The sequence below is a fragment of the Melanerpes formicivorus genome, unplaced genomic scaffold, assembly GCF_026170545.1.
Source record: "Melanerpes formicivorus ecotype bairdi unplaced genomic scaffold, bMelFor1.0.p_v2 SCAF_12, whole genome shotgun sequence".
Classification (NCBI taxonomy): Eukaryota; Metazoa; Chordata; class Aves; order Piciformes; family Picidae; genus Melanerpes; species Melanerpes formicivorus.
In genome coordinates, this window is record NW_027142364.1 from 6,856,234 (window position 1) to 6,922,500 (window position 66,267).

The 66,267-nt window shown below is 40.5% G+C and overlaps 2 protein-coding genes across 4 annotated transcripts; one reads left to right on the top strand and one right to left on the bottom strand.

The window, feature by feature from the left end:
- Window positions 1-16,787: 16,787 nt before the first annotated feature.
- On the top strand, window positions 16,788-52,898 carry FXR1 (FMR1 autosomal homolog 1). 3 transcript variants are annotated; one of them, XM_068145081.1, is made up of 17 exons: window positions 16,788-17,136; window positions 26,739-26,791; window positions 30,215-30,308; window positions 31,504-31,575; window positions 33,695-33,843; window positions 34,300-34,393; window positions 35,074-35,190; window positions 35,285-35,455; window positions 40,492-40,570; window positions 42,826-42,935; window positions 43,895-43,981; window positions 44,686-44,893; window positions 46,545-46,748; window positions 47,419-47,619; window positions 48,399-48,479; window positions 50,881-50,972; window positions 51,866-52,898. In XM_068145081.1, the coding sequence occupies exons 1-17, from the start codon at window positions 17,086-17,088 to the stop codon at window positions 52,034-52,036; spliced, it is 2,034 nt and encodes a 677-aa protein (XP_068001182.1). In that variant the 5' UTR covers window positions 16,788-17,085; the 3' UTR covers window positions 52,037-52,898. The 3 variants fall into 3 exon arrangements, with proteins under 3 accessions (XP_068001182.1, XP_068001183.1, XP_068001184.1); XM_068145082.1 differs by lacking the exons at window positions 16,788-17,136; window positions 48,399-48,479; XM_068145083.1 differs by lacking the exons at window positions 16,788-17,136; window positions 30,215-30,308 and having other exon boundaries at window positions 26,744-26,791.
- Window positions 52,899-54,176: 1,278 nt separating this feature from the next.
- Window positions 54,177-58,879, bottom strand: DNAJC19 (DnaJ heat shock protein family (Hsp40) member C19). Its single transcript, XM_068145084.1, has 6 exons — window positions 58,775-58,879; window positions 58,192-58,243; window positions 57,839-57,912; window positions 57,420-57,496; window positions 56,381-56,451; window positions 54,177-54,827 (listed from the first exon to the last, which is right to left on the bottom strand). The coding sequence occupies exons 1-6, from the start codon at window positions 58,775-58,777 to the stop codon at window positions 54,757-54,759; spliced, it is 348 nt and encodes a 115-aa protein (XP_068001185.1). The 5' UTR covers window positions 58,778-58,879; the 3' UTR covers window positions 54,177-54,756.
- Window positions 58,880-66,267: the final 7,388 nt, after the last annotated feature.

Genomic DNA, 66,267 nt, shown 5'->3' on the forward strand with positions numbered 1-66,267 from the left:
ACTTGGGTTACACAGACATTGAGGACAAAGAGAGCAAGCCAAAGCAATGAGAATACTGCGGGAAAGTAAGGGATCACCCACAAATATAAACAGCCACTAATTACACAGCTCTAGTTCGAAAAATAGTATACTTGTTTCATAACTCAAGGTGGCAGCAGTGGAACAAAATAGAGGAAAATGTATGGTTATGATTATCCTTGCTGGCTGTTAATACAAAATGCATTAATTAATGCTGGTGGTGTTTCTCAAGACAATATTGCTTTTATGCTCTAGATGGCAGCAGCATCACAAAATACAGAGAAAGATTTCATTGTATTCCTGCTGTGTCCAAACATGCAGCCCCTTCAAGTTTTTGGAGGCTGGAGTTGTAGAGGTCAAAATGCAGATTCCCTGTAGGCATTTTCCCTTTTAAATATCATGTAAAATTAGAGGAAAATCAGTTCTGAAGTCAGGCCACCTTTTACCTGTCTTATAACACTCTGGGGTTTACTAATGGAGAACTGATATGCAGAAAACATAAATGACAGCACTCCTCCATCTGGGTGCAGTGTACTGATCCTTAAAAGCTTGGGCCTGGGCCTTTGCATAACTGTCCTGGGTCTTGGGTTTGTGTGTTAGCAGAATTACAGCTTTTGCAAGCTAAGGAGTTAAGGAAAATAGGGCACTTACTTTCTCCAGCTGGCTGGTGCATTATTGTCAGTCTAGGAGTCTTCTTGAGGGTTACAAAGGGTATCACCTTGTCCAGTTTTAATTGTGTTAGGAGCACATTTTATCAGAAACAGACTGTTGCCCAGTGTTAAAGTGAAAGTTAAGGCCCAAACTGAGAGGAGACCAGGGAAGGTCTGTTGGTAAGAGGAGCTCCTGGTAGGAGTACAAGGCTGGTGGTGGTACCTGCCAATGTCTGGAACCAAGTGTGGCACCTTTGGCTGCTGGGAAAGATGTTAGGAAGAAATTCTTCCCCAGGAGGCTGGGGAGACACTGGAAAAGGTTGCACAGGGATGTTGTGGAGGCTCCAGTGCTGGAAGTGTTGAAGGCCAGGTTGAATGGGGCCTTGAGCAACCTGGTCTAGTGGGTGGTGTCCCTGCCCATGGTGGGGGGCTTGAAACTAGATGATCTTAAAGGTCCCTTCCAACCCAAACCATTCTGTGAATCTGCGATATATCAGATTGGAATTAAATAATCAGATTTCAGTTCCAAAGGCTGACTGTAGAGTCTAAATAATTCATTATGAGGTCTTTGATTATAAACCCTAAAGAATTTAATCTGCTCAATGTGTAACTCAGTAGTAGTTAATATGTGGAGAGGGAAATGGAAAAACCCCAAACCTTTAGCACCTGAACAAAAGGTCTTCTTTCAGTTCCTCTATGGTGGCTTATACCTTCCTTTTCTCAAAAGTACACTGGTCCAAATATTGTTTTAGACTACTTAAAATGATTAGAAAGTTTTCTGACACTTTTCTCAGATAAAACCTAGTTGCATATAACTGCATTATCAAAACCTAAGATTAAGATGAAAATATTTTGGATGTCTTTTACCATGGGAAAACAAGGATAAAAGCAGATAAAAGAAAAAACAAATGCTGAAGATTGCAAAAAACCCCACAACTCTTTTGTCCTTATAGTGACTTGGAAGAAGAGGTGAAGTAGTCTCAGAACCAAGTGGTGGCACTGGTACTGTGCTTCTCACTACAGGCTACCCTCACAGCCCCAAAAGAAGCTCATGCACTGGGCTGCACAGACTGCTCTGAAGCTCTGCAATTAGAAGTGCTGAAGTTTCTATTTTCTGGTGACTACCAGGGGCCACTTGGACTGTGAATCACACTACAAGCTTTATGTCTTTGATGGTCCTACATAACTTCATGGTTGCAAGCCAGTGATGTGTAGGAGATCAGAGTTTTCTGAGGATTAGGCATAGTTTAGCCACCTGTCCTGTAGGTACAAGTACCTGCTGTTGGGGGGTGTGTGTGTGTGTATGTGTTTCCAGGGAGACAGTGGTTCCATGACAATAGTATTTTTTCCTATTAAAATGAGATTCCTGTTGAACTTGACACTGGCATTAATTTTGCAAGATGAGTATGTGCACATTCTCTCTTTTACTCCCTCCATGCTGTAGCCACATTCACAGACAAAGCTGTTCTACTGGTGGGATGAAAAAGCACAGTGAAAGTAAGGGCGTTGTATCCTTCACCTGGGTAACATCTCTCTGTTCCTTCTCTGCTTTGAATAGATTCTTTTAAGGTTTGGACAACTCTTGATAGTAGAGATCCCATTAGATGGTGTCAGATAATGTTGTTGATGGGATGAGGGCAAGGACTGCTGCTGCCTTCTCCATAGTAATATTTATATATATAGTAATAGTAGTAGTGTCCTTTTCTGCCTGGCATTTAATTTGACAGCTTAACAGCAACTATACTGTTCAAGAGACTAATCAGCGGGGTTCGTTGTTTTGTTTATTTGCTCTTTATTGCAATGACTGAATATTTCTTCAGAGTGGAGCTCCTGTGTCAGAGACTATAATACACTTACTGCCTGACCTACTGGTAGTTGTGTGGAGAAAGGGCTGAAGATGTGTTCTAGAAAGAATATTTTGAAGTGGAGTGATGCAGGAGGAGGAAATGATACAAGAAGGCTGTAAGAATGTATGTTTTCTTTGGAGAGGAAAAAATGCATTACGGCACAAACATTTTCTGCATGTGCATGAGTGCCTGGCCCACTAATACAATGCCACTTCATTGAAGTGGTCCCCTCAGCCTGTGAGATACCTTCGTTAGACAGAAATGACTCCTTGCTTTGTGAACCACTATAAGATCAAGCATAGAGGTGTCTTAATTAACTGAAATGAGACAATGACTGAAGATGCTGAAAAACACTGGCTGAGATTGTCACAGAATCCTTGCAGCAGAAACTGGCCTCTTTCAAGTGTTCTCCAGTACTTTTTATATTTGTTTTTCTTATGCTTTGTAGATCATTCCTATGGTTTCTAACACACAGGCCCTTCCATTCGTGGTCTCACACTGTAGGCTGCACTGAGTAACCATCAGTCCTAAAGAAAGTAATTCACTAGCACCTTGATCTGTCTAACCTTGACATTGTCTAACATTAGTGCTTTGGAAATAGTACTAAGAGTTGGGAAATTCTCCAACTAGTATTTGATTCAAAAAGAGATCTTTGCTTTATAGCATGTGAAGGTTATGTAGTGAGGAGGACCTCTCTGCAGGTAATCTAAACTGTTCCCTAGTATAGATGATTATGACAGGAGATGAAATAAAACTTACTCAGAATGATAAATAATTATATCAGGAAGAGAAAGTGCTATCTGAGTGAAAACACAGTGCTCAAACAAATAATCTATCATATTGATCAGCATAAAGTTTCTGATACAGCTTGTCTGCTTATTTAAAGCCTTCTTCACCTGCTTTTTGCTGTTGTATGAGAATACAAAGCACCCTTGGTAGCCGTGAGTTGGAGCTCAGCTTTACAAAACCCTGTCATCTGCACCCCTTCCTCCTACCTACAGCTGCAGCCAATGTCCCCTCTCCTAGCAAGCAGCTGTTACCCTCTTTCACACAGCAGTAAAACTTACCTTCTCTGCTTCATCCAGCAGCAACTCATCTGCCCTAACCTGCCCAAGCGACCTTCAACCTCTGCACACTGGCACACACAGCAGCACCTTGGTCATCTCTTAAGACTGGCAGGGGGAGAAAATTGCCCCCAATATGTAAGTAGTATTACTTTTCTGCACTGATCATTCAGCTTTCACCTCCTCTGAAAGTCCCCACCACTAGATCTAATTTTTTGTATCTGTAGAAGGTGGCTGCAGAGGAGAAAGGCAAAAGGTTTGGGCAGGGAAAGGCACAGGCTGCAGCTTCAACAGGAAGCCCTTCTAGAACAATTCCAGCATAAGAGCTGTCTGCTAGACCACAGAGGACTGTAATGTTTTCACATATGGTGAATGAAGTTGGCTTTCTCGAGCTACAGGTCAAATGTACCCTGACAGAGATGATGACCTTCTTCAGTCCATGTTCTGCTGAACTTCAGAGCTTGAGTTCAGCATTAATGAACCTTATGGTTTCCATTTAGTGGATTTTAAATGCTTATAAAAGAAACCCTCTTCTCTTGATGCATACAAGCAACACTAAGCCATCTCAAATCCCAGAAAGTTCAATAGTTCTTACACTGGTGTAAACACAAAAAAAATTGTTGCTCATTTAGTAACCACCTTTGAGTATGTTTTGAACTGAAGAACTCAAACCTAGGAGAAAAATAAAACCTCAGCAATTCATACTGAAAGCAACTGTTATCTTCAAAGCATGAACAAGCTACACTACTAATGTCCTCAGCTGAACACACAGATTCTTAGTTACTTGATTTTGCTGATAACTGAAAATTAACAATTCAGCCTAAGTCTTAATATAGACATCTCTCTGTCTGGCACCTGCAGGACTTGCCTTCAGTACTTACTCTTGATGCTGTAAACATCAGTGCTAGCAATCACCAATTCAGCAACACAGACCTCAAACTTTTGCATAGTGACTTGGCACCGGAGCCTGATGCAGCTTCAAAAGGACTCCACTCCCTTACAGCTTACCAAGTCTTCTCTTAAAATGTTAACATGTGAAAATGTCACCAGACTCTATTACCAGACTACTTAGCAAATGCAGAGTATCAGAGTAAGACTGGGTATTTGGTTTAGGATATTATTTGTATTTGATATGGGGACAGGCAGATGTTTGTTTTATAAACAAGGTAACCCTCGCTTTATGTTCGGTCTTTTCTACTGTCTTCAAACTGTATTTTACTCTAGGTAATTTTTCCAGACCCGACCAGGTGAGAGAGTGAGGCAGCAAGTTTTCCACTCTTTTGTCCTGTCAACAGAATCGTTTATTAAGTTTCATGTAATTACATGTGTACTGTTGTATTAATGAAGTTGGATTGATGATACAAGTGGAATTTGAAAGGGAGAGGTCTTAACTGACTGGCAGTGAAAGCCTAAAATACTATGTGTATACAACATGACAAAACACTGGAAACTCAAGCTCTAACTAGAGTTTCAAGTCCAAGTTTATGGTGTCAGGTCTTGGGTTGCAGATTTTTCAAACCCAGCGGTACACTAAATATCCTTTGCTTTTAAACTGATTTTAAACAGAATCATTAACAAGCAGTGGCAATACATCTGCTCAGTAGAGAAGAATACATAGAAAATAAGTATGATGTGTAATCTGTCTATTCTCTATCAAAGAGAATACAAAGCTTTGAAGTCAAAAGGACTCCTTCTGGGGACTTGGACGCAGAATTAATTTCTGTCTTAATATTTTTATTGCACCATGAAATAGTACTTTCCTAAGAGAAAGTAAACAGTTTGGGGATTTTCATTTATTGCTTTTTTATTTATTTTGGTTTGTTTTTAGAGGGAGTATTGGTTGTTAGTTGAATTGCTGAGAAAAAAAGTTAAATGGACAGTTAAAAGGACAGTAGAGGATGGATGTGTCTTGTAAGAGAGATGTAGGTAACAGATTGGCCTTATGATGGATGCACAGGAATGAAGTGTGATAATACGTTCATAATCCCCAGTTGTAATATTTTGATGTATTATGACAATACAATCTCGTATGTTAATAACAGATTATAACACATATATATTTATGGGGCAGTATTTAGCCAGATGAGATTTGCTTATGTAAATTTTACTACCCGTTCAAAACTGAGAGTGGCTGTTACCTAATAGCGCTCAAAAAATGGGATGCTGTGACTTCAGACTTAGGGGGAATTGTCAGTTTGGACAGCTCTCTCCACCGTTATTTGTTTCCTCTCTCTTGAGGATTCCTAGAAAAGTACTTTGTATTGAAGAATTCTAGCATTCTTCTAATTTGGTTATATTAATTTCATTTAGTTGCACACCCTTTTCACAGACTCAGTGTGCCATTTTCTTCTGCCATACAGAACAGGGATGAGTGAAGAGCCAAAACTTTTCTGAAAGGAGAAAGGCTTTATTATATGAAGCTTAAACAGGAAAGCAAGAGTGACAGGATTTCCATACAACTGCAAAATTATCTTCTTTAAATGTGTAACTCGTGTTTGCTCTTTATGGGTACATCGTTAGCCTGTATGTTCAGCTCTCTCGAGGCATTTAGGACTTCAAATACAGGAATAAATTCATTTTCAAGACACAGACAATAATGAAAGATTAATTTTCAAACCCACAATGGGAAACTTTTGTGGAATTTTCAAACATTAAAAAGCATAAAGGCCAGCCTTATTTACTTGTGTAAATGAACCCACTAATGACAAGACTGACAGCACTAGGAAGAGTAGCTCCTTTCTAAAAATCCACACAGTGATGTGATTGACCACAGTGTTTCTGCTAGCTCTCTTCCACCTCAGTTGGGCACCCCACTCCCCTAAAAGGCCATGATTGGCCTCACAACAAAGTGAGGGCAGATTAGAGATCTGGTGTATGCAGTCCTTGCTTTTCTTAAGATAACTAACACTACTCTTAGCAACAAGGAGGTGATGAGTTGACACCCATCATCTAAGAAAGGAAACCACTAGTTTACTCAGGGACCGGTACAAAGCTACAAGATGGGAACAGTTTCCTATCACCATCTATCAAGGCTAGAGCACAGCTACCCAGCCTTCTGTGACATCAATTTTAGGCTGAGAGCACAGCATTAAAAAAAAGCACTGGAGAGCCATTTACTTGTAAAGTATAAGAAACATCTGTTAGGGGCTAGAAGTGTTAAAGAAATGCTTAACCATACATTGAGTTGGCAGATTCTTGGGCTCAGATTACACGAAAAACACTAGCAGTGAAAGTCCACAAGCGTTATCCTAATTTATCAGATTACTTCCTCAGAAACTCTCCTTTTGAACTGCTCTTCAACAGAAGAACAAATGTGTAGACTTCAATGCTTAATAAAGCTAAAAGCTTCTCCCTGGGGTAATTGAAATTTTTCTATCAAAGGGTGGATAGACCTGGTTGCAGCTGCAACAAAGAAGAAACATATAAAGCCAAGTGGAAAGCAGTTAGACAGCATTGGTGGTGTAGGACCATTGAACATGGTCTTGCTAATTGGAATCTATAGCACAGGACATTCAACTACATGCTGGGCAAATGACCCTGAAAGTTTCAAGTCTATCTAGTATAAAAAAAAGTTCAGATGTAAAAATAATCATACGAATGATGGATTCTGTATCCTTGAATGGGCATAACCAACCAGAGATCAGGGTAACTGGCAAATTTCTTTTTTAAATAAGGCCCTTTGAGTCCCATATATGCATCTACTTTCACAAGCATTTCAAAACCTGTCTTCTAATAATTTCACACAGAGCTTTCAGAGAAGCAATGTTCAAAAGAATGAAAGTAATGAAACACAGCAAAGTTTTACATTTTTATTTCTGTACTTTGGGAAAATTCCTATTGAAGACAGAAGGCAGTTCAAATTGGAATTGCTTTACTGCCAACAAAAATGTGTGACTCTTGATCTAATGAAAAATTAGAGAGATTGAAAAGCAGAAGTAGACTTAGGAAGGATTTCAGTTACAGCAGGATGCAGCCCTTATTGCATTTGTAGTTCAAACTGTGATCTCTAAGGAGACCTAAATTGCTCCAGAGTGTGGAATTTAGGGAATTTGAGACATTATTTTCTCAGAGGAACAAGTATGGGTAGCTAAGACATCTGACATTACTGTCATGCATTTAGAAAACATCTTTTCTTTTAATTTAAAAGAAGATGTAATTTAATGATGAAAATGTTCAATTATTAAAGCATTTGTTGTACGAATTAAAAGATGTTCCAAACGGTCCCATGAAGTGGAAATTAAGATTTTTGTTTTTATTAAGTTTCCAGTCCTGTAAACTGATTGTAATAAGCATAGTTTTCTTTTATACAGAAGCAGACATTGTATTTGTGATGGTTATCAGTATGCAAGGATTCTCTGGCTCAAAATCTAAAGTGTCGCTCTCGCCCTGTAGCTTTGTGAGCAGTAAAGTACTTCTGGGAAGTGAAACAGCTTCACCAGCAAAAGCCAGAATTACATGTGTACTTCCCAACATGCTAAAATACAAGGAAGTCAGGACAAAGCTACCTTGGACATTGGAAACACATTGTCCATTCTTGTCTGGCGTTCCACAGAGGCTAAGGACTTGCAGGACAGGTTATCTTACCTTGGGTGCAATGCTGTGTTATGTGGCTGTGTTGCTTCCCATATGAATACTACTCCATTTACAGCTTGGTCCAGTATCTTCACCTGATGCAACACTGACTGTGTGGTACCGACATGCTCATACAGCAAAAGGCCTGCAATCAAATTCCTGCTCCCAGTTGCCAACAAATAGATTTGACCTTGGATTTCCCAAATACCAGTAAATAATATGTTAGATATGAATTAGTCTTGAGGGTTTACATGGCTGGTATCTTCTACCATTTCTTCTTCCATTCTTTCTCAGTGAGGAAAAGGCATGTGAACGTTAGAGCTGACAACCACTATTTTCATGTGTTCCCCTGAACTCTTGTTTCTCTTATGTTTTCTCAATTATCACCCATTTTATCCTTCTTCCTTTTCTTGCCTCATCTTTTTCATTCATCAAAATTTTCTTTCTTTCTTTGTCAAAGCCTAAATTTTTAACCTTTTTCTGTTGGTTGAACCTTTCTTTCTTCTGATATTCTTTACCTGCAGTTCTTGACTTTTTTTATCATTTGTCTCCTCATTGGTTCCTATTTCTTTTTTTGCACATTTCATCTATTTGCCTTAATTCTCTTCAGCCCCTCCTTTTGATCAATATATTTGTTTTCTGTCTTTTCCACTGTGTAAAACAGCATTTTAAATGCTGAGCAGAGGAACTCCTTTCTGAAGTACCAGTTCAGCCTAGCAGGAAAAGCCAAGGACTGGAGCTACAACACCACTTAGCCAGGACAGAATAAGTGGGCCTGTATAGTTGCAGAAAGAGCAGATTATAAAGCACTCTCAGATTTTAGAGCTCAGGTGATGAGTCTTGTGGCAGCAGATCAGTGAAAACAGAAAATGTAGTGTCTAATATACCAGACAGCCTACATGTTTGGTATCATGAGGATGTGATGTCCTGAGCATTCATGCAATAGTATTGTGGATTAGATAAAAAAGATGGTCAGTTTTGTTTCACTTATCAGAACTGTCTACTTTAGCACCAAAGCAGCTTCATGGATTCCCTTTTTCATCTCAACAGATAGCAAGTCTGGGAAGATTCTGTGTTATTAATGGAATGGTATTTTTAGAGAGATGGAAAATAGGTAGAAGCAGGAGTCCAGATTTTATTCCACCCTCTTCGGTATCATTTGTGATACAACTGGAACACGTGTACCAGAGGAAGGTCACCTCAGTTGAGAGAGCAACCAAAAAGCCACAGAAAACATATTTTAACTTCTTGATAACTCATTTCATTGAAATACTATCTGTTCCATACTGCCTCAATGTATCTAACAGTAGAGCAGGGGTTGAGGTACTGTGTGATATCAGTTACTAACTATGACTTTTAAATACCAAAATGTACATCCTTAATCCTTTATTCTGAGTATTTAATTTCTTAATGTCAGTGCCTGTGACTCAGGTCATAGAAAAGATTCCCTTGATTTTTTTGAAGAAGTTGACTATAATTTGTTTTGGGAAAACAATGAAACAATGATGTCAAGATCCTGACACTGACATACCAACATTGTTAGTTCTTTGCCTGTGAAATGTTTCTCTTTGCCCCTAGGGCACTAACTCTCTGTGTTTATCTGTGGATTCTTCATAGATGTATGTGTGATAACAATATATACAACATATATCTATTTACTTATAATGTGTGTATATGTATATATAGATATATATATGTTGTTCTACAGGTGAAACTTTTCAGAAGAACCCGAAAATATGTATATACAGAATGTTTACATAGTTATTCTGAAAACAAATTAGCAGAAAACTTTATTCTCAAATCCTTCCTTTCTTGAAAAGCACAGATTAAGCCAACTATTTCAAGTCATTCTTATATCCTTTCCATTCAGATACTATATAAAACATCTGCCCATGTACTTGGCTGTATTTTGGCCTTCAAAAAGCAAAGCACAGCACAAGACAGAAACCTACTTTTGCAACTCTTGACAGCAAAGTACCTTGAGCTGACAACCAATCTCTTCTTGAAATTAATTATTATGTACTTTAGAAGGTATCAGGTAATCCTACAGGAACAGAAGTAAGCTTTACAGTTTGTTTGCCTGTAAATTCCCTTCTCACTCTTCTGTTGAATTGATGAGCATCCCTATGCTACTCCACATACACCTTTGTTTGTGTGCTATTATTTTGGGGGTTTATATCCTCTGGTACTAAATTCCTATACCTTAGATCATGTATTTATCATAGCAACATGCTCCATGTCCAGTTTCACAAATCTTGCTCATATTGCATCCATGCTAGCATTCAAAAGGGGCAGATGCAAAGTGATAATGAAAATTACTGAACCGAACTAACCCTGTGAGAAGTTGTGTTGTGAATGGATGAAATTCAGACTATTGCATAAAGTCCATTAAATGTCACTGTTCTCATTGAAGTTCATTAAAATTTCAGTGCAATGATTTTGCAGTTTCTTTGCATTGTGCCAGAATGAACATTGCGCTTACAGCAGGCATTGCCTAGTGCTTCTCTTTGCTTCAAGAATGACATCAAACTCCTAGTTTTATTTTGCTTGCTTTCCTGTGCTGCTACTGACAAAAATAGGAAGACCAGCCAAGCCAGAGTCAAGCCAGAAGTTCATCCAGTGTGAAAAAACAAGCTTCATATGTTGTCATGCAGTGTGAAATTACTTTCACGTAGTAGGCTGTTGCCTGGGTATTTTTCTTTTGCTGAGCATGCATGTTATCTTGAACAAATGAAACCTGAATCACACTACTCATCATTGCTTCAGCATAAAGACAGACTGTAGTCCAAACCAATTTTCTTTTAATATTGGTTCTTGACGTCTTCCTTATATAATTTAATTAGCTCAGTGACTTTTTTTAGACTGCAGTAACAGGAAATGGAATATGATAGTAAATACCTACTGCATTCTGTGGATTATTAACACTTTAGATTCTTTTGAACAGGGCATGTTTTTAACCCTGTAAGTGTAAAATATTTATCTGTCTAGACACATACAGATAAATGTTGAGTGCTGTCAGCTGTAATACAAAAAAACCCCAACACCACCACCCCAAAATAAACAAAGAACCCAACAAAAATCCTAGCTCCAAAGACTTTCCCCTTCAAGGTAAGTGTAAATTACAATAACAGGTATATTTATGATGTCTTCTTTCTCCAACTTCCATACCAGACAGAGGGTTTTAAACTGCACTGTGCAAAAATGTTTGTACATACACTCACATAGCAACCCCTTTTGTGGATCCTGGTTTCTGAAGTGGTGTCTCCTTACAATACCTCCAGATGTATCTGGTTATGGCACACTCAGCTCAGCTAACCTCCAGACAAATACTCAGTCATTTGTAGAGGTCAGGAATGCATTTGTAAAAGGCAGATAAAAATTGGTGGATTCTTCTTCAGCTGAATATTTAAATAGTGCAAAAATCACAACGAAAGACAAAATAAACCAAGGGGTGATTTTTTAGGAGTTTTCTTTTGATTCTTACAACAAACCACAGGTCTTTTATACAGTGGCTGCCCAACAGGACAATCTATATCAAGACCATATGTCTTAACACCAGTGTTGTGCCACAAAATATTAGATCCCCTGCTCTACTTGTATAAGTTTATTGGAGCTGATTTTATGTGTCTCACGAACTTCCTTCTGCTACCAGTACAAGGTGTAGAACAAAGAAAACATACAGGTAAATGAGTAAACCCCACACACTCGGAAGCATGCCATTTTCAAAAGAACTTCTCCAAGACTTTTTCTGAGTTGTAATTTAATTTTGTCACTTGGTAAGACATGAGGCCAGTATCACCTTATCTCGTAATATCCTTCAAATATTCAGATCTGTTGCTTGACTCCACTGAGGCTTAGGAATGCACAGTAAGTTCACAGAGGGTCTAAGTGCTGCCAGTTGCCTAGGCTTCGGCAAAGGCTGGGAGTCTCTGTGTGGGCATCTCTCAGAGGTATCAGCCTTCTACCAAAATTTCAGAATGAGAAATTAAACCAAAGAGGTTTTTATCCACTTAAAGGCAAAGCTAGATTAATTATTTATAATTGCTTTAATTTATTTTTTATGGCACAAGTTGCCAAGTGTCAGCATTTCCCTTCAGTGAACAGAATCTAAGACTCAGGTTATCACACTCTGTGTTAGTAAGTAAAGGCACAAGTCTGAATTTAGCTGACCCTGATTTTTGCCTAATTACTTTTTACAATATATTCCAAGAAAGCATGCTTCAGTTTTATTGAAAGGTACCCAATATATTCAGTAATGCACAGCAATACTCCTTGTTTTGGTATCAGCAAAGGCACTGAAGTTAATTAGCAGAGAAGTAACTGATTAGTTGAAAACCTACAACAAATTGTCAATTTTCAGCCTACTGGTAGTTCAAGAGGACTATCAATTTGTGTCTTTTTTCACAAATAAATATAATGTTAGTTTAAAAAGATCATTGTTCTGAACAGTTGCATTGTTGATTTCATAGTTGCCTTACTCTTGGCCAAGTCCCTAAAAATGGTTAAAATTTGTCTAATTTAGATGAACATCACAGTATCACAGTATCACAGTGTAACTTAGGTTGGAAAGGACCTCGAGGATCATCGAGTCCAACGTATCAACACAGAACCCATGACTAGACCATGGCACCAAGTGCCACGTCCAATCTCCTCTTGAACACCTCCAGGGAGGGTGACTCAACCACCTCCCTGGGCAACCCGTTCCAATGACGAATGACTCGCTCGGTGAAGAACTTCCTCCTCACCTCGAGTCTAAACCTCCCCTGGCGCAGCTTGAGACTGTGTCCCCTTGTTCTGGTGCTGGTTTTAACAGAGTCTGATGGCAGAAGGCCCCAGAATCACAATTCCTTTCTCACCTTTGGTAATACTGTCATTACTTTAATTTTGTACGAACCAGAGCCTATCCAATCTTGATTTTAGAACTGCCAGTGATAGGAGTCCGAAGAGGCCTTCATGTTTTTTTCCTGCTGTCCAGGATTTTGCAGATTGTGGCCACAAATATATATATTTTATTTTTTTTTCAAATTAAAACTCTGCTGCGGTACAGTTTCACCGTGAGTTACATTTTCAGTCCTTGATTTTGTGGCTTTTTCCCAAACCCTCTCCAGGTTGTCCACATGCTTCCTGAATTTCAGACAACAGCATGTGGAAGGATGGGGGAGGGATCTGATTTTTTATTTGCTGGAATCAATACTTTCAAAAAGGTATGGTTTGCATTGCTTATGATACATCACCCTCATAAATGCTTTTTCCACCCAAAAACAAGCTAGGCACTATAACCTTCGACTATTTAATTCTTCTGAAAGGCTGTTCTAGAACTTTCTCAACCCCCCCCCATCTTAAACTATATAAGCTAAATCATTAACAGTCAGCCTGTACCTATTTGGGAGTCTTTTTGCTACTCATGCTTTCTGCCTTCTATGGCCCTAGTTTCCAATTGATTGTTATGCCCTCTGTGTGCCAATGTATTTGAAAACAGTAATCCTAATCCTTCAGTGTTTAATCCTTCACCATCACTTAACTAAGCAAAAACTTTTCTGCTCTTTCCAATCAAGGGTCCCAAGGACACAGAATCTTTCCATTTCTTGCTTGCTGTCCTTTTGGCGTGATGAAGTTTGCTCTTACTCCTGCATGGCCCAACTGTTTCAACAGAGAGTAGAGAGTGGTGCAATTTGACTTACAGCATCTGCCTGACAAGAGGAGCTCTATGAAATGTAGGTGTCAGTTTCACTACGGGTATTGCAAAATGAAAACAAAAACATAATCACCTTATAACATCTTGTGAAAGAAGTTTTAGGTAGTTACTACCAGAAGATGACTTAGGTTCCAGAAAGTGAGTAAAGAAAAAAAATTCCACAAGTACTTTATGTAATTTAAGGTACTAGTTACTTCTAATTTACATGAAGTGAAAACTAAACTTAGATTGATCCTTAACAATCTGGCTGATGCGCTGCAAACTATTCTGGTCCACAAGCTAATAGTGACTCTCTTCTACCCCCACTTTCACCAAGGTATAGCAGTCTCCCCAGTATGAATCTGTAAACAACCCTGTCACTTTAACTACTATCATGTGCCCACTTCCAGAAAAACAATTTTTATCAGGCAATTTCAGATGCAGATTGCACGGGTTCAAGCCAGTTCTCGTTATCATTATTGACCAGAACTGTCCCGTTTTGCAAATGTGGGAACCCAGGCACCTCGCACAGCTCTGAAGTTAGTTATTGGAGGTTTTTATCTTGTGTTACTCCCGAGCCCAGCAGCTCATGCATAGTTTGGTTTTGCCCTTTTTTTTTTTTTTTCCCCCCAGCAGCTGACACTGAGAAACTGTGTCTTGGAAGCTGAATCATTAAACCTCAGACTATTCAATCTTATGGCAATGAAAATTCTGGGCATAGAATTTTTGCAGCACAACTGTCTGTTTCATATTATCAGGTTTCATACCTTATCCTGGAGAGTCCTGAGTGCCCTTTGCTAATAGGAAAAGGGGCACCCATCAGTTTTCAAGGGCTAAGTTATGTGTGGCCTAGGCAACACTGACAAACTGTGGGTCATTTCTAAAGAGTCAAACAATAAAAGATTTAAATAATTAAAGGTACCTTAGAATTTAGAATAAACCTTTATTTAGAATTTAGAATAAACCAAACCAGGTTGGAAGAGAACTTCAAGATCATCACGCCCAACCCATCAACCAATCCAACCCACCTAAACAGCTAACCCATGGCACCAAGTACCCCATCAAGTCTCCTCCTGAACACCTCCAACGACGGCGACTCCACCACCTCCCTGGGCAGCCCATTCCAATGGGCAATCACTCTTTCTGTATAGAACTTCTTCCTAACATCCAACCTGAACCTCCCCTGGCGCAGCCTGAGACTGTGTCCTCTTGTTCTGGTACTGGCTGCCTGGGAGAAGAGACCATCATCCACCTGTCTACAACCTCCCTTCAGGTAGTTGTAGAGAGTGATAAGGTCACCCCTGAGTCTCCTCTTCTCCAGGCTGAGCAACCCCAGCTCCCTCAGCCTCTCTTCATAGGGCTTGTGTTCCAAGCCCCTCACCAACTTTGTTGCTCTTCTCTGGACACGTTCCAGCAAGTCAACATCCTTCCTAAACTGAGGGGCCCAGAACTGGACACAGTACTCGAGGTGTGGCCTAACCAGTGCAGTGTACAGGGGCAGAATGACCTCCCTGCTCCTGCTGGCCACACTGTTCCTTCCAACATTCCTGAGGAATAAATACTAGGCAAGAATGAGACTATTCTTGCAGACAGCATAGGAGAAGTGGGGGTCACACGACTGCCTTTTTTTTTGCTAAACACTATCTCATAGACAAAGATAGGAGTTATTGAGTGGAAAGAAGCATGTTTGGTTTTGGTGGTTTGTTGTTTTTTTTCTGGAACAAGCAGAGCCTATTGCTCTTTTGGGTTTTCCTTACAAATTATTTGTGTCTCATTTTCCTTCATACTTTATCAGAATGACTCAAGGCTCTACTGTTCTGAGAGAAGTAACTTTGGCTCCACCTGTGACCTTCAGTTCTTCCTCAACAAAACCCTCCCAGCTCATCCCCACACTCTCACATGTCTAAAGAACACAAGCAGAGAATATCAATGGTCAGATTTGCATGCTAGCTATCACCTGGAATGCGTGAGGGTTAGCCAGAAGCATGCAAGTGAAGTTGATAATGGTGAACCCGTATCAGTCCTTCCGTTGAGGCACATTTCAGTCTCTTTACCCTGTGGCCGGCTTTCTCAAAACTTCTAGATCTGTATTATCTGAAATCCTTACGCCTCTGACAGACGCTGCCAAACCCAAAAACTACCGTGGGAGATTAACGCCAGAGAAACAAAAAAGGAAAACATTTGATGAGTAAAATGCCATCATGTGCTCCTGTTCATTTGGGGCTGACATCTAACAAGAAAACAGAAAGTACATTTGAAAGGTTACTGATCTTGAAAGCTATTGCAAAAAAATATATGCATTTGGCAAAACCACAGCCCTTTCATCAAGCTCTGCATGACTAAGCTTATGTGAGCACTGAGCTCATCGCAATACAGGTCTGGTTGTGTTGTGGGGGTCATCTTCAAATAGCAAAGTCATTTGACAATTTTTGTTATTTTGTAGTCTATGTGAAGGAAGAAAGAACACAGCCGGCAACCAAGCACCCCCCCCACACTCCACGTCAGGGCCCCGGGTATCCCCCCTGCGGCGGCCGAGCCCCTGAGGAAGGGAACCAAGCGCAGGAGGCGGGGGCGCTCCCCGCCCCCAAGGCCAGGCCCCAGCACCGGCACGGACAAAGAGCCGAGCACAAGGAACGTGGTGAAAGCTGGGTGCACGGGTGGATGACGGGCACCATCTTGATTACAACGGGCGGCGAGCCAGGCCGCCTGAGGCGGCTCGGGAGCGGAAGGTGTCCCCTAAGGCCCGGCCTTTTGAATTTATTTTTTAAAACAAACAAACAAAACGCCGCATTTTCCCTGCAGCGTTGACTGCGGCCGGCAGCGCCAGCGCCGCCACTTCCTCCATTACCACACGGCAACCACTCCCGCGGGGCCAGGGCGAGGCTGCTGGGCCACCTGCGCCTCCGGGCGGGCGGGAGGGAAGGAGCGAGGGCGGGTGCTGCAGACCCCCCTCCACCCGCCGCACCGGCAGGCAGCGGGGCCGCGCGGCAGCCGGACCGCTCCCACTCCCGCGGGCCGCGGCGGGGGAGAAGGCAGCGGCCGACAGTCCTTCCCGCACGGAAAACACAGCCTGACGGCCGGGATCGCCCCCCGGCCCGCGGTGTGGGCAGACCCACGGCGGGCGGAGGAGGGGCGGAGCGGCGGCGGCGCGGCCCCCAGCCCGCGGGGGGCGGGCAGAGGGGAAAGGGGGGGCCCGCCAGCGCTCCCCCCCGTGGTGACAGTTTCTAGAAGCACGTCCCGGCGTCCTTTGCGCGCTCAACATGGAGGAGCTGACGGTGGAAGTGCGCGGCTCTAACGGGGCCTTCTACAAGGTACCGGTGCGGGGAGCTTGTGGCGGCGGAGCCGGCGTGGCGGGGGCTGTACGGGTGGTGGCCGTCCGGCGGCTTCCGCGCTCGGTCGGAGGCGGGGAGGCGCTGGCGGCCGTAGGGGGAAGCCCCTGCGCCGGGCCGCGGAGGAGGGGAAGGTGAGGGGGGGAAGGGCGTTGAGGGAAGGTGTCTGGGTGTGGTGGGGGCGGTGGTGGAGGGGCGCTGCAGTGGGGAGGGGACCGGGGGAGATGGCTGGTCAGGAGGGGCTCGGGGGGAATGGTTGGGAGAGAGGGGGTTGGGGGGCGGTGGGGATGGAGCAAGGGCGGCAGTGGCTGGGGACGGTGGTGACGAGGCGGGCTGATAAGGGCTGCTCTCAGGGGAGGTTAGTGTGTCGCGAAGGGAGTGCGCTGGCAGGGCCGGGGGTAGCAGATGCACAGCACGGGCATTCGCTTGAGTTTCATTTTGGAATGGGTGGGTGGGCGTGGAGGGGATATTTTTGGAAGAAGTAGGGCCTTTGGGTGGGAGGGGGTGACCCGAGCCGAAAATAATGATTTTAAAATGTTTTAAATAATTTCTTAAAGATTTCGAGTTTATTTATGTCATCAGAAAGCTTCCTTCACTATCACCCTTCATGGAATGGCAGGATGTTACAGGATCAATGCAAAATACTCTCAGCTGTTGCCTGTCAGTCATTTTCCTCTGAGCCTGGCTTCAGATGTTTAAGAATCCCAGCTCTTTTTATGGCAAGAGCCTTCTGTCTTCCTTTCCAGGAGGACTGATTCCAGCCGGTATTGTCTACAGACGGTGTGGCTGTGTTCTAGGGGTATTTAATCTCGGAATTCTCTGTAGCTATTGTGCCTAACCACATACAGTGCGGTATTGCACATGCAACATTACACAGGGGGGTGGGGGGGTCTCCTTGGTTGCTTTTTTTTTTATTTTCCCCTCTTGAATTTCCTCTGTGCAGCTGTGAGGTTGGCTTGGAAGTCATGTGGTAATTGTATGGTATGTAAAGGCAGTTGGTGTTTAAAGGATTGTAACCAAGTTACTTCAGAACCAGGGTTTTTTTTCAACTAGCTGGCTATTGAAAGAAGCTAATAGGATGTACTCTTACAAGGAAAGAATGTAATTGGGGTAAGCTGTATCCCCTATATCCTCTGAAATTGTTACCAAAATTAATAAAGAAATTTTGGAATTGAGAGACATTTTTACTTGGGCTTGAAATACACCAGAATCATTTGTAGTTAGAATATGATACTCTTAAATACATTCTTTTTGTTGCCCCCTTTTTTTTTTTCTTCTTCTTTTCACATGCCCATTAGGAATCCCAGTAGTTGGAGGCACTCTCCTTATCTTTCATTTCCTATCTTGTGATCTTGGACAACTTTTTAAGCTGTAGTAGTTGTTCCCTCTGCTTAAGAGGAATGTGAGACTAATGGGAGTTATTAGGAGATGTACTGAATTCTTGGACTGAAAGATTTCTTACAGTAAGTCTGATTTCAAATCTGCAACGACGTCTCCTCCTGAGTCAAAGAGAATTGTCAGGCTTGGGTTAGCACCCATCCTGTGTTTTAGATCTGTGAACAGTGGCTAACAAAAGCAGAAGTTTTACTTTAAAAGGGCTTTAATGGCTTTCAGATCAATGAAATCGAGATTAAGTTCACTGATGGCATCTTCATGGTGGATGAAGTCAGGTTAGAGTGATTGGACCCACAGCGAGCAAAGTCCTACCTCAATAATATGCTGTTAATGTGGAGGGGGGGAAAAGCCCCTCACAGAACCCACCCAAAAAAAAACCAAAACTGAGTAAAGGAAACTGAAACACAATTTCAGAAGATTGTTCTTGTGAGCTAAATGCAGTGAAATATGTGTGTCAGTGACTCCATTTTGTGAGTCTTATTGTTGAGGTAGGCCAAGTTTATTCATGTGTCGTGGAGCTAAATAACACTACTAGTGATGTAAAGTGTCTGAAACAAAGGAGAGAGGCAGATCAGTCTGATTTAGGAAGTATTTTAGACACTGGTAGTATTAATACTAGCATTGATAAGATCAGAATGGGCTTTGGCTTCTCTCAGCCCCTTGTCACTGTATAGAGGGTGGCAACAAATTTCTGGTTTGTTAAGATGGGATGAAATTTGAGGTCTGCTTTCAGAATAGTCTGAATTCATATTCATTATCTCAGTGTGCCTTCTTGAGATGTGGAGAATCCTGCTATGCCAGCAGAGATGAAAAAATAAAATAATTACCTAAACAATCAGATGACAATTTTTATTTTCTTTTAAGGAGTTGTTAATATGATCTGCAACATGGCTGTAGTAGCATAAAGGTAGTGATTAAATCTGGTGGGGCGTTACAGTGGGGTTTTCAGTAGTTAGTAGGGATTGGGCCATGGTCAGTTATACTCTTTATAGGTTCTCTTCTTTCTCTAATAATTGTTCTTCATTTTACTAAAATTCACTTTCAACAATAAATACTTAGACACAGAGTGTAGTTCCTATAAATTAGCAAGGAAAATGGTGTCCTTTATTAAAATACACAAAAAGTCAAAATATCTTGCATGATCTATCAGTCAGTGGACAGTAACTGTGCTCATGGTGGACACCCCAAGATAACTTCTTTATTCTCTGTCCTGTACAAAAAAAAACAGTGTATAAATTTAACTTTGTGTTTTATTAATCTCCAAACTAATTTATGTTTACCTTTTTCCCCTCCTTTTTTTTTTTCCTTTAAAAAAAGTCGTATAAGATGGAGAATAGGACAGTGTCTGCCTTTATTTTATCCCAGATTCTCAACCAGTGTACAGCAGAGTCAGTTTTTAGCTACTCCCTGCAGCTCAGAAGACTTGTTATATATCATAATATTGAGCACCCTTTGTCTTTAGAGAACAGATGTCTCTGATGGGGCTCCAAGTGATCACGGCCTTCTGAAAAAAGGTGAGGTTTATGTTGTGGAACAGGGAGGAGAATGGACATGATGGATGAATCCTACTACTTAAGGCTATGCATACATTAGAGATGTGAGGACTTCCTGAGAGCCGGGCTGTTGGTGCTTTCCGAGTGCGTGCTAGACTGCAGGTTAGTTTTTCTATTTGGGTAGGCTTTTCATTTTGCAAAAATATCTCTGATTTTTGGCCTCTGAAGTGGGTTGGAGAGAGTGAAAATTGAATACTTCCAGGCTCATCCTGGCCTGACTGTAGTGTTTTCAAGATGATGATTCTCTGTGTCATTAAGATTCACAGATGATTGAGCCTGACGGAAACTGTGAGCGGTCATCTGGTCCACAGCCCTAGTCAGACAGGGCCATCTAAAGCCAGTTGCCCAGGGCTGTGTTGAGGTGGTTTTTGAGTATCTCCAAGGGTGGAGACTTCACAGCCTCTTTGGACAACCTATCCTCAATGCTCCATCACCCTACAGTAAAAACAAACAAAAATGCTTCCTGACATTCATACAGAAACTGCCATGTTTCAGCTTGTGCCCCTTGCTTCTGTGGTCCTGCCAGTTGTGAAGAATGTCTGTGCACCTCTTGGCAAGAAGAAGGTGAAAGCTTCTGTTTTATCCGGTATATCTTTCAGCCTGTGTATGCCCTCTTATGTGCAAATTGGAGCCCTGGCTCTGCACATTAGTCATGAGTTTGGATCTCAGCTTACATAAAGTAGGTTGGGCCTTACAACAGAATGAGACCAAGGTACATAGATTGAACACCAGATAACTTCCTTCTCTTGAATCCTTCAGTGGCATCTGAGTAACTCTGAAAGAGCCATTTGTGTTCTTCCTTGTTGAGACTTAGAGGTGCTGAAAAACTGACTCGTGTGTTGCGCACCCTTGCACTCTTCTGGACTAGGACCTGTTTAGATTATGGAAAGACATAAAATACATGAAAATGTAAACTAGAATGAAACTCAGACTTTCCTTTCGACCTGCTTTTCTTTTGGGAGGTGCAGTTCTTCTGCTAATGGGACTAACCCAAATGCTGGTAGCAGGAGTAGGCATAGGCCTCAAGGTAGAAACCAGTCAAAGTATTGCAAAGGGAAGAAGTGATGAAATTGTAGTACACAGCATTTCTCCACATGTTCAGTATCAAAGCATGATGAGCAATTCTGTGTGAGGCAAAGTTTATGTATCAATAAAAAATACAATGGCTTTTTAATTTGTCTTAACATGTTTAGTTAGTGGCTTTGAAAGCAATTCTTGAAGGTGGTGTTTTTTTTTAAGCTTGATAGTTACCAAAATAGGAAATGGTCATTAAGAGTGCAGCCTACACAGCTGTTCATACCCACTTACTGCACCAGGAAACATGGCAACTGGAATGACTTTTGTTTAAAGATCTCAGCTGTCATGTAATGGTCAGCATTTGTTTGTTGTATGTAGCCCTAATGGGTGGGAAATTTCAGGTATTCTTGACATTCAAGAGATCAGTAAAGTTGTGTAGGCTGTAGCAAGAAGTGTCTGTAGTCATTGCTGTTGATGAGCCATTTGCTTGACCCTTTTAGGCTGATGAAAGGGAGATGCTGCAGGCAGTGATTAATGATTGCTGATGTACATAATCAGCAGAGGGTTGATGTCTTTCAGAGGTTTTGCCCTATGGGAATATGAGTATGAAGAAAGCAGTGTAAGTCATGTGAGTCTTTCAGACTTCAATGAATAAGCCTAAACCAAGAGACTGAGTGCTAATGTTCTTTCATAACTGTCATAAGGACCCTTGAATCTACATACAATTATGATTGTGAAAGAAAATAATCACTAATGTAATAGAGGTGGCTGTGGCTGATAAAACTAATATAATAGTACAGGAGCTCATTCTTACCTGATGCCTCCTTGTAATGCTTGTGTTTTGTAGCAAGCTAGATCTGCTTTCTATCATCTGCTTCTTGTATAAGCAGGTGCAGATAGTCACTTCCAATGAAAGTAATACTTCATGAAGTTCAGTCTTTTTGCCCACTGGATTGATTACTTAAGTTAGATGTGTTTGCTTTATTCTTTATTTTTCTTTCTTTTTAGTTTTTTATCCTGGGAGATCAGCAGGGGCCACATCCCTTAGTAATAATTATTTCATGTATTTGTTACATGAAGTTGGGTATGAATGTTTCTTGCTTTGGAAAGGAGTAAAAGGATTGGTAATTGGATATAGGCTTCTTGACCTTTACATGACTGGTTCAGAAACAGTCCATGGTACCAGATGCCAAAACGTTTACTGTTTGAAATTTGCTCAGCAGTGGGTAAGGTGATCTGAGTATAGTGTTTAGTGTGCAGGTATGTGTGTCTCCAAAACCAACACAGTGGCTGTCCCTGGAAAGAATGTTTACAGCTCAACTACAGCACCTCATTTTTAGATTGGACCAGCCTACCAAAGGGTCAAATATGAGAGCAGGATGAAGAGCGAACTTGAATTGCATCTGCCTGTTACACAGGTTCTGTAGCTTTGCCTGTGGCTGGACTTCAGAGGAAAAAAAAAAAAGCAGCATGTGTGTATATATACAGAGACATACAGTTCACTGTAAGGGCACTTCAGTAAGTCGTGATCCGTTTATGTTATCAGCAGATCCTAATCCTAAATCTGCGAGCAAAACCCAGGTAAAAGGGAAAGAAGCGTGTGAGTGTGTGTTACGAGGTGAAGTCTCAGCTGTAGTAATTCTGGTGGCAAATGATCTGTTCATAGTTTTTTGTTCTTTTGTTCATACTTAACATGGGCAGGCTCTGTGTTACATTTGCTGGATCTCTGATTGCAAGCGCAGGCAAGAGTCCTAGTGATATTACCCCTCCTTCACAGGTGCTAGGGCTGGGAGCTTGCCTCTGCCAAGTGAGTGGCAGAGACAGGTCTGAACCGAAGTGCCTGGGGAGCCAGCAGGACATTAATAGCCTATAGTACAGTAAGTCTCCTGCCTGCCTCGTAAGCTGGGCTGCAGCAAGCAGGGCATACATGGACTTCCAGAAGTCCAGCTGACTGTGTAAACTGAATGACTGACACTAATATCTGGACAGTCCAAATTGGAGGCCTGGCAAGATGAAGTCACATCAATTTTTCTTCCCTTCCTGCCCTGCGCAGTAACAGATGACTGTTATGTGTAAACTTACTTAATGCAATTCATTACTGTATGTTTTCTATTTCATCATGTTTATTGATTGTGTGTTTAGTGGTCTCTTGTTAGCTCTGTCTCATCACCTCTCTTTGGAATAAGGATACATGCAGTGTCCTGTAAGAAACAGAAAATCTCAAACTTAGATATTGGCACTACCTATCTTAGGCAACACTGCTAAATGAAATTGCAGTAATGGAGTACCTTGTTCATTTGAGTCAAAGTTAAGGTGATGCATCATTACTTACTTTAATAGAAAATGTTTTTGATACAGTATCAGCCATGACTAGGACAATCTTAGAGTACAAATCTATTTATAATGCAGGTTACCTCACTGTTAAAGAACTCCTTCAGAATTCTTAGTTGAAAACCAGCATATTTAGTCTTCTGGTTTGTGTTCATGATACAATTTCTGAAGAAATCCTTGTGAATTTATAGGGTTTAATACAACTTTTAACATAGAAGAACTACTTTGTGTTGCAAAATATCTTAATATCACAGTTTTTGTAAAACATTTAAAAAAAACAAACCATCTGTAGGCTCTGGGAATACTTAAATTACAGTAAATCTCATCCTGACCTGTGAAATCTATCTGGTTTTATCTTGTAGTTGTGATAGCTGATAATGCCTGTGGTAAAGGTCATGGTTGTAGGTAGGAAAGTAGCATTCAGAAATTTTTACTTAGAGCAAATGTTTTGATGATACTTTTGGCATGTTTCTTGACAATAATGGAATAATTTCTTGTAAAACTATTTAAAACCTGTATTGAAGTCTAATTATTTCTAGTTCTATTGCAAATGAGCCATACAATCTTGAGTACCTCATAGGTTCCTGTGCTTCATGTAACTGTAAATGTGATTTCTTCCCCCAGCTGTAGAGATAGGAAGATTTGGATTTCTGACTTCAATTCCTTCACCATTAATCTTGTGTTTGTGCCACCAGACTCTGATCAGACCTTTTTCATGTCTCACAACTGTATAGTTGAAGTAATTACATGATTTTTCTTAGTGCTTTGCCTATGTCCACTTGTGACCTGAAGTTCATTCCTGATCATTATTTGATTTTGACTCTTTCTCATATATAAATACTGAAAATGCAGTTGGGATAGTTTCAAGCAAGTTACTGCATACATGTCTGCATTATATTCTGATAAGAGGAGTGTGCACAGTTTGAACTGAAAGACTTCCTTGTGTGAAGAAGATCCTGAAACCCACATGGTATTGTAAAATGCACAGACTCTTTGTTGGAATTTGCACTTTTGATTTTATTAAGTGTTCCATGTTTCTGTTTATGCAGCTGATGTTTGTGCAGTGTCAGCTGTTAGTCTGGTGTTAGTCATGTCTCTGCATTATTGTTCCACTTCATCTTTCTCACTTTTCAGCAGGATGTTAGCTTGAAAATCAGCTGTGAATCTTAAACCTGTTTATACCATTACACAGAAAGCCAGACTTTACCTAGTAATGGACTACATTGTCTGAAATACTGGGGAGTCAGTGTAGTTGGGTTTCCTTTTTTTCTTTTGTCTCATTAATGAAACCTGCAGCTAGTCAGTGGATTCAGGATTTATTAAACTCTGCAGGACAGAGTTGTGAATGCTTTTCAGGTGTTTCATGGGAGCTGATTTTGAATCTCTTGACCCTGAAGTTTTGTTTTTATAGCAAAGATAACTGAATTCGGATCTGCAAAATCTTTATCTAATTTAGTCTGACTTCAGGAATGAAATATGTATTTCTCTACCCTAGCTGAGTACTGTGAAAGCATGTAATAATGTAAATAAGAGGTAAGGCTCAGCTATGAATTACAGCAGCATAATGAGGCAAAGACTAGTTTTGAATCACAGTCTCTTGGAATGCTGATAAGTGGCTGACCATAGTAGAGAGTTAAGTCTCTTTGAATACTGCTTTCTGTTGATAAGCTGTTACTCAGCAGATGTTGGATTGCATGAACTTGAGGTACAGTGCTGTGATTTGGTTGTTTTGCTTGACTGACTTGTAGTAGAACAACTCTTCTTTCTTGCACTTTAGGCTCTGTTAATTCTTCCCCATATTAGGGCATGTTTGAGGGGGACGCTGGTAGTAAAAGTTCAGCTTTACCTCTATTGTTAGCTAATACATACTTAAAGCAATAAAATTTTGTGTGCTTTTTGCATCTTTAAGCAGACATTACTTCAGTATTCCTCTCCAGGTTACCTGTCCAGAAACTTCCTTGGCATGGAAAAGTTCCTGATTCATGGCGTATTTATTGCTACCTGCTTCAGCTGCATACCTTTCAAAGAAGGAGGTTTGCCTGCCTTCCTTTGCAGTGGCAGAATAGCCTTTGAAAGGGTTTATTTTAGTAGGTAATTTCTGGTGACCTGCTTTGTGCAGGGTTACCTGTATGCTTTGTGCTAGAGCCAGATGGTTTGGGGTGAAGTTTAGGAAGCAGAATAGCAGGTTTTGAATAAATGTCTTCACAGCACTACCCATGTAGGAGTTTGGGTAAAGGAGATGTGTTTATGTAGTCCCTTGCAACCAGCTGTCAGTGTGGACTCCTTTGCTGTCCCTCGTTATGTTGAGGGATCTCCTGTGTCAAAATTTATCTTCCCTGAGCCTGACACATAATACCTCTGTGGGCTGGTTGCTCCTTGCACAGTTGATGGATACTTCATCCTCCTCAGCTGGTGGTTTCTTAAGTGTGTATAATCCATTCAGCAGATTTCCTGGAATTTCTCTTAACATAGCTATGCAACTTCTTACACTTTAAAAAAAGCCCTGCAGGTTCATCCTTGACCTCCACTGCTTGGACAAATAGCAGGTTATAGTAAAGGCAGGAGTAGTCTGAAAGATATTTCTTGTCTTTTTATCTGCTTTTTTATGCAATATGCCTGCCTTCCTTAACTGAGAGATAGAGGTAGGGACTTAATTTCTGTTTGGATACTTAAATACAACTGTATCTGTGAACAATGTGACACAAAAACACCTGAAATACTATTTATTTATGTTTCCCCCTGTGAGGTCCTACAAGTATTTGGCCTCATACAGTCCCTATTTTGGTGCTTGAAACATGATACTGTAACTAGTTCTATGGCAGTCTGTATTGCCAAGTTTCATCCAAGCTTGTTCTTGCCCTGTTCTATGAGGTGGTTGTCTGGGATTCAGTTTTGTGTTGAGAAGAACACCTATAAAGCAAATAGTGCTCCATGCAGCTATTTGACATCTTATTGTGAGTTGGATGAATTGCCCTTGGTCTGTATCTCTGTCCTTTTTGTTGCTGTAAAACAGTTGGACACACCTGTAGATAAAATAATGAACTCTGATAGTGAATTCTCGGTTGCAAATGTGCTGGCTTGAACAGTCTTTTGAAACAGTCCTTGTGCAGTGTATTTGTTAGAATAGCCAACTAAGAATGTCAGCAGCCTGATGGGAACAGTGGGATAGTGCCTTGGAACTTTCCTAAACTGAAGCATTGATGGTGGTCTGCTGTTACAGGCTGCACAGAATTGGTGCCTTGTTTTGATTTCACTTGCATTCTTCTAACAACAATATTTGTGTTTTAGGGATTTATCAAAGATGTTCATGAGGACTCGCTCACAGTTGTATTTGAAAACAAGTAAGTAGCTTGCTTTCTAAAAAAAGGGGGGAAAGTATCGTTCCAGTATTAGTCTGTTTCAGTTTTGTGATTACAGTGGTTTTGACACTAAGAGGAAGTAGATGTCGTTAGGGAGGTAGGTATGTAGTTCTAGCAGTACAGGCTCACTGTTTTGTTCAGTCTCTGTTAACCACCTTCTTGAATTGCTGTGTCAGAATTCAGCTCATCAGTTACACAGTCCTTTTACCTTTTTTGTTCTCTTTATGATGCCCATATATGTGACAGCCAAATTTAATTAAAATTGTGATAGAGGTCCAATACTCTCAAAGTAGAAGAAGATGGAAAACACCAAAGTACTTCTAGTAAATAAACAATTGTGTCTAATCTGAGGAATGCTGATCAGTGTTTTCAATCAGAAAGAGAGAGAGAGAAGTGTCCTGATGGTGATCGATTTTCCTTCTTAACTAGTAAGGAAATAAATATGCATAGATATCCAGCCTGACAACTGAGTTGTAGTGAAAGATTCATCCACCAGACCCACTTTATGTAACACATAAACATGGCAGTGCTACTGGGGACTTGTAGTGGCAAGTTAAAGATAATCCACAGGATCGTAAAGTACAAAAGAATACTCTTTGTTCAGCATTCATGCTGATAACACCATGGATTACCTGGGAGATTCCAGGGATAATTTATGATACTCTGGGAGTTACAGCCTTGTTTTTATTTCCCTACCAGTTGGTAGGTGGAGAGCTTAAAAATTGCATCAGCTTTTGATCTGAAAATTATTACTAAACTCTGCCAGCACCAACATGTAGATCAGTCTTTGAGCCTTTCTTTAAGAAATATTGCTGGGTAATAAAGGTAATACTAGGGAGTGTGGAATTGTGTGTTTATAAACAGTATTTTATAGTCCTGAATATATAATCCTAGAGTGTCTATGGGTGTACATGTATGTGTGTATGCATATAGATGTGTAAAAATGAATCCTAGAGAGGAAAAAAGAAAGAAGTAACCCTAGCATTTAGCCTGCAGAGTTGACTTGTTGCTTCTTTCTAACCTGTGTTTTCTAGTCCTCCTATGAAAAATATGAGATGGCAACTATAATTTGTACTAAGGTTGAGGTGGTTATGGAAGTTGTTACCATCTTCTAGGCTTTCATACCCCCCACCCCAAACCCCAGCAAACAGAAAAACAAATAGAGTCCTTCATTCTATCCATGGTCTGAGATGTGGCAAGTCTGCAGTATTTTATTCAATATATATATTACTTTTCTTCAAGGCAGGAGGCTCTTTGCTTTCACAGCATATACTTTCACGACAGAGAGGAAGCAGCCATAAGGTGCTTGTGGTTCACAGCAGGGGTCTGATTGCTGGCAAACACATTTCTAGTGTTTAGCAACCATATCATCCATATGTTTTATAGAAAGTCTGGCAACAATAGCCATATTCCAAAAAGGATGACCTACAACATATGTTGAATGTTGACCAAAAATAGGTTTTGTCAGGAAGTGAATATACAGTTCTAGACAAATTATTCTGTGATATAAAGCTGATAAATTATTACCTTCTTTACTGAGTAAAATGCATAAAGGCTTTGGTAGAACCAACGCTGGCAAGAGCGCCCTGTCCCAAATGCATCATTTAGTTCTGATAGTGATGAGCACTAATGAAGTTAAAACATTTACTTCCCTAAAGGTGCTCTATGCTGTCAGTTTGCATTTTCTGCTATTGTTAACCAGTCTTTATTTACAGCTATTGTAAGGTTCCCAAAATTGGTGTATTAGCACAGACTGCTGCTGAGGGTTTTGTGGCCGTAGCAAGGAGTAATCTCTGGGCAGATGTCCTTACTTTTTTAAGAGACATTTTCTTGGAGGTGAAGAATGAACAGAGAATCTTTATTACTCTGTAAGACAGAAAACTGGATCTGGAGGTGCAAGGTCATATTGGCCTGCTGGAATTCGAAGTAGCCATACTGAAAGTCTTCCTCATTGTGAGAAGCAGGCACCTCCCTTTTTTGTAGTTCGTGGCAGGTATTTTGGTAATCCTTCTGACTGTTAAACATCAATTTTATCAGATCATCTAAGTAGGAAATTTGTAGCCAGTTGTAAGTAAATTCTTGAAACATACTGCTTTAGTTTGACAAGTGAGATGCTTCAATTTTGGACTTTTTGCCATCAAAACTTTGACTCCTTGTATTCTCAGAACTGAGCCTTCTGTCCCCTTCTCCACAGTTACATTAAAAAATACCCGGAAGTAATCTTTGACACTTTCTTGTTTTAAAAGTTCCACTATGAAGTGTGTAATAATGGCTAGAGCAAAGCTATATGGATACCTCACATCTTTATTAAGTGAGGTACTTGAGCCAAAGCTGTCACCTCAGAAAACCGAAATCATACAGAAAGTTACAGAAGTGTTCTTTGCTTTTAACTCTGAAACTTGTTCTACTCACTTAGGCAGCTCTCTCTGCATGTCTTAGAAGTCAGCAAAATGCATTATTTGGAGTAATCCTTATTTTTACACATTGATTCTGTACTCATGAGTTTTAAGATAGGCATAAATGATGGGACTGCCTTGACAGGTATCAAAATCACTCAGATATTTTAAGTTAATTTTGGGGGGGGATGAGTTACTGTGTGTTTTCTTTTCTCCCTGGTTTTATTTCAACCTGTGTAGAGTCTTCAATTTGGTTTCTGATGAAAAGAATGAGAAGCAGCTGATGGTTTTTTTGTGACACACTCAAGAGTTAGAAGGAAAAGGAATTTGAGGAGAGCACAGAGGATGTGAAATGTTCCAGTAGTCTCAGTAAAATGTGCATAAAGTGTATTCTCCAACTAAAATGCTTTGTGCAGCCAGCTATGGTAAAATAAACAGCCTTTCTGTACAAGAATATAAAATTTTACTTTCATGTGCATAGTGCTAATAGATAAGCAAATACAAAGGTATGTTTTGAACTGAGTCTGTTTTCCAGGCACTTGTTAGGGAGTGTTAATAAGTTTGTAGGTAGAAATGTTGTTAATGCAGTTAGGTTTTCCTGGAGCACTCACAACATTGATGGTAACAATCGAAATGTTAAGTATGAGGTGAGGAAATGAATGAATCCCATGGTGGACTGCAAACACAAGCTTGCATCTCTAAAGGCTTAATAACTTGAACAGCAGAAATTTAAGTGCATGATATGATTATTGTTTTTATGAAAGCCATTAAGTGAACCCAATCAAATCAGAATTCTCAGTTAATTTAAATACTGTTTTGTCATTAAATATCCTCTCAGATGCTATTTTTGTCTGACGGGATTATTTTGTTCCTGTGCTTACAAGGTTTCCTTTCTAGCTGAAGAAACAGACTTGGTTAGTAAAAACTCACTCCATATAGACTCAGTCTAAAACTAAAAAAGCAACAGGAAAGTTCTAGAAGTAATGTGTGATGTCTCTTCAACTTTCAGTTGGCAACCAGAGCGCCAGGTACCCTTTAATGAAGTCAGATTACCGCCACCCCCTGATATCAAGAAAGAAATTGGTGAAGGAGATGAAGTGGAGGTGCGTTTATCCTAGTGAACTGTCCTCATCTATAACTGATGTCTGTTCAAGGCAGTGATGATGATTGCAAGTACATTACCAAACACAAGATTTTAAGTGGACCTTGTCTAGTAATGGGTTTATTAGGCTTTCCATGACATTCCAGTTTTCTCAAAGAGCTACCAATGGAACTTTCTCAAAATGTAAATCTTAAAATAGCTGAAAATGTTTCAGAATTACAGCCAAGACCAGGTAATTTTCATTTTTGATCTGGAATGTAATTGGAAATCTCTTGATAGGAAGAGGTAATAGAGCTCTTCCAGTAACAGTCGTTTAAATCCAGATGAAATGTCTGGTACAATCTGGTAGGAAATTGTATGAATTACACTGTTTCACAGAGAAACAGTGTTAATTAGAAATGATATGTTAAACCAGGAAATTAAGACATGTTCTGTTCCCATCTCATTGCAGAATTTCTAGTAATACAGTATTTACTTCTTTTGACTTTTTTTGTCCTTAAAATCAAATTAATGAGTTTCTTTAGGATACCTGTATAGTTTCTGGCTAGTGTAATTTAAGAAACAATGTAGTTTAGATGCTGGGGGTTTGTGTTACTTTATTTGAAATGCATGCCATTTGTTGCATTCTTTAGAGGCTAAACGTGAAAAATTGGTTTCTCCATCCTTGCTGTTGCAAAATTTGTTGTTTATTGTGTGTGCAAATGACTTTGGCCTGCAGTTCTCTTTTCTATATCTAATTTTGCATTGACTTGGTAGCTGTAGTTAAATGTGGAATACAGTCATGTGTTGACTTCAGTAGTCCTAGGTCTATCAAATAAGCCAGCACTGAAGCAGATATCTTAGCTGTGGAGGTCCTTCTGTGTGAACTTCAGTGTGAAGACAGTGTTTGAATTTAGTGAGGAATTGTCCCCAAATAAGCATTGAGACAAGGTTTTGTCTTCCTTTAGACATTATTATTCAATTGTCAGTAACAAAGAATCATCAGACAAATGGAATCTGTTCACAATCCTTGTGGTACAAAACAACAATAATTTAAGAAGCCCCACGTGCCTGCGTGTTTTATACAGAAACGGCTTTCATGTAGCATACTGTTCCAGTTTAATGAAAATTAGAACATTTGGGATGTTCTTCATTATATGTGCAAGTGAATTGTGTCTGTGAGTGCTGTCAGTGTTTCTTACTACTTTCATTTTCAGGTTTATTCTAGAGCAAATGACCAAGAACCTTGTGGCTGGTGGCTGGCAAAAGTTCGCATGATGAAGGGAGAGGTAAATTATTTCCAAACCTACTGATTTAATGGTATTAGTTTATTTCAAGTAAATATGAAAGGTCCTTGTGATGGCAGAACTATGACTAAAGTACTACCAGTACAAAAACATGACAGACCAGAATTCTAAATTGAGATCCCTTTGGAGTGACCCATGCTGTATTATACAACTGAGGGTCGTGTTTTTATAGCTGAGCAAGTCACCTCCCTTATTTATAGTTAATTGCTGGAAGACTGTATGCACACACAAGGACAGGACTTCTAATAAACCTACTTTGTGAACTGAGCTTGGTGCTAAAAGAATCAGTAAAGCAGTGCATTTCACTTAACCTCTGGTTAAACCTGGTGTTTAAACTCCACAGATTAAGCATGTTGTAGCTATTGGTGTGTGTTGCTTGGGTTTTTTTTGGTGTACTTCTCCTAAGTGTAGTGGAAAGACATCAGTTGCTTCACTTTTCTGCATATGTCAAGTTTGTATTTCACTGTTGACTCTTGATAGTTACAGCTGTAAAGTAACTTGCAGATTCAGACACTTAAGTGTATTGAGCTATGTCAGTGTCTGGTACCATTTCATTAGTGCTTTATTTTGTGAAATGACAGCAAGAAAATTTAGCATTAACAAGATGCTTCTACTGTATATTCTTGAAAGCAAAGGAAATGAGGTTGAGAATAAAATAGTCCCATTTCTGACACTGTTTAAAAACTGTCAACAAAAAGTAACTGCTATAGAGCTCTGTGAGGGCAAGGTGGTAAACAGTTACCAAAGAGTCTTTATCTTAGTCCTTGCGATTAAACAGTTTATTAATGGACAAAAAAAAGAGACAAACTGACTAAAATATGCCACAGAAGTTGGGAATTTTCCTGTGTTACCTTGCTGTACTGCTGTTTCAAAAAGAAGTCATAAGATGTTTAGTTCTGAATTTATATTCAGTTTCCTTAATTTGGGGGGGTTCAGTGTTGTTATCAGGAAAAAACCCTAGATTTTTCATCCTCACATGGCTGGTATCTTTATACAGCGTTGTCAAGTATAGTTATTTTAGGGAGTTGTCCTTCCTAAAAACCCTCATAGGTGAGCTTTAACTGTTGTATAGCCTCTAACATTTTTTTTTCCCCCAGAAAATAAACATCCAATGAATCTAGTGATAGTTAGTTTTGTGATTGTTCTGATTCTGATCAGAATTACCTTTAACTGTAGGATTTGATTGGTTTTATTTTTTAAAGCATACAGTGTTAGTTGTCTTAAATTTAATTATCTATTTAGCATTTATTTTTCACTGTTAAACTTTCATGGTTATAAAGCAGCTGTGATTAGGAGGATTCCTAAGCTAAACTTAAACCATGAAGTTATAAAACAGCATGTGGAGAAGTACGTCACAACCTTAGTGATTTACTGTTTCCTGATAATTGAGAAAATAGTGTGTTGGCAAAAGTAGATGTCAGTTTTGAGGGAGGAAGAGGAGAAAGTGCACTCCTAAATAGCATGCAGGTAGAAGGGAAGACAAGAGATGGCTATATCACTAACACAAAGCCCAGGTTCAAGGATACTGCGCACACAAGCTTCTTTATACTTGCATGTGTTGGATGGATTATTGGTAGTGTAGGAGGAGATTATTAGTAACTTCAATCTTCTTAGTTCTCTTGCATTCCAAAACTTGGGATAATGTCTATCAATTTTTATTTTGCTTTTGCTCTTGCATGGTTCACAGATAGTTTGCCTTTTTTCTTTTTTTCTTTTTGACTATTTCAGAGCAGATACTTCTGTGAAAAATGAGTTATGCTTTCTTCTCTATTAGGTATTTTTTGAGAATTAGAGATCCAGGAAACGTTTTGAATTTTGAAACTTCAACTGAAGTAGGTGTTTGAAGAGGGATGGTCATGAGGAAAAATTAACCAAAGATGTGGGGTACTGAAATTACATTGATAGAGTGCTGTGACTTCACTGAGGAGGCAGCTGGTTACTGAAAGATGTCCAGGCTCATTTGTGTAGAAATGTAGCATGTCGACTCAGATTTATGTTTCAGACTGTATGTTCATACGTTGTACTTCTTGGTGATGTTGGTACTGTTGCTGTGCTGTTGTTCCTTACTGAAACTACTGCTTGAAAAATAATTCCTCCATAGTTTTATGTCATTGAATATGCTGCTTGTGATGCCACTTACAATGAGATTGTCACTTACGAACGACTCCGACCTGTGAATCAGAACAAAACTGTCAAAAAGAACACGTTCTTCAAGTGCACAGTGGATGTTCCCGAAGATCTGAGAGACGCGTGAGTAGCTCTACGCATTCTCAGTAAGGCGTTTGCTGTATCTGGGGGGGGGAAATCCCACTCGCCTTAAATTTTAGAGGTAAATTTACAGGTCCATGGGTGGCTATTGCTGCAGTAGCTTGTTTAGAAACTGCTGACTGGGGTCCCTGCTTGAGCTTTTGGGGTGGGGACAAAAAAAATGAGTTCTGAGATGGGAGCTTCAGGTCTTGCTTTAGGTCTTTAAAGCTCATGCACTCACAACAGGCCCCCCAGTACTGAGACTTGCCAATTAACCATCGTGGGCATAGAGTCCACAGAGAAACAAGCTGTAGAACCATGTTAAGGAGAATGGGAATTTTCCATTTCTGAGCAGTCTTTTTGATAAACTACTTTGAAACGTCCTTGGTTCTGCACATGATCCAACACATTCTGTTTTCATGCAACTTATTGAAACAGCAATCATTTTTGTCTCCTTAGGTGTGCTAATGAAAATGCACATAAAGATTTCAAGAAAGCTGTGGGAGCATGTCGTATTTTTTATCATGCTGAAACTGCTCAACTAATAATACTGGTAACTTACTCTTTTGTAAATGTTGCATGAATGATCAGTGTATTATTTATGGGAAGTATATAGCCAGCTTGTGTATTTGTATGGAAAATAGTTTCACTTGTCAAACTGTGTAAATTGAGAGATACTTAATGTAAGTAGATGCATTTAAGCTTATTCTGGGATTAGACCTTTGGAGGGGCTACAGGTACTGAATTGCACCAGTTCATCATAGCCATTGACTTGTTCACTTAGATGCCTCTGTGATGGTTTTCTCAATTACATAGACTTTTCCCAGCATTAGTTTTTCTTCACAGTTCTGTTTACTTAGTGTTATCCACTTGCTCCTCACTCTCCAGAACTGCTTTCCTTGCTTATTTCCTTAATTCTGCTGTACAGACTGTGAGTGACAAAGATGTCTATAGCAGATTGATATTTAATGTTTGGAGGATGTCATGGGGAAGGAGTTACTCTGTATAACCTGCAACAAAATCTTTAGTATAAAATGTGCTCGAAGAGGCAACAGAAAACTGTTGGTGTCCAGAGCCGGTGCTGAATTTCTCATGCCTTGTTTGAGGAAGAATAATGGCCACGTATGTTCTGGAAATTCAGATCATGTTTATTAGTTTAAGTAGGTTTCTGATTTATTCTTTAAATGTGGATTTGCTTAAAAATGGAAACTGAATGTTCTTTCTCTTCTGTAGTCTGCCAGTGAAGCAACAGTGAAGAGAGTGAATATACTGAGTGACATGCATCTGCGCAGCATTCGTACCAAACTTATGCTTATGTCAAGAAATGAAGAAGCTACAAAACACTTAGAGGTAAGCCATGTAGTTCTTACTGCCTGAAACTGAGCACATCACTGTACATGAGGTTGTATGCATGTGGATGAGTCTTACTTTGTTTTCCCTTCAGTGCACAAAACAGCTTGCTGCAGCATTTCATGAGGAGTTTGTAGTCAGAGAAGATTTAATGGGACTTGCTATAGGAACACATGGTAGTAACATACAACAAGCCAGAAAGGTTCCAGGAGTTACTGCCATTGAACTTGAAGAGGATACTGGTACTTTCAGAATCTATGGAGAGGTAAGTGGGAGCTTTATGAATCTGAGTGTTTCACTCTATCTGCTTGCAGCAGTGAGAGCTGTATCCAGAATTAAGAACTGGAAATAGCTGAGTAGTTGCCTGAGTGGCTATGTGCACATTCACACGACAGCAGTTGGTACCACATTATTTGAATGTGACCTCCCTAGGATGTATTCTATCCTAACTCCATGTGCTGATGCACAAATTCCCTGACAACTGCACTGTACATCTTGGTCAACCCAAGAGAAATACCATTTGCTGCTATTTTACTTCATCACAGATTGTTCTTAATTCTTTTTTCCTCCAGACTGTGTATGCTGTTCTTGTTGGTTCTCCCTTTCCCTTCTTTCTAGTTCATGTGTCTTTCGCTGTGTGGCATCTGCTTCTCTGACCTCTTACTTGCCTTACTGCAGAGGGAGTTGGACTAGATGACCTTGGGAGGTCCCTTCCAACACAGACCATTCTAAGATTCTATGACATAGCCAAATATATTAAATCCTGTATCTGCTGCTTCTAGTCCTTTTGGCAATTTAGTGCTGGCTTTGGCAAGTACTGGCTTGTTCCAAGTTAATTCCATTTGTGTGACTCTTAACCTGATGTGCTTTAAATCTCACAAGTGCCTTGAAAGATAGTTGGTCTTTGGACAAAATCAGAATTCATTTGGGTGGCAGAAGAGTAGTGACAAAGATGCTACTCTCACCAGGGTCCTGTCAGAAGGTTTCTTGTGATTTTTTTATCCCATGTTACTGACTCTCCAGGTGTCAGTCACACCTGAGTCTGTAGTGTTAATGCTTTTACAAATCCTTGATCATCTCTGCTTCGGGAATTGATGGTCTTGATCTGTGCTCCATGCATATCAGGAGTAGAACCTGGTTGTTACCAAGCATCAGATGAAGTTGATACTGCTGGGAGGACAATCTTCTCTACTCTTCAGGATCTCTGATGTTCTGTGTTCTCTTTTTTTTTTGTTTGTTTTTTTGAAACTGGAGTCCTTCAGGGTATCAGCATGGCAGCAGATCCTTCTCTGGTCTAGTACTCTCAGATAATAACAGCTCGCAGTTCATGAAGAAGACTCGGACGAGTTTAAACACAGTAGGATGTGTAGTGTATTCCAGCTTCTGTCTCTTTAATGCAAGTGGTGTGATGCTGAAATATGTGGAAAGGTGGTGACAGTCACCAGCCTCTTAGAGTAGTGTGCTGCAGTGATGATAAATGCCAGATGCCCCCTAATAATGCTTTTAGACACATCCAGCCTTGTCCTTCCTGGAAGTGATAGCTGCTCCTAAAAAAGCCAGGCAACCTAAATGTTCCACACGATGAAGGCTTTGGCATCTGGGTATTCTTGTCTACTCCTTTTGCCTCTCTGCAACAGAAGTTGGCAAGCAGCCAGGCCCTAATGGCTGAATGCACAGGCAGACAATTTTGGACTGTGGTACGTGTGGGAATAGTGATCCAGTGTCCCTGACATTGCAGTCAGGGTCAGAGGGTCTCCCATAGATAACGTTTAGCATAAAGACAAAAGACCAGTGTTGCTCAGGGCTGCAATCTCTGAGGGAAGGAAGAGTGAGATACATTTTACAGAGCACTGGAAAGCCATACGATCAGCGGGAAGCTAAACTGTATGGGCTGGGCTGCTCTTCATGCTTCTCCTTGTCTGGTCAACACCACTTTAATTCCAGGACCCTTTCCCTTCTGCCTGAACCTTTCCTTGTGATACCTGTTACGGAGACCATAGTGCTGTGAACTTCAGAGTTGGACAGTGAGTAGCTATCCCTGCTTTTGAAATCTTTTGCCTCCCATGGAGGAAAAGCCTTATCAGAAACAGAAAAGCTTTTCTTAGACCTTCATTACTGGTAAAATTGAATTGTATTCAGTTGGTGTGCAGTTCTTGAGTCTCTTCATTCTGACACCATTTAAAAAAGATGTTTAACTGTGTGATGACCATTCCCTTGAGTAGAAAGGTGACAAGACCCATCAAGCTCAGCTTTTTCGGGAGAGCTTTCATTAGCTCAGTTCCAGTTGAACTAAGACTAACGCACATCTTATTTTCTTGTGAAAAGAGTTGCATCCCAGTGGATGAAGCATAGTTCCCTGCCATAACTCAGGAAGACTTTGCCTTCATCTGCATGAGGATAAGGTTTTTCAAATTATTCCCAGGGTAGTTTTGTATCATCCATTTGGAAAGGTCTAAAAGTCTTTTAAAACCTTGTTTCAGAAACTGGTGTCAGACTCTTGAGACAGATCCACCTTTTGTAACAGGAGTGCCCTCTGCCAGCAGGTAGACATTAGATAGATGTTAGCAACTGTGTTACAAAACATTTTCTCTCAAGCCTGCAGCCTTAGGGTTCTTGTTTCACATTCAGGTCGAAGTGTCCTGCTGCAAAAATGGTAGGTGTAATGCTGAGTTTAGATAAATACTCTACTGAATCTTTCCATTAGACTCTTCAAGTAACATACACGTGTCTTGATAGTACGAGCTACTACATGAAGCAACCAGAGCATCAATGGACATGTAGATGGTAATTCAAAGCCAGAAAGGTACCTACTAGTAACTGGAATTCTTTCAGGTCTTTAATCCACATCCACACCAATTTTTAGAGAGAGAAATTACCGACCGAGGAAGTGAGAATACATTGTCCAGATTGGCTTTATGTGCTATCTCCTGTTGGGTGTGAATGAGTCATACAGGTTGTACTTGCGTAAAAGTTCTGAGTGCTCGTAGCCAAGTGGAGATATGCATATGGGTATGCTGCAGTTACTGGCAGCAGTTTGTTTTCTTATCCTGACTGCTGCTGTGGAGCAGTCCCTGTTCCTTCATCTTTATTTGGGAGGGAATTGATAACATACTTCAGAGGCAGGACATTGCAAGCATTTTAGTTAATTGTGTCCTATTGATAGTTCATTGAAGATGAAAAATTACTAGTGAGTGTTGAAGTTTGTATTATCAGTTGCTGTGAGTATGCAGCAGAGTGTCTATGACTTCCTGTTCATCTGCTTTCTTGCTTGTTTCATTATCATGAAATCCAGTTCACCCTTGTTTTTCTTGCCATCATTCTGACCTCTGCCAGGAGTAGAGGTATGTAAGGTTTCTGTTTTTCTAGAACTTCTTTAATCTGAATGATGCAGGTAGTCTTATTTCATGTGTTGCCTTAAAAATGATGGATGAAAGGGCTGAGGTATTAGTGTAAAATGAAAACTGCTCAAAAGCTGTCATTACATTATTTGATACTTCATTCTAATTGCTAACTTGAAGCTTTGTTTCTTGTTTCAGCATCTGTGTAGCCTCAACTAAGAGTTGATTTCCATCATTTAATAATAAAGCTTTAAGAGAGCTCCTCACTAACCAAAGACACTGTTCTTTGTTGGAAAACATTGTAGATGAGTTGTGGCCAGAAACCAGCATTCTAGAAGGAGGTGCCCTAGCTGTATTGCTTGCCATGTAGAGGTGATTTGATTAGGACAGATTCCTTACTGTGGTCCACTGCTTCACTGTAGAATTCAGGTTGCCCTGGTGTAATTTACCTTCTGTTACAAGACAGTTTGAAGGCACTAGTTACTCAGGCTTAGTTATTCAGTCATTTTTGTAGAGAAAACAGAGTTAACTCCTTTAAGTGTAGCCATTTCTAAAGAGGCTTGGTACACTGTGTTTGTATGCTTCTGTACCTTCCTGCAGTGCTGTTGCTCTTTTGAATCACCAGTTTGCCCAACCACTGCCAAATTGCTATAGAATTCAGAGCACTGTGCGCTGAACATAGCTGCCCAGCCTTTCTGCAGTGAGCCCCTTTCCTGAAGATACAACTGAGTTGGTTGTGTGGTGGGCAAACCTCGTGAGTGTGCACATAGCTAGGGGAGTAGCTGCTTTTGTCACCTGGACAGTGTGTATTCACTCAGGATTTGTGGATTTGCACTTGCTTTTTAGACTTGCCTGCAAAATGGATCTATCTGTTACAAGAAGGGTTCTCTGGTACTCTGATTTTCCTTCCATTTTCTTGAATGCTGAGTAAGAGAACAGAAACTTCCTTGAGGGGAGAGCTTCTGACAGCTCTTTATTTCATGCTTTTTTGAAAAATCGGTGTACCTGGCCGTAAAGCCAATCAGTCACTGCTTACAGTGAGTCTGTATAGCTCTTTGGAGAGCTTGTACTTCAGCCTTGGAACTGTCTTACCTTTATCAGGAGACATATATTAGATAATGTCAAGAGACAAAAAAGAGTTGAAAATTCAATTTCTCCCCCATTTTTTCTACATGTGGTCCTCTGGGCAATGTAATGGTGTGTTACATGTTAAAAATTAAGTTTAAAACTGTGAAATAAGTTTATATCTTTGACAATATTGATGGTAGTACAGTTTCTGTGGAGAAAAAATGGATACTTCCAGAGCAGCTCAGAGGAAAATACAAAGAGGAAACTATAGTTTTGCCCATAGCCATACAACTACCTACTCATTCACTGCAAAGTCAGGTGAAATCAAATGTAGCATCCAAAGCTGCTTTTAGTGTAATAATATTCTTGCATGTTTCTGTGAATGCTGGTAGGACCTGTTACAGATTTGTTTCTTTTCAGCACAGAATCTTTGTAGTAACTGTCACACTGATTATTAATTTAGTTTTTTTTAATAGACTCCAGAGCTGAAAATTGTCTGTTTCTGGGGAGAGAGAACAAAATTATCTGGTTTTTCCCTGATTAATGTCTACCAGAAAGTGCTTCCAAGACATATCTTAAAGATATTTTATGTCTGGGGCTTACTAGTGGAAGGTTGCAGATGATATTTTAAAACGTCTCGCTCTAAGATGGAAAAAGTTGTTTTGTTTATTGCTGATGGTTTGCTTTGCTGCTGCATTTTGTCACTGGCCATTTTACTCAATTGTTTCTTTGACATTTAGATCAAAACTAGATTAACTTTGTCTCACTGCTTCTCTCTTTTTGAAATCAGCTTGATATTTCTTGAACTTGTAGCTGTCTCAGCAAGGTTTTGCCTTTGACATCTTACATTCAGGAGTCAGCTCCATTTTTATATGTTTTTTTAATTCATTTCCAGACTGCCGATGCAGTAAAAAAGGCTAGAAGTTACTTGGAATTTGTGGAGGATTTTATTCAAGTTCCCAGGAATCTTGTTGGTATGTAATACTGCTAAAACTTGGGGCAGGGGAGCCTGATCAGCATGACTCTGCAAAGTGGATTTACTGCCAGTTCAATACTTGATTTCTCCCTTGAAGTAGAAAGTGATGAATCTTTTACAACTGTGTGTATCAGGGAATTATTATGGAATTACATCTGTTACTGAATAATACATTGTCAGGGTTTTAACCCTTAAAATGGTTTGATTACAGACTTGTGCCATCTAATTCAGTGGTAATAGTTCAGATTGTAGTAAAACATGGTTTGTTACATTGACCGCTTAATAGTGTGTAAACTGAATCCCAGAATGCAGTATGGGAGTACTATACCTGAGACGCAGCACTGATGCAAGGCAGTTCTCATGTTACTGCTCCCTCCTGGGTTTAGATGTGTCAGAGGTGGTGGTTGGGTGGTGTTGAGCAGCTCTATAAACCAGCAGTGCCTGTTAGTCTCATCCTCAGTCTAGAAATAGGCTTTTTTCCATGTTTCAGCTTTATGAATTGTAGCTTCCTAGAACTTGTAAATGCATATTATGGAAGCTTCTGTATCATAAGCTACCTAAAGGTGAGGTTAGCCTCCTATGGTTGAGGCTTAGATCTTGCCTATTGTAGACTATATAATTTAAATGATTCATGTGAAACTCCTGAAAATGCAACTTTGAAGGTTTTAATAACTTCGGCAAGTTAAGATGTAGCCTTTTATTGTTTGGGTTTTTTAACAGTATCTCTGCAAATTGTTTCTGAGGCAACTTGATAATTCTGTTGATGTTTAAGGCTTGTTTGAACATTCAGCTGATTATTTCATACACGAAGATATTTTGGGGTTTTTTTCCATAATAATGAGAATTCAGCAGACCTAGGTGCACCAGGGAACTTAGCTAATGAAAGGTTTTGAGAGCTTAGGATGACATTCACTAGTGTGAATATAGTCATATTACAATCATGGCACTAATAGTAATGCATTTCACTGAAAGTGCTACTTTTGAGCAGCTACAGTACCAGGCAGACATCTTGTCCAGAGTGCCTGTGGTCATGTATGTAAGCAGACAGGTATTTAGCTACACTGTATGAAGACATCTAAGTTAAGACCACTATCATGATCGTTAATGACTCAAATGGAAGATCCCCCACTGTGTCCAGTGCATCTCTTTCTGTAGCAGATTGAAGAGTGCCATCTGCTGAACTGCCATCCTCAACTGTTGAGACTCCTTGGGACTGAGGATTTTCCCAAATACTGGCTAGCCATTATCCATAGAAAAATGCCAAACACTATAAGTAGTCTGGTTTATTTTAGTAGCAACAACAGGAACACTGTGCCAATTGAAATTGTAGACATGCAGAATTATTAGTTGTAGCATGCTTTTTTAAGACAAAAAAACCCCAGCAAACCTGTTGAGCTCTTCAAAATGTTGAGGAAAGGAAAGAGTTTTGTAGTGCTTTTTGCACTTTGTGTCATATTGGTATCTGCTCTAAAGAATACCTTACAGAGGACCGTCACACGCTTTGATGGTTAGACCCTTTTCTCACAGGTTCTGCCCTCCTTTAATTTGAATGCTTTCAAGTGCCACATTGAAGAAATGTTTCCACATCAGTTAAAGGAAGAGATAAAATCTTTTAGTAAGGTGGAAGAATCACTTTTTTGAGGTTTAAACACACAAGTTCTGAAGAACTTTTTGGTTTAGACCCATGCATGATCTCAAATACCGTAAAGGTAATAAGGGAAGTATGGGAATCACTCATGTTTGTTGTAGAGGCAAAATTAGCTTTCAGAAAACAATTGTTTGTTTGGGTTTGTTTTTCTTTACTTTTGTAAAGTATGTATCCTTGTCAGGAAAGATATGAGGGAACAGGTGAAGACATGTATAAATCTAAAATAGGTCTTGATATATAAATCTAAAATAGGAACTTGCAAGATTTTTGTGTCACTTTACTCTCAGTCTGCTTCTGTTTGAAGCTTTTGTGTAGCAGTGAACTTCATCAGTACTTCTCATGCTGTGTGTAAATATATATGTATATATAGTTTTGGAAGTTTTCACTTGTGGCACATTGATGGGGGGTTCCTTGGGTTTGGCCTTTTTTTGGTGCCTCTGGAGTAGGAGAAAATTTAACTTAATTTCCAAGTACAGTAAAGAGTCAGATGGTTGTTACGGTTATGTTATACATGATGTAAAATATCAAGAGACTTAAAATATCAAGAAGCCTGTTTAAAATGTTTTGCACATGGATGCAAAATTAACCATTCTTACCCTCTGAAGGAAAAGTTATTGGAAAAAATGGAAAAGTCATTCAGGAGATTGTAGACAAGTCTGGAGTCGTCAGGGTGAGAATTGAAGGAGATAATGAAAATAAACTGCCCCGTGAAGATGTAAGTACTCTGTTCTTCCTATGATTAGGCTTTTGTTTGCAAAAGCAGTGATGTTTAATTTTTTGGCAAAGAATGCATAGAAAAATACATGCAGAAAATGAGAATTTTTAGGGCCTGACTGAAATCAGTTCAAGTGCTGCTGTGTGGCATCAGAATGGGCTCACTTTCAGCTTGGCTTCGTTATGCAGTTCATAAATTCAGTGTTTGTGGCCTGTGCACCCTTCTTTTTCATGGCCAGTCTGAAACAGTGGTGATGTCCGTGCTCAAAACCACAGCACCTATGGTTTGGGTGGTTTTCCAGCATGGATGTTCATGGATTTATTTTTTTCAACACAAGACAGTATTTATTATTATTTATTTTACTGGCTATAGGGATATGTCTGTATAGAGAGAGACCTTTTAAAGATTTGGTTTGTTTCAGGCTGGCATCTTGGACTAAATTTTACATGAAACAATTGAAAAAAGACATCTTTTGTTGTTGATGAAGCCAAACTGTTTGGTTCTTTGAATCTTTCTCTCATATGTGCTTTAGCTGCATAGCTGGTTTGGGATTCTCAGTGTTAACAGTGCTCATGTATTTTAAATATGAGAATAACTTCTAATGGTGCTTTATGTTGTGAAGTTGACCACTTGATGCTTTTTGGTGAACTATGGATATTTTTACACATCTACTGTGATAAACTCACAGACATAGTGTTGCATGGAGAGGAATATAAACACTGTATGTCAGGCTGTTGGGAAAGCTGGATGGGTTTAGGTCCATAACACAGAAATCTTGAACCTCGCCCCAGTCTGAATTATTTCAAGTGTATCTTTGCAGCCCACAATTGAGTTCCTGTCTCTGCTTGTTTATCTCACTTTTGTAATGTAAACAGACTGTTGATAAAATTTCAACAGAAGGCATTGTTTGGATGATAATGTTCTTTCTGAAAATAAGATCTGACATTGTGTTTCTGTAGGGAATGGTACCATTTGTATTTGTTGGTACTAAAGAAAGCATTGGCAACGTCCAAGTTCTTCTAGAATACCACATTGCATATCTAAAGGTAAGTGGATTTCAGAAGGAGGAACCTGTAGTAGAAACTTCAGTTGAAGTAACAGGAGTTTTTGCAGCCAGTTTGGTGGGATATGTAGTTGATAAACTTTTCCTCTGTATCTTGAGATAAAAGGTTTAGTGGCACCTCCTTGCTCTTAGGTGTCACATAGACCATTACTGTGGTTACTTAGAACTGTTGGTGTTGAAAGGAATGTACTGTAGAGAACACCTGTTTAAATGGTAGTTGGGAAGCAGTGTGAAGGTTTTTGTCTCTTGGTGTTCTGTTGTTAATGCTCTATTGGGGTACAGGGGAATAACTTGATAGTAGCATGCTAATACTGTGTAGTATTAGAACAATTATCAAATTAGTGGGCTTTGTGTGGAATGGTGGTGTTGACTTAGAGATACAGAGTTAATTTGAATCTTGTTACTTTGTCAGTTTACTTTTTTAAAATGTAACTAGAATATACCTGGTGAAGTGTGGTTAAGAAGGGTAATAATGGTCTGCACGGTGATTTGAGAGAAAGGGTTTAGACTTCTGCCAAAACTCTGCAGAACTCATGTTTGAATTCTGTTGATTGCAGTCACCTTCAAGGTGATGTTCATTCTCCTACAGGAATGCTGTGTTTTAAGGTGACCGATGTATGATAGCATTTTCTGAGGGAAAAGAACATTTCTTCATCAGCAAGGGTTTTCTTGTTTCTTGTTACGTAGGAGGTAGAACAATTAAGACTGGAAAGGCTCCAGATTGATGAACAGTTGCGTCAGATTGGGATGGGTTTCAGACCTTCTTCTGCCAGAGTTCCTGAAAAGGAGAAGGGTTACACAACGGATGAGAGCACCCTCTCCTCAGTGCAAGGCTCCAGGTCCTACAGCGGAAGAGGCAGAGGCCGCAGAGGCCCCAATTACACGTCTGGTTATGGTGAGTTTTCTTGAGCATCTGCTGCAAACAAGTTGTCAAGATACTTCTGAATCCATCACTGTCTCAAGCATTCAGCATAGCTGAGTGAAGGCAGGGTATAAAATTCAGAATTGCCATTCTGTTGTTCACATAGCACAAAACACCCCATTAGATTTACATGCTTGATAAAGCTTTACATTCAAAAAATAAACTGAAGTCAGGTAAGTTCACGTCATTCAACAGTAGTAATGACTTCATACAAAGGTGGTAAACAGAGCTACAGATAATCCTCAGGAGACCCAAGGTAAAAAAGAAATCTGGCATGAGCACTGTTTTGATTGAGGAGGAATGAAACATGCTTGTCTGCCATCATGGCTGTCTTACAAATGTATTTCTTGAAAAGTAAACCAAACTAATTTGAAACTGAGCCAGAAAAAGCCCTGTCTTTCCCCCCATTGCATTGTGTCATTTTTAGATAGTAATTAACTGGATTTGCTCAGCACGATGTAGTGAGGTATGCTGATGCATGTTTTAAATTAACAAGAAAGTGCTACTCACTTCCCTAGAGGCATGCACATCTCCTTTTCATTTAGCAGCAGCTCCCAAATGGAGATGGTCTCCATTTGAATATAGACAAAGAAATGTAGGTGCTTCACTGAATGTGGGGAAATACCCAGTTATCCAATCCAATAAATCACTCTTGATTGTATGTGTAGCTCATTTCCAATACAAAACCAGACACTTGTGATTCTTTTGGATTTTACAGCCACTGGCTGTAGCTTCCAGGATCATGCCTTGTTGTTCAGGCTCATACTGATGACAATGTTAGTGTTTGTAACTTCAGATTTTACTATTTCACAACAAATTGTTTGACTAAACTGTAATGAAAGTTGTTCAGCTGGTTTATATACAAACATTTTACATACAAAAACGCTTTTATTTGGGAAACTTATTGTTGTGGGGTTTGTACCCCCGATATGGCAAGAATTGCATGTTAAAAGCATATGGATCTAAATCTCTTTATTCCACAATGATTAGTAGGGAGGGTTTCTGGCTGTTTAAAATAAATAGTAGGTGTTAAATTTTCAAGTAGTAAAAAGCTGTGTGGGTTGGGTTAGCTCAGAGATGGTGAGATATTATGGATGCTATTTAGTATAAACAGTTAAATTGTTTGAGTAGCTTTACAACAGACAGAAGAGGTTGCTTAGCAACAGCCATCAGCTATAAGGTGGCAAAGTTGTCCTTGGGAATTTCAGAGAAGTTGCCTAGAAACTGCACCAAATGCCTGCAGTGAATACACAAAGAGAGGAAATGCTGTTTAATCCTTGATTTATCCATGTACATAAATTACAGTTTGGGAAATCTTTGAGCCCTTATTTTGCATGTTATTACGAACAAACTTAGGTTGAGAATCTTAAACTCAGGTAACTTGTATTCTGTATTTTATATGTGCGCTTAGCTCGTTCATAAAAGTATGTGGATAATACAACATTTTATTTTCATTTATATGTTTTTATAAATAATGAACTTGTGTGTGTGTATATAGCTACACACACATCTGTCTTGTATCTAACCAGGCATGCTGTGTGGAAGGCTGCTGTGAGAATCTGAAACCACAGCATAATCCCAAATTCCATATTCATTTCCACTTTTCTTTTCCTTTTCATACAAGGTACAAACTCGGAGCTCTCTAATCCCTCTGAAACAGAGTCTGAGAGAAAAGATGAACTTAGTGACTGGTCCTTGGCAGGAGAAGATGACAGAGAAAGCAGACATCAGCGTGACAATAGACGACGTCCTGGAGGACGAGGACGTAGTGTATCTGGAGGTCGTGGGCGTGGTGGACCTCGTGGTGGAAAGTCATCCATTAGCTCTGGTACTGTATTTGAAATGTGTTTTGAAGTTAGTTCTTGTTCCTGGCAATTTCTCTCTAACCTGTTACTATTCTGAACTACTCCATTTTTACATTATAATCTTAACTGGCTGGGATTTCATTCAGGGTGTGTGATAGCTTCTTGTCACAAACTCTTGTTAGATATCTATTGGCTTATCTTCTGTTCACAACAATCTTCATTTCCTTCCTCTTCTATGCACACAGATCATCGTATTATCGAAGTCTGGAATGCTTTGGCACATTAGCTGCCTTCTGAGTTAAGTTTATGTTAGGATACAGAATAGGAAAAGAAGTCATGGAGCGGAGGTTACTTTTCCAGAATTTGACTGTGCTAATTGATAGGACTGTAACTGTCAGAAGTGCCATGCTGCTCTGAAGTGAAAGGTCTCTATACAGCTTTGATCAAAAAGCTCTTTAAATGTCACCTTGGAAATCTTTGCAATGGAAATAATGCAAGAGCCATTAGATTAGTCAGAGAGGAGCCAGTACAAAATCATAAATCCTGTAGTTCTGTGGGTTTCACCTTTTGTAAGGTTGCTTTGGCTTTTGAAATGTACAAATGCAGATTAAAGTCACCCTGGAAATTAAATTATGCTTAATATATAACAATAATACAGATTTAGTATCTTAAATGGAAATGACTTTGTTTTAGTGCTGAAGGATCCAGACAGCAACCCATATAGCCTGCTGGATAACACAGAGTCAGACCAGACAGTGGATACGGATGCCAGTGAATCTCACCACAGTAGTAACCGTCGCAGGAGGTCACGCCGGCGAAGGACTGATGAAGATGCTGTTCTTATGGATGGAATGACAGAGTCTGATACAGCTTCTGTTAATGAGAATGGTTTAGGTATGTAAACAGCTGGGTGAGAGTCCCACAACAAGCTAAGAAAAAAAATGTGTTGTCTGTGTAAGTGTAGTGAAACACTTGTTTGTTTTGGTTAGTGATGAATTGTTGTGCTGTTGAAGGTTGCTGCCCAATTAAAGCAAGCTCTCCTCCATGGCTCTGCCATGAAATCCCTTTACTGAGCTCCATATTTTTGTATGCCTCTTTTTTAAAACCTGAGAGAGACACCAACACCCTGTTTCCCATTAGCAGTTGTTTTCATGGAAACAGTGCTGTTGGATCAGCATTCTATTTTGTCCTTGGTGACCTCAGTCTCAGTGGAGGAAAGCTTCTTCAGTAGCTGTTAACTTGTCTCTGCCCAGCTTCTGCTGAAGTACTTTACTTTCCCTCAGTAAATTCTCTCGGTGCTTACTGGACAAGAACATAATCTGTCGGTTTAATACTGTAGAAAACCACTTGTTCATACATGGTGTTGTTTTTCGTGGGTTATGTGGCTAAAATTTGACACACAGTTAATCATTTAATAAATAAAAATCTGAGGTCACTAAGTGTATGCCTAAATGTTTTAATCAGCCTAGAGCAAAAAGTAAAATCAAAGGTTTGCATTCATGTGTATGTTTTCAGTATGAAATTGCTGTTTTTCTGTAGCCTGTCTTGCTTAGCCTGTTTAAACAAACAAACAAAAGGCAATTGTAAATGCCCCATGCTGAAACTGCTGAAGAATTTATTTATTTATTTATTTTATCATCAGAAATAGTTCATGGTAAACTTTGCAATTGCAGATGATAGTGACAAAAAACCCCAGCGACGCAATCGTAGCCGCAGGCGTCGCTTCAGGGGTCAGGCAGAAGATAGACAGCCAGGTAATTCGAGTGGAGCTGTGGGTAATCTCAGGTCAAAAGCATGAGAGAATGTTGTGTCTGCTGTTTTACAATATAGCTGCATAATTAAAAAAGGTTACTCAACTAATAAGACTACTAGACAAAGATGAAAGACATCTCTTCTAGAAGAACTTATGAAAGTTCTTAATCTGCCTAATGACACTAATTTATAATGTCTAACTTTTTGCTTGGACATACAAGTTACGCTTCTGATCCGGTTCTCATTGAAGACAACAGCCAAACTGCTGTTGAGTTCAGTGGTCCAGGATCAAGACAAACGTGATGGTCCATGATCTGCACTCACTTGCATCTGTGCACTTGCACGGAACGCGACACAACCTTTTCAGCGCTGGCTGAGAAGCGACGAGCCAGGATGGCAGGGTCTGGCTGACTGGACAGAGCGCTGTGGGGGAGCTCACAGGGGTCTGCTGGTCCTGTGCCCCTGTCAAACTGCTGCTATCACTCCTCGGCTTTTGTGAATATTTGCAAGTCATTTACAAATTGAGGGTGGGAAGGAGGAGGAATTTAAGTGAAATTGCATGTTTCCAATTTTTTTGTTGTGGCTTGTTGCATTTCTTTTGTGTGTACTAACACTTGAAACGTTAAAGGTGAACTTAGTTCATTTTCCATAGAATGCCCTATTTAGAAAATGCTTGTTACATTCATGGGGTGAGGTAGTAACAGAAGGTCTTCTAGATTGACAGGTTCCAAATTTCACCTGTATTTGTCTTCCTTATATCTGTGGTGCTAATACAACATTTGATTAAGAAGAAAAAAGTTATTGTATTAGACTTACTAAAACTTCAAGGAAGGAGAAACCCAAATGTGCCCTAAACCAAACCCCAGAATACCCCATTACCTCTCACCAGACTAGTTTTGCCAAGTGGTATGAGTTTATAAAAGGGCAGAAAAAGCAAAAATTTGGTTTCAGCCAGTAACCTAAAGGGATGTTAGGCATCTCTGCAAAAGCTATGGTATCTCTTTTTTAAATTCAAATATCCTATGAGCAAACCAATTTCCCAGACAAGATTTGTCAGTTATTTTCTGTTGATGTCTTTAAGACACCATTTTCAGTTTGCATAGTAAATGGTTTTAAATGCAACAGTAAGAGCATGGGTAGTTAGTGGTTTTGTGAGAAATGCTCTAACAGTCTTAAGCTTTTCATAAATCCTTAGTTGTATAGTGAGTGAAATTCAGACAGAAGCTATTTCCTCCCCAAATGTTAACAATGTACTTCAGGCATCTAGTTGTATTATTTGATTTACTTTGCTGTATGCTTTGGGTTCCTACTGCACATAAATGTATTAAGAACTGGTGTCTTACACTGTGTGCATAAAACATGCCTCAGCTTCACATTAGGGGAGTTGGGTACAGAACCTCATTTTAAAGACTAATTCTCCATGTGCAGAATCTCAACAGCTACACAAGGACCCAGTTGTAATAGGCCCAGTTACTGTAACAGAGGATGCATGTGCTCTACTTCTATTTTTTTTCTAGCACAGCCATTCCTATATCCAGAAAATTAGTTCACCTGAATGCATGATATACTAAATATGATGACTGTTCAACAGATGCTTGCCAACCCTAATGTGCTTTAGCTCATCAAAGATACACGTGTGTATTGAAATCCGTAGTACCATGTATTCTAAAGATAGAATTGACTCTTCATGGGTGTGGTTACAAGAGGGCAGGATAAGACAGAACCAGGCTACAAGAGGCTGAGGTTGTAAGAAGGAAAGAGATCAGAAAACCCCTGGTCAGCATGCAGTAAGCGTGGCTGCACCAGTGCAAACAGATCTGTCCTGCTTCTGAGCAGGGGCTGACACAGGGCTGCTTCCAGTGTCTGTACACAGCACCATGAACCCCCTCCCCCGGGCCAGATTAACTGCGGATTGCATTTTGAGTACCAGGAGGAGGGCAAGTTCTCTGGCCAGTTGCTTCAGGAAGTAACAAAGCTGTGAAGGCTGATTTATCGTAAGTGATACCATACTCTGAACCTCCCTCAGATCTCTTCGTGTTGAACTGACCTTCATTTTGTAAGCATGAAATCCTTCACTGCTCAAGATAGTAAAACCCCAATGACAAACTGTCTAGACTTTAAAAAGCTTGCAGTCTGGTCTCCTTAAACCTAGCACAGAAAGCCCTTCTTTTCCAATAAAATCTCCAATTGGACCAAAATGATTGGTTTATGAATTTTAAGATTCTACCTTCAGATTGTCACCACTAATTTTAATGCAAATTGATCCTTGCTATGTAGTCACTACCTGTGTGAAGGCCTTTTGTCCCCCAGTTATAGCATAACTTGCACAGAAAAGTCATATGAAGCTTAATGCCAAACTGTATTTCTGATGTGAGCATCACTGTAATTTTTTTCCTTGAACAGTAACAGTAGCTGATTATATATCACGAGCTGAATCTCAAAGTAGACAGAGAAACCCTCCAAAGGAGCCACTAGCCAAAACCAAGAAAGAAACGGTAAGATGATTGATTTATTTGTTTCCTTTTTCCTTCTTCTCTTTCAGCAAGACAGTAGAGGAATGCTTCATTTAGATCACCATCACTTGACTACAAATGCATTTGAGTTCCAATATAGATCATTAAAAGCAGTAACAGCCCAGAGTGAGCAGAACTGATGTCAACTGGAGGACTGTCACTGCAGACTTTAGTGACCAGTGTAACACTCAAGTCTTCACACATTGTGAAATACCACACTTAGTAATGCAGCATTGTGTAGTTAGATGTGAAGTATCTGTGGATGAGTCTTGGGAGCTAATGCTTAAAACATTTTCTATAGAGAATACACTGTAAGGTACCACGTTTAGCAAGTTGTACCAAATATTGTAGAAGGAATTAGTGTTGCAGATGGTAGATTCAAGACCTGTTCTCTTTAAAGGTTCAGTGGCTTTATAGATGTCATGGAGAAATAATATTTCCTACTGAGTACAGCAGAATTCCTCTACTTCTGAAGTGACATTGCACTTACTGCTGCAAATTATGGTAGAGTTTAGCAAAACAAGAAAGCTCCATTGCTAGATGATTAACAGTCTGATCTTCCTCTGTAAATTTTGGAAGGGATGTAAAAGCTTTCCAGTTAACATCTTTGTCAGCTTAGACAAATGGAAGTGGTGAAATAAAGCCTTTTGGATGTGCTGGGGTTATGCTGTCTCAGGGTTACTCTGGCACGATTTCCTCACAAGTGTCTGATGGACCTTCTCATTTGCAGGATACTTCTGTAAGTGACAGGGTACTGGCACAGACAGACGAGGTGTTTCTTATTACAAAGCTGCTGTGGGAGCCAGAGGGAAGTTCAGCTAAGGCTGTGTATTTTTATGGGGTTTTTAACATTACCCTGGTTTTGGTTTTGCCAGGCAAAAGATGCGATTGATGAAAACAGCCCCTCTGAAAAGGCAGTGAATGGTCCTGCTACAACCTCTGGGGACGAGCCCTCTAAACTACAGCACAGTCCTGATGAGAAGAAAGTTACTGTTCAAGAGGATGGGAATAACCAGGAAGAAGCAGTACTGAATGGTGTTTCATAAACTGAAGTTCCTAGTTTACAGTTCTTTTACATTACATTTAAAATAGTGCTTGTATAAGCTTGCCAAAGATAGAATATGGATCGCCAGTCTTGACACCGCACTTTCAGTTCCTCCATTTTGGAATACAGAAAGGGGAGGGATCCTGAAGAAATCATATGTTAAACATACTTTGACACCTACTGTGTTATAAATATATCATCAGATGTGCCTTGAGATAGTATATGTAACATTTAAATAAACAAAAATTGCTGGCTATAGGAAATGTTATTTTGTTTTCAAAATATGGCAAAGATGTGAGGGGGATCCCTAACATAATACTCTTTATGAAAGCATTAGCTGCTTTTGTTACATTTTTAATAATATGCAACCACTTCTTCACCTGAGGAATACTAGAAAGAAATGCAGTCTAAAATATTTTGCACTGAAATGTAATTTCTCCATTAGTTTAGTCTGGAAACTGGTCTGTTTTAATACATGTTTTTTAAATGCTGTATGTAGAGGAAAAAAAAAACAATCTGCAGACCACTGGAATACATTTGTTAAATTCTCATAATCTGCAGGGATACTGGGTGACATTGGCAGTGACTGTTCTACATTGAGGCTTTGTTTGGTTTATTTATTAAACTGTACAGTATTTAAAAATCAAACATAGCTTTAGTTAACACTAAGCTGAATTAGTCATGTCCATTAAGACATAACCTGAACTACTGAAAAGATCAATTTCCAGAAAGTTTATTCTGTATAAACTACATATGTTAGTCCTTGGTAGAGTATTTTTATTTTTGTTTTGGTTGTTTGATGTGCAATATGTTTTTTTTGTATGCTGGTAGTAAAAGAAAATAAACTTTGATCTTCCATCTGTTGACTGTTTCTATCAGAAATTTAAATTACAATTGACTTGAAAATTTTCAAGCTGTGACCACCACCAATTGAAATTCACTTGTGAGGCAGCTTGAATCTTTTAACTCTTTCCTAAGAGAGTTTTCTAACATCTTAACCTTCCCTTCTTTAAGGAGGTGATTTAAAACCTCAGTGAACAAGTTTTAAGACCAGACTCCGTATGTTGGAGAATCACGTAACCTGACTAACATATATAGGAATTAATGCAGATGCATTTTTTGATTGAGAAGTTAGCAGTGTGACTCACTAACCCATCTTTTCAGGCACGTCAACAGGAACGAGGAAGCAGAAAACGGCTGTGAAAAAACCCTCTGAGGAGCAAGGATATGTTCTAAGAAGAAGTCAGAGCAAACTTAGTGCTCTGTCCTATCTGATTTCACCCAGAAAGGCATTAAGGCCAAAAATAATACTCTGAAGCAGCTCCTGTGCCTCCAGGTGCTGTACCCAACACAGCTACAAAAGAACTTTACCAAGTAGGGTTGGGGACATATTTGATTTAAGCAGATGTGCAGTTTTTAATATGTATTGATGCTTATCAACAGTACCCTCCTGGAGAACAAATGCATTTAATTGAGCTGAAGTGTGCACAAGCATCTCACCTGATAAGGTGGCCACAAAATTAATCTCTTTTTTACCTTTCCTTCCTTGGTAGGTTTAAAAGGTCAGCACTATTTGGCAGGGAAAACCAGCTACAACACCATTCTGCTGCAGGGCAATGCTCCAGGTCCTTTTTTCCACCTGTAATAAAGCAGCTACTCCTCTCTCTCTACAGGTTTCAAACACCTTCCATTCCATACTGTTATTAATCTGGTCCTCGCCTCTGAGGGCACAGCACTCTTTCCTACTGTTCTGGCAATACTTACTGAACAGCCTAGCACTAGCCTACGGAAATGCAGTGACAGCAGCCAGCAAGCACTCACACACAGGATGCACAACTACATACTCTATTACTCTGAAGTAAGAATGGCTCTGAAACCCCCTACATTTACGAACCGAGGGATGCCAGCTCTCACCTGCACTATACAGCAGCTTTACTGCACTTGCAGAAAGACTAGGGAGATTCTTGGGAGTATGACAGAGCCCTTGGATACTTACAAACACAGCTGTTGGGATATGTCGGGCCTCATGCAGCAGGATAATCCAGCTCAGGTATCTTGCTGGTTCCCAGTTACTATAAATGCAAACCTTACTCTCTGAATGCTAACTTTGTAGTCTAAGAGAACATATAACATTACAGTGCTTTTGCAAATTTAGAATTTATTATATGCTATAAAATGCATTAAAAATTGAAAGTTACTATAAAATCTGTGACACTTGGGAAGTTCAACCAGCCTTGTTTTGACAAGTCCATGGTTTACTTTATTTCTTCAGTCAGGCAACCACACACATCCATCATAAAGCCTCCTGATTTCCACTCCTCCCCCCTTAGACCAGCTCCTTATGCTAACTTTGGCATATGAAAGAGCAGCAGCATGACCTTTAAACACAGCTAGTTCAACAAAAGTTAGGTAACAGCATTGAAGTCTACCTGTATCTGGTAACATGCATTGGCCAAAGTTATTACTCCTTTATACTGAAAATTATTTCTTCAGTGCCAGGTTTTGCTGCCTTAGAAATGAGAGCTACAAAAAGCACTTTAAGCCTCACTCCCTCAAATATCTCCCCAAGAAGTGATTAAGAAATGAGTGGGGAGGGAAGTACCTCTGTGGATTCATGCTTCCAGCTTCATTTATGTAAGTTAAAGACTGACATTAGAACGTTTTTAAAGCCATTTATCAAAAATAATTATTTGCATGGACAAACCCTCTTGATTTTCTCCTTCATTTTTTAGCTTGGTCTTCCAATAAATCTTTAGCTTCGTTGATTTTTGCTGCTACATATGGAGAGCCACCTACAAGAAAGATAACCTCATGTCAGTTAGATGCAAAACTTTTTTTTCCCCTCTGTCTTCTTAATGTCACAGTACACTGAAAGAGGAGTGAGAGTCTACTCTGAATGTTACTCAGACCAAGCTGCATGATGACTGAGCCACGTCAGTCACTGCAGCAGTTAAGTATGCAGACAGCAAGTTCCTGTTAGGGTGCTTTTGGTTTACTGGGGTGGGCTTTTAATCCACTTTTACCAGTCATAAGTTAGCTGGTCACTAATGACTTCAAGCGCAAAGTTTGTTGTGAACACAGAAGCATTAAACTAAAAGGTCTGCAAGGTAAACCTTCATTCCCCCTACTTAAGGCAGTGTAGGAACCGCTGCTGTACCAATGGAGCAGTTCAAGTTTTAAACGTGGCACACAGGATGTAGGAATACACTGCAACAGAATCCACAATACAAATGCACTGACATTGTAGCCAACCACGACTGGAAAGATCTGTAGGGTGGATTGACAGCATGCTTACCATTTACTAGTACTAGAATTACTCTATTTACCCGAAGCTTAATTTAACTTACTTAAGCCACGTAAAAGATGTGAAATGGTGCTCGCAGGCTTTGGACTGGCATTTTTAGGTTCTGCACATAATACAGTTAATTCTGAAGCTAACTTCTTCCAGATATTTTCTGTGAAAGGCACAGCTCAAGGATTTACCTTGGACTCGGGTGTATAAAAGTAATCAAGTCCAACAGTCACTTTAAAGGAAGCTATTTTACTTTTTATCATAGAATCAACAAGGTTGGAAAAGACCTCAAAGATCATCAAGTCCAACCTGTCACCCAAGACCTCATGGCTACTAGACCATGGCACCAAGTGCCACATCCAATCCCCTCTTGAACACTCCAGGGATGGTGACTCCACCACTTCCCTGGGCAGCCCATTCCAACGGCTAACTCTCTGTGAAGAACCTTCTCCTCACCTCAAGCCTAACCTTCCCCTGGCGCAGCTTGAGACTGTGTCCTCTGACACATGAGGATTAAGAAGTTACACACCAAGTACTAACACATGCTTCTGACTCACTGAAGTAAACAGAGCAAATACAGAAGCCTCAAGTTATTAATTATATTCTGAACCTTCATAGTACCACAAAAAGAAATCTTTTGTAATTTAGTGTTTTCAACAGACACAGAAGCCTAATGGTTGCAATTCCCAGTGCATTCAGATGAACTCAGGCTCACATGGTGCATAAAGCACGCAAATATATGCTGGGCTTTCATCTAAAATTACAGCAACCTCATCTTGTTTTAACGTTCTGTGTTAATCTGATAGGCACAGCAAATAGAGCAAGTAACAACCTGGCCTGCTGGATGTGTCAGCTTGCTTTAGAGCATTCAAACACAAAAATATGCTCCCAACCCCGAGGATTACGGCACCCTCAAATTCATTTTCACTCAGTTTTGTGGGTAATTTGTTGGTAGCTGAGGCAGTTGTTATGTCTGTCACTTCTTTCCTACACAGTTCTATAAATCTGTGTTAAAAGATGCATTAATGAATCAGTGTGACTTGATTCACTTACCTTTATCTGGATGATTCAGAAGCATTATCCGTCTGTGAGCTTCTCTAATTTTACTTCTGTTGGCTGTAGGGCTTTAAAAGAGAAAGAAAAACAACTTTAGGGAGCCTCATAAATTCCCCCCAGATGTCTTAGATGAAGCAAGCACTCTCTTATCCACAAGCCCTTTGGCTTAGGTGTATCTTTTCCTGTTACTTTTAAGTCCTGGGAAGGGTTTCTCAGATTTTTCCAAAACACTAAGCTTAAGAGGATGTGCTCCAGCAGTCCAGTGTCGGGGGTGGGGTCATTCACACAGTTGAAAAGGAACAAAAAGATGTTGTTAGAGTTTTATTTTGACAACTTCCTAAAGTAAGTAAAATAGAATTTGCTCTTGATTAAAAAAAAAAACCACCAACCCAAACCAAAACAAACAAACAAACCCCAACAAAAACAACAAACAGAAAACCAACATACAAAACCCCAAGAAAACAAACCACAAAGGGTTTCTATACAAACTTTACAGCTGGAAGTTGCCTTAGGAATGGTTTTCACTCTATCTTATTAATGTGTGTATTTGGTCTGAAGTCTCTATGTTTAGGCAGGATGGCTACTGCACTAGGATGTAAAATCCACGATGTTCTAGAAAAAGCAATGAATTTACTCCACATGCAAGAAGTGAGTCTGCAGCAGCTTCATACTGCATCTATCAGAAATTCATTAGCAACGACAGGAACCACAGAGTAAAGCTCCAAGCTTCCTGAAAATGGTGTATTTACCTGGACCTGCACATGGCTTTTTGAATGGGCCAGAGGTGTGCAGGTGTATGGATGTCCCTAAAGCTGGAGTAAGCTTCAAGCTAACCAACATGCAGCAGAGAATCCCAAGTACAGAAAATCCTGACTGGTCACTTCATATGCCCCAAGCTGGCAGTGACGTTCTCAGGCGAAGCTGAGCATAGGACAGTCCTAAGCACTGAGAACTGTGCCCTTCTCAAAGCATGCCAGCAACTAGTTAGCGCCACAGCCTCCTTTTTACCTTTCATTGCTAACACATTTCCTTTTACCTCACTCCTAGTATTAAAGCTGCTTCTCGTTTAGTCATTTTGGTTTCAAATCCCCCTCTGTAATAACCACTGAAGCCCTGAAAGAGAAAACATAAAACTACTTATTTTCATCACTTAAAACTATGTATTAGTGCTTTAGTAGCTGACTAAGATTTTAGTCTGTATGAATACTATGAAGCCTCTTTTGCACTTGTAATAAGAAATTCAGTTGAAATAGAGTATCTTAAGTTATACTTAAATTTGACCAAACAAGTTCTCTGTTGGTCAGCCACCACCAAAATTGCTGAGATTCTTTTATTGCTGACAAAACTATGCTTAGTATTAGAAGGAGATACAGCAATGTTCTACAGAAATCAGAGTCTGTAGTTACCCTAAGTCAGTTTTTATATAAAATGATGTTGATAATACAAAAAACTTACAGCTTTCGGTAGATTCTGAAGTGCTTGTTTTACTTGTGGCTCCATTTGCTTCATAGCTTTTACTGCATAGCGACCTTAAATAAATCAAATGTTGAACAAGGCTAAGTACAGTGTTTCACGAAAGATTTGGCAATTCAGTGCAACTGGGAACTTGGTGATTAGAACATGGAATAAACCTCCTGGGGACATAAAAGTGTAAGAACTTTGATCTTTTATATAATTACAAACACATTACTCAACACAGGCTCTCCCCCAAAAAGTGACCTGTATCTGCTATTAAAATACCTTAAAATTCATCAGTATTGAAGCAGACAATGATAAGCACAACTGGCCACTCAGTGCCCTCTACAAACCTGCAAATCCAGCTGCTGCTATGGTCAAGCCAACTGCCACCATTGTACTGGCCTACACAGGGAAGACAAAGCATTTGTTTACCAAATGAAATGTAGGGGGAAAAAAAAGAGAGAGAGAAAATAATTAAAAAACAAACAAGGCAAGCCCACCCGGCAAACTCTATAGCGGGTCGGACTAACACCGAAGCTGAAAACAGAGGGGAAAGCGATCATAACACGATTTACTTCTGCGACGCCGCTGTAAGGGACCGCAGGGGCACAGCGGCAACAGTGCAGCTGTGCCAGCAGCGGAGCTGGGGGGTCAGGCGCGCCCGGGAGAAGCAGGACCGACCCCCCCACCGCTGTGGGAGACGAGCAAAAACCCTGCCCGGCAGCACCGGCCCCCCTCGGCGCAGGAGCCAGGGGCTCCGCTGCGGCCTGGGCGGCGTAGGGCACCGGACCCCTCAGCACCACGGCTGGGGCGGGCCAAGGACGAGCCGAGATCCTTGGTCTGGGGAAGGAGTTAGGAGCTACTCGCCCAGACACAAACGGCTTACGGCTCCCACGGCGAGACCCGCCGGCCAGGGCCCCCTCTCGCACTCACCATGGCTACCCCGGCCCCAGTCCCGGCCCCGCGCACTGGCGATCGCCGGCCCGCGCTCCCTGCGGGCCCCGGCTCGCCGTACGGCACCTGGGTCGGCCGCAAAGCCACAGCCGGCTGCCGTAAAGCAGCGCGGGGCGGGGAGGGGAGGGACTGCCGCGGCGCTGGCGGCGAACGGGGCAGGGGCCGCGGTGGGCAGAGGCTAGCGGGGCTGCAGGGGCGCAGGGAGAACGGAGCCGACCGAGCTGGGAGTGGCGTGGGAGGCACTTTGCCTGAGGAAAGAAAGTGCTACCGCCTTGGCCTGGGGGACGGCAGAGACCTCCGGTCTTGTGCAGGACCTGGCTGCCTGCCGGCATGGCGCGGTCCGGCACTGATGGCTGTCTTGCAGAGAGATGAGCTCTGGGAGAGGGCTGCTTCTGACTGTGGGCAGGAATTGCTGAAGGAGGAACAAGAGTGCAGTGCTATGGTGTTAGGAAACTCGGTACACATCTTAGTCTTGATGTGAATGAGCGGGTTTGTCCCTTCTCGCACGCTGGAGCCTTTCTTTAGAAATAGTAATTTTCATCCTGTTTTTCTTGGGTTTGGTAATCTGCTTCACCTCTCTGACCGTTCCATTTTGCTGTGAGCTGTGCTGCCACCTTCTTACTGTCCTTGCCGCTTTAACCACCTGATCCTGGACATTTCTGCGCTAATGGAGCCTTCCCTGCTGTGCTGTCAGCTCAGGGGACTGACCACTCAGGCAGCCCGTGGGAATGTCATGTCAGGCACTGGTTCCAGATGGGCAGGCTCAGTTATTTGATTGCCAAGAGATTAGCACGAAATGAGGGAGAATTACAGGCCTGGCACTTAACTTTGAATATTATTAATAACATAGTGTCATCTGTTAATAATACAGTGTCATATGCAGCACACCAGTGGAGTGTCTGTAATTCTAGTCTGTAGTCACAATTTTGGAAACTGAATAATGTGGCAGTGAGACCTTTAGCCCTAAGGTACTATTTCAAATTGCTCACAACTCAAAGCTCTGAGCACTGCTGTCTGATACTTAGTTTGCAGGAGTGAAAAGCTTTAGTGTCATCCTCTGTGCTTGCAGAACGTGTCAGTGTCCTCATGGGCTCCTGGAGGACATAGTGATCAAAGGCAGCTGGCTTTTGGTTGCTTAAGGCCCTGGACTCACAAGCCTTCACGTAAGCAGTTTAGTGTGAGAGCTGATCGTTGGCTAAGCAGCTTGTAATTTTGCTGGCTCTTGCAGTGAAAGATACAGTTTTTCTGCTGTGTAGTTTCTGCAAGTACTGAGTTCACTTTGTATATGTCAGAACTTCATTTTAAGCTTGAATTGTAGCATGTTTGGTTGTTTTTTTCCACTAAAGTTTCAACTGTCTGATTTAATGTCTTCTGAGGTAATGTTTGGAGGTAGTCTCCTGTCTCTATTCATCCCTGTCATCCAGATAACACTCCAAGAAAATCACTTGCCTTTTAAAGAATATGGAAGAAACTTCTTTTTTTAAGGCACTTGTACTGTTCCACAAGTGTTTCATGAGATGGAAGTAAAAGAAAACTCTGATAAAGGAATGCATTCATTGCAGAGTACAAAGTTTCTGACAGCCCTAATAAGACCTTTTAAATATGGGAAGGGGAGCTATCAAGTGGAAAACAACTAGACATTTGTTATAGTGTGTAGGGGGGAAAGTCTGTAGAGATGTATGTGTCTGGTAGCTACCTAAAGTTTCCTCATATATAGGTTTTAAGATGTTTTCCTCTTTGTCCCTTTTCAATCAAAAAGGGTACAGCTGTACAAAAAAGTGGGGTCATGACTTTACCAGGGCATGGCTAATGATTAATTTTTTGTACCATCTAAACCAATAAAGTAGGAAACAGACTCCTTCCCTGTAATTAATTGTACAAGGGTTCATTCTTCCATTGCGATAGATCTCAATCTAGATACTTTCTATTATGAAATATGCAAATATCCACAAGTTGGGCATGGGTTAATAGTGTATCTAAACCTTCTCTGACAGACCTCTAAAACAAAAAGCCAGAAAAGGAGACTGTGGCTTGCTTAAGAGAGAGATTTCATCTTTAGTGAGGAGAGAGGAAACTTTTCTGTAATCAGAGAGCTCTGGCAAGAGCTGAGGTGGGATGGGGAGATTTGCATTATTGGTGCATGTTTGATGCCAGCAATGGGACAAAACTTTTGGCTGAACCTAGAGGTGGAATAATTAATTTTTTTATTATTAAAGTAATTTATAATGCAGCATTTTGAGGTCAAATGTCTTAACCTTTTAAATGTGCTATATATATTTTTACTTTGTGAGACAATACAAATTTTGTTTCTTCCCACAGTTTGTTGTGCTTCCCTATCAGAGCTAAAGAACTTGATGTGGGCACATTACATTGGGTGAAGAGGACAAAGCCAGAGTTACAAGATGCCTCACTTGCTGAGGAAGAGGCTGTTTGGGAGACTTCTAACATGTTTAGGCTATGGTCTTTCTTCAGGGCTTTATGAGCCATGTGTTTCTAGGAGGTAAATGATACATGTAGTACTCTTCTACCTTCTTCTAGCTGAATGAAGAAACGGTTTCTCTTCCTTCCTTAGCACTGCCCATCTGTAGAGGACTCTGGCATGTGTGATGAGTGTCAGCTCTTGTGTGTTTTTTGCTGATCACAGTACCTAAATGCTGCCACTTAACTTTCCAAACCTGTATCAGAATTAAAATATTTTTTTCTGTGCACATACTTGCAAATAGCTGCTCTAAGCTTGTCTAAATCTGTTCCCTTATCTGCTGCTCAGGAAAACTTTATGCAGTGCAGAGAGTAACTGGGTATTTAAAAGCTATGTTTAAGTTCCTGTTGGTTCACATTTCAACATGCAAAGTCAATAAACACTTAACATATCTGAGTAGCTGTAATAACAAGTGCTTGAAGGATCAGAGCTGTGAGATATGTATGAAACTATAAGGTTTTTGAATGACATAGGTTGTGTTCCCTAGAAACTAATCACCTAGGTGCCCCTTGTGGCAAATAGTGTGTGAAGCCTTGCCAAATGTTGAAAGTTGACTTTGTTCAGGATTTGTAAATAAATAATAATCTTGTGCTCAGTACATAGCAGGCAGCTTCATGATTTTGAAGCCCTTAGTCCTTCAAGCTACTACAGGTAGAGCTTTATGGCTGTGTTGGTGGCCACGCAGACATAGTTACTACTGCTATTTATAGGAAGCAGGAATCAGGCATGATGAGGAATATCAAAATCAAACAAAACCCAGAAATGGAACCAGAGGTTGGATATTGCTATTTCTTTCACCAAATAAAGCTGGAAGTGACTTCTTTTGCCATCAGAGCTTCCATTTATTTTAGTTTGACGTCATTTTATAGAACCTTATTCCACTGGATTTTTTATCAGTCAGCCTTGTAGTGGTGCGTGGGAGGTCATTCTCAGGGGAAAATAAACTCTAAGGGGCTCAAGTGAAATGGATGTACTGTAGTTTTTATCCCTTCTGCATAATGCCTGGATTGGAAATCCAGAGGAAGGTGAAATTACTGAGTGTTTAAGATGTACTCACAGTTGGAGTACAAAACTTCTCTTTATATTATTTAGTTCTGTAGAAGTTTGGTAGTACTTTTGCTTAACTCTACCTTCCACAAAGTGGACATAAGGTGAAAGATATAATAGTCCTTTTAGAAGGTTTGTGGTGTTCCTGTTAAATACCTCTGTAAGGATGTTAAATATTTAAGTGGAAATCATGGGGCTGTGATCATAGAATTGTTAGGGCTGGAAGGGACCTCAAGCTCCAAGCCTCCTGCCATGGGCAGGGACACCTCACGCTAGATCAGGTTGCTCAGAGCCACATCCAGACTGGCCTTAAAAACCTTCAGGGATGGAGCTTCTACCACCTCCCTGGGCAACCTGTTCCAGTGTCTCACCACCCTCTTGGTGAAAAACTTCCTAACATCCAATCTGAATCTGCCCATTTCTAATTTTTTCCCATTCCCCCCAGTCCTATCATTACCTGACACCCTAAAAAGTCCCTCCCCAGATTTCTTGTAGGCCCCCTTTAGACACTGGAAGGCCACAATAAGGTCTCCTCAGAGCCTTCTCTTCTCCAGGCTGAATAGTCCCAAGTCCTTCAGTCTGTCCTCACAGGAGAGGAGCTCCATCCCTCTAATCATCCTTGTGGCCCTTCTCTGGACATGCTCCAGCAAGTCCTTCCTGTAATATGAGCTCTAGAACTGGATGCAGTACTCCAGGTGGGGTCTCACCAGAGCAGAGTAGAGGGGGAGAATCACCTCCCTTGACCTGCTGGCTGTGCTTCTCTTGATGGAGCCCAGGCTCTGTCTGGCTTTCTGGGCTGCAGGTGCGCACTGCTGGCTCATGTTGAGCTTCTCATCCACCAGCACCCCCAAGTCCTCTTCTTCAGGACTGCTCTCAAGCCAGTTGCTGCCCAGCCTATATCTGTGCTTGGGATTGCCCCAACCCAGATGCAAGACATTGCATTTGGCCTTGTTGAACCTCATGAGGTTGTCATGAGCTCCCCTCTCCAGCCTGTCAAGGTCCCTCTGGATGGATCCCTTCCTTCCAGCATGTCTGCTGTAACACACAGCTTGGTGTCATCAGCAAACCTGCTGAGGGTGCACTCAATGCCACTGTCCATGTTGCCAATGAAGATGTTAAACAATACTGGTCCCAGTACTGATCCCTGACTCCACTTGGACATGGACCCATTGACAGCCACCCACTGGATTCAGCCATCAAACCAGTTCTTTATCCACTGAATGGTCCATCCATCAAACCCGTACTGCAGCAGCTTGGAGACCAGGATGTTGTGCAGGACAGTGTCAAAGGCTTTGCTCAGGTCCAGGTAAATGACATCAGTTGTTCGGCCTTCATCTATTAATGTTGTGACCTTGTCCTGGAAGGGTACCAGGTTTGTCAGGCAGGATTTGCCCTTGGTGAATCCTGCCTGACAAACTTGGTGGCCTTCTGTGACAAGGTCATATTCATAGCTGGCCAGGCCTTACATTGCTTATTCCTGTATGTGCAGTGGCTGAACTACCAAGAAACAGAGTTTCTTAGGCACTTTATGGCACGTTATCTATTTGTGTTGTAAGATCTATAAGGTAAAAATAAAGTTTAAGTAGAATACTTTATGGGAGAGGGTGACCTCCAAACTTTTTTCCTGCTTTTTACCATATTCCACCTTCTTTGGTTGTGCCAGTGTGCCTATTAGATGTTTAACAGCTCTTATTCTTTTCATTTGTTCTTTTTGTGATTCTACTATCTTTTTGCCTGCTCAACATCTGTACTAGAGTACAATGCCACACTCTCATTGCCTGGGGCTAAATTAGCTGAGTATATGTAGCATCACTTTGTCATTAAATTGATAATCATAACTGTTAGAGCATAGTGTGGGTGACACTAATTACAAACTGAGCTTCTCTCACTTGGAAAGAGTGGTGGTGGAATACTTTTAATCGAAGCGAGATTTCACTGTAATTTGACACCAGGTATGAAGTGTGTGTGTGGCAGGTAGCATGTGTTCATGACAGTCACAAGAGAATCCATCTGATTTGCTGTGGGCATTGTTTGACATCCCAGCTCAGCTTACAAAAAAAGAAAGGGGGGTAAGATTGTTGGAATGTGACGGAGAGACAAGGCTTCTAATTGTTCTTAAATGAGTCACAAAATTCCCTGAAACTAACTGAACAGAATCTAGATGGGAATATGTTCACTCTCAGTGATTTCTAAAGTCAGGTTTGATACTTAGCATTTTTGCCTGCCTTGTCCTGAATCATGCTTCTTACTTGAGGAAAAAGCAATGAAATAATGCTGCTGTGTTTTACCAGGGCTGTTATGTTATCTCTGGCTTTATTCTGATTATTATTACTCCTAGAGTTTTCATTTTAAAAATTTGTCTTCTGCTGAAACTTTGCATGTCTGTGCTGTGAAACTCTATTGAGTATTAGGAAAACAGCCTTGTGGGAGTTGTAGCAAAGAAATATGGAAAGAGTGAAGCTTTTATTTGCACTGACAATGAATTGTAGTGAGCAATAGTTCTTCAGAACGAAGGTCCTGACTCTGATGTTTCCTCTGCATGGAGATTATCACAGGATCACAGCCTGAATCGGCTTTCAGGTAGGCTCTGGTCTCTGGTTCAGATTTGCAAAAGAATCTGCTCAGGATTACAGTTGAAATGTCAGCATTGTCAGGCATCAAGGAAAATTTGGGCTGAGTAGAGAGCAAAAGTGTAGAAAGGACCAAGAAGAAGAAAGCTACAAGCTTAAGAGAAAAGCTTTAATGGCTCTCTTCAGCCATGATTTTATAAGGAGCTTTCTCTAGACATGAAGTGTTCAATTTTTGTGTGAGTTTTTTTGGGGGGGATTTTCTTGGAATTTTTTTTTCCCTGAAGAGAGTGTGGAGGATTTTGCAGTTTTGTTGGTGATATTAAGGTTAAAAGTTGAAACTGTAATGCACAGGTTCACAAAGGAAGCTGTAACAGGCACTATTGGATTTTGCTCTTGGTTTGCACGTTACACTGCATTAAAAAGAATCACTGACTTGGGTGGAACCATCAAGAGGAAGGGGGAGATTGCTTTTTTAGGAGCAGCTGACTGACTTGGGGAGGTAAGACTTCAGATTGTAAGCAGAGCAAGAGAGAGCTGGAAGGGTAGTCTCGATCTTCTGCAACACCTCGTGGGAAGGAGAGGAAGGGATTAGGGACATCTCTGTATCTCTCCTTAGAGTAGGGACACTGGTGAGGTGTCACTTCAACAGACCATTCTTTGCAAGCAGAATCAGTGGTAAGTGCAGTCACCAATGGCAGGAGAAATAGCACAAAAACTGAAAAACTTGCTCTGCTGGTCTCACATCTTCTGCAAACACTGTTTCTCAGAGTACTGACATTGGGACAGTTATCTTCTGCTCTTTTATTTGTATTTAGGAGTGTTTCTAATTTGTATAAATTATTTACCAGGTGTGGGGCTTGTGTTACCATCCCCTGTGTTCCAGATGAAAACTCTTGCCACTGGCTTGTGGGAGGGACAGGTACTTGTTTCCAGTAAATATTCCTGATGCCTCATTTGAAATGTCAGAGAACACATTTCCTTCATCACTAGATTCATAATGATCCCTCTGGGATATCTCACTGTATCCTTTCTCACTGTATCCTTTGCAAGGCCAATTCATCTCTGTCATATGTAAAATAGGATCTGAATTTGTCCTTCCACAATGGAAAAGGTATGGCTGCGTGGCATAGCATAATGCAATGCCTCACAACAGAATACGTAGTGCAGGTTTTGGGGGTGGATTTTTCTTTTTCCTTCTTTGAATATGTGCTTAACATACTGCTGATGAGGGCTGATTACAGTTGAGAAACTCATTTTGGTGTTGAACTCAGGGATGACAGGGAAATCCCTATCCTTTCAAGAAGAGAGCGTCTCATCTTTATTGCCCAAGAAATTGAGCCCAGCGAGAAGCGTGCCAGAGCCTGCATAACCTGATA

What these genes read in the sequence shown, in the direction of transcription:
- FXR1 (XM_068145081.1), top strand. Translation starts at nt 17,086, where the DNA reads ATGGAGGAGCTGACGGTGGAAGTGCGCGGCTCTAACGGGGCCTTCTAC. An exon ending in TTCGCATGATGAAGGGAGAG is followed by an intron (nt 31,576 to 33,694) that starts GTAAATTATTTC and finishes ATTCCTCCATAG; the next exon opens with TTTTATGTCATTGAATATGC. An exon ending in CTGCTCAACTAATAATACTG is followed by an intron (nt 34,394 to 35,073) that starts GTAACTTACTCT and finishes TCTCTTCTGTAG; the next exon opens with TCTGCCAGTGAAGCAACAGT.
- DNAJC19 (XM_068145084.1), bottom strand. An exon ending in AGCAGCAGCTGGATTTGCAG is followed by an intron (nt 57,913 to 58,191) that starts GTTTGTAGAGGG and finishes GATTTATTTAAG; the next exon opens with GTCGCTATGCAGTAAAAGCT. An exon ending in TCTGAATCATCCAGATAAAG is followed by an intron (nt 54,828 to 56,380) that starts GTAAGTGAATCA and finishes TCTTTCTTGTAG; the next exon opens with GTGGCTCTCCATATGTAGCA.